Here is a 68100-nt window from a genome sequence, read left to right as displayed (position 1 = left end):
CCCTCAGCCCCTGTGTCTTGGAAATGACAGAGTTGGGACTTGGAAAAGCCTTTTGCTGCTGTAGGTGGGGGAAATGACAGAGTTGGGACTTGGAAAAGCCTTTTGCTGCTGTAGGTGGGGGAAATGACAGAGTTGGGACTTGGAAAAGCCTTTTGCTGCTGTAGGTGGGGACTGTGGTCGCCCTCAGAGCCAGTCATGCTCTTGGGTGGGCAGCACCACCTGAAAGCCCACTGCACACCACCCTCAGTGTCCTGTTCCACACTGAGGCCTTTCAGCCAGGCGCAGAGGCCACGCCTGACATCCAGCCCCTGGGAGCCTGAGGCAGGTGGCCCGCAGTTGGAGGCCAGCTGGCAACTTAGCAGGACCCTGTCTCCAAAGACAAACTACTCAACAACAAAACCGAGAACCATGGGGATCAGAACCACCCTCTGCTGGTGCAGCTTCATCTTCAGGCCCAGGGAGCAAAGGCCCCAGGGTGACGCGTGGCCGCTAGGCGGGTGTGAAGGACACAGCCTGGCAACACCCAGCTGCAGTCCACACGGCCAATACACGGCCACCGGCAGGGCCCGCTCTCCCTGTCCTTAGGCAGGGCCTGGCTCCGGCACGCTCAGCCCATCCTTGGCTTCCCGTGGACGTGCTGGCAGATCCCGCTCCTCGGCCACCTTCCATGGGACAGAAGTGGTGAAGGCGTTCCTGCACCCGCTGTCTGACAGGGTCCCAGGTGGGGGATGCCACGGCAGGGCCGCGCCTTTGGGAAACGGGAACCGTGGGGAGTATCGAGTGTCTGTTTATGATATCATGACGTGGAGAGCAGGGCGCATGTCGATCCATAATGACGGTACGTATTGCCCGAGACTGCAGGAGAATCCCAGATGAGACCAAGGGCACCGTTGGGACAGGCCATGAGGTGCGTTTCAGTGTCTCAGGACACAAACAAGGTGTCACTCCCCAGGCCTGAGCAACGAGAGGTGTTTACCCCATATTAACAATTTACATCACCTCCCTCATCCCCTCCTAAAGCCACAACCTGTACAACACCCAGCTGCAGAAGGACAGTCTCTGTGCCCACAGCACAAGGACCACCGTATGTAGCTATGTTAACCCCCTCGAGGACAGGAGGCTGGTAGAAGTACATTCCCCAACCAACACAGTCTCCTTCGCCTTCCACAGAAACTTATGATGAAAAGGGAAAACACACAGTTAATATGAGTGACAAATGGGTCAAGGTGCCAGCCCTTTATTAAAGATGACAGAGACATAAGAACTGGCACGCTTTGACCAAGGATCAAGGAAACTGTAAGAAAGCAATTGAATAGGTCACATGAAAAAAAGGAGATTACCTTGGAAATTAAAAATAAATGGTGTAAGATTAATATAGGTATATTTTAGAAGCACTTCAGAGTAGTAGGCTTTTAAGTACCAGACTCTCACTATTTTAAGTGTGCTTTACTGGGACTTTAGTTTAAAAGTAAGAAAGCTTTCCAATAATCATAAGTATGCTTTAAAGCTAAAGGTTGATAAAATAATTATAGGTACGCTTTAAAGTTAGAAGTGAATAAAAGTCCGGAGACACGTGGTCTGTTGGGTTGCCTGGTACCTAGGGATCGAGGTGAAAATGTGACACTGAGACCATGACGGTCTAAGGCTACAGAACAGTGCTTTGAACAAGGTACTCAATATCTTAGGTAACGATGTATGTCAGAAAAGATCGCAACTCCTGAAAAGTATGCCAGTCACAGCGGCTTCAGGCTTTGAGGCTATCCATTAACTTCCTGGAAAAACACCTGTAAAAAGGCATGAAACAAAGGCCCCCTGGGGCAGCAGATCTTTCTGGACGCTGCTCATAACTTGCAACCTGTCGTCGCGGCTCTTCTTCTTTCGCTGATGCCACTCTTCCTTCAGGACCCCTGGATCCCCCCAGGGCTGGACCCTGGCACAGAAGCTGCTGGGAAAGTGACCCTTGGGGTGAGGGCACTGGGTTCCACCCAGGGTGGACATCACACTTGGCACGAGGGCAGGTGGGATCCAGCTCTAACCAGGGTTTCCAAAGAGTCTGCACACTGCGGTCACCTGGGGGGGCTGAAGTGCCCTGGTGCCACAGCAGTCAAACCCGAGTCCCGAGGGAGCCCCAGTCCTTCCAGAGCTCTGCGGGGATGCCCACCACAGTGGGCTTGAGGCCCTGGGCAGCCTCACCTCAGCTCTGCCCCAGGTCTCTCCTAACAGGCAGGAGACGGTCCTCTGTGGCCACCTGGTGGGGCGGGAGCCGGGCTAGCACACTCCTTTCCTGCTCTGCCAGTCACCCCTCGGAATTCTATAGTCGATGTCCCCACGTCCCAAGGACCTCGGCCACAGGAGGCAGGGGGTTTGCCTCTGCAGTTCTTCTGGTGCCCAGCACTTGGGCCAGAGACTGCCCTTTACAGCCCGGTAACACCTGGTGCTTGAGGAACAGAGCTAACCAGGAGGCTGCCCAGCCGACCAGGAGGCTGCCCAGCCAGGAAGCCCCCCTTTCAGGAGGCTCCCCTAACCAGCCAGGGTGTGTAGGGGAATATGAAGATGTGTGTAAGGGTGGGGGATGTGCAAGTGTGTGCACGTGTGCAAGTGTGTGTGCACGCATGTATGCAGGGGTGTATACATGAGGGATGTATAGGACGTATGCTGGAGTGTGCTGGGGTGCATAGTAGTGTGTGCACAGGTGTGTACAGGTGTGTGCAGGTGTGCAGGTGTAGGCAGAAGTAGGCATGTGTATGGGTCTGTGTAGAGGTGGTGCACAGGTGTGTGTGCAGGTGTGTGTTCAGATGTGTGCAGGTGTGCATGTGGGTGCAGGAGTGTGTAGGGGTGAGTGTGTAGCTGTGTTTAAGGTGTGTGTATGGAAGCACATGCATGCATATGTACATTCAATTTTAAAAGAAAGAATGCGAGTTGGAATTCAAACCACGATCCAAGGAACCTGCCTCTTTGTTAATGTTTTTAATAGTTCTTTACCTGAACCCTCGTTCTCTCTGAAGCCCTTCTGCTGCACCTCCCCAGGGCGTCCCCTGCTCCCCTCTGGAGGGCAGAAAGTTTCTGGAATCAGCTGCAGGTCTCAGGGGGTCGGAAGTGGAACACCGCCCACCAGGCCCCGGCGACAGCCATGCAGGAGGGGACACGGCACGATGTGGGTCCCAGGAGGGTCTCGGGTGGGGTCAGAACTGGGGGCTCTCTGCAGAGAACCCAGGCCTGGCATGAGCAGGTCCAGGCTTCCTGGGAGACTTGCCAGTCTCCTGCAGCAGGGCCCTGGTCTCTGCTGCCCTCCTCCCAGCAGATCATGAAGCACAGCAGATGAGTTGCAGCTGCTGGCCAGCGTCCAGGCAGGACCTAGGACCTAGGACCTAGAAGGCTATGAGTTGCTAGGGTCAGCAGGAAGGATGACTGCTCCTAGAGACCGACCCCAGTAGAGGTCCCAAAGACCCTGAAGACGCTGGGGTAGGAAGTCAGCGGGAACCTACCAGAGAGGAGGGGCCACTGGCAGCTGGACAGGTGGGAGAGCTGCCCGCCTCAGCCTCCCACAGCCCACGGCCTCTCAGCCAGGCGCCCTCCCCCTCGGGGAAGGAGGTGGAAGTCAGGGGCATGGGGCTGTGGTTGCCCAGTGAGGTGGGCCTATGGGGTCACTGAAGGGCCCAGGAGATGCAGGTTTGCCTGGGAGAGACGGGCTTAGATCCAGGTGCTGTGGGCCAAGAGACAGTGTCCACCACAGGTGCTGTGGGCCAAGAGACAGTGTCCACCACAGGTGCTGTGGGCCAAGGAGACGGGCGTCCACCACAGATGGTGATAGAGGAGACGGTGTCCACCACAGGTGCTATGAACTGAGGAGACAGTGTCCACCACAGGTGCTGTGGGCCAAGGAAATGGGCGTCCACCACAGGTGGTGATAGAGGAGACGGGTGTCCACCACAGATGGTGATAGAGGAGACGGTGTCCACCACAGGTGCTATGAACTGAGGAGACAGTGTCCACCACAGGTGCTGTGGGCCAAGGAAATGGGCGTCCACCACAGGTGGTGATAGAGGAGACGGGCGTCCACCACAGATGGTGATAGAGGAGACGGTGTCCACCACAGGTGCTATGAACTGAGGAGACAGTGTCCACCACAGGTGCTGTGGGCCAAGGAAATGGGCGTCCACCACAGGTGGTGATAGAGGAGACGGGTGTCCACCACAGATGGTGATAGAGGAGACAGTGTCCGAGACAGTGTCCACCACAGGTGCTATGGACCAAGGAGACAGTGTCCACCACAGGTGCTATGGACCAAGGAGACGGGCGTCCACCACAGATGGTGATAGAGGAGACGGTGTCCACCACAGGTGCTATGGACTGAGGAGACAGTGTTCACCACAGGTTCTGTGGGCCAAGGAAATGGGCGTCCACCACAGGTGGTGATAGAGGAGACAGGTGTCCACCACAGATGATGATAGAGGAGACGGTGTCCACCACAGGTGCTATGGACTGAGGAGTCAGTGTCCACCACAGGTTCTGTGGGCCAAGGAGACGGGCGTCCACCACAGGTGGTGATAGAGGAGATGGGCGTCCACCACAGGGGCTGTGGACCGAGGAGATGGCGTCCACCACAGGGGCTGTGCACTGAGGAGGTATCTATACAACTACACCACAGGTGGTGTTAATGAGAACACAGATGTCCACCCCAGGGGTGACAGAGGAGATGAAATAGGACGCAGTGTCCACCACCAGTTTTTGCTGGCCCCTGAGGCAGCTCCCCTGCCACTTTGTGGAGGCAGTGATTCCCAGCTAAGCCCAGGGAGGTCCCACCATTTCCACTCCCACAAGACTTAATGTCCCCAGTGGGAGTCCCTGAAGTGCGGTGGCTGGGAGCAGGGCCAGTACGGAGTCCGGGACCATCCCAGCGTCCAGCCTCTCTTGCAGCTGTGGTTTGCCGGCCCTCGTCTCACTGAGAGCTGGCCTCCTTCCGAGGGACCTGGGCTGGGGTATTGGCAACAGAGGCCCAGGAGACCCAAGCTGCCCCAGGCTTCTGACTGCCCCTTGGCCAGCACTGCCCGGAAGGGCGGTCCTCTCGTGCATCTCTGCAAGGCCTTGGGCCCATCTGTCGCTGCCTTATTGCACCTGGAATATTTTCCTGCCTCTTTTGAGTGAAATAAGGCGAGAAGGTGGACGACCACATTGGTGGGCCCGGGACTCCTGGGCGGGCAGCTGAGCTGCTCTGGGCTGGGCAGCCTTCTGGTCCTTGAGTGGTGGGGTCTGGAGGGGGAAGGGAGCTGGTGCCCGCCGTTGGGGGCACGGGCTGACCCAGAGGTCTGCATGTCCACCCAGAGCTGCCCCTTTCGGGAGCGTGGCTAGGAGACCAGACACATTCCTGACTTGGACACGGGGGCCGCCTCCTCCACAGGGACGCCCTTCATGTCATCCGGCATCTGCCCGTCAGGGCGCCATACATTCAGCTCCCCGAAGAGGCCCGTCTCGATCATCTCCTCCTGCCAGGGAATGGGACAGGTGCCCGAGGCAAACTCCTGGAAGAATTCCGAGTCGGCTTTGTCAAAGGCCACACCCTTGACCGTGGAAAAGGCACCCACGTCCTGGATGCTCTTCGCATAGACAGTTCTGGAGTCAGGGATGAAGGGGGGAATCAGCATTCCTGTGGGGTACAGAGAGAGGCCAGGTGAGGAGGCCAGGTGAGGAGGCCAGGTGAGAGGAGGCCAGGTGAGGAGGCCAGGTGAGGAGGCCAGGTGAGAGGAGGCCAGGTGAGAGGAGGCCCAGGTGAGGAGGCCAGGTGAGAGGAGGCCAGGTGAGAGGAGGCCCAGGTGAGGAGGCCAGGTGAGAGGAGGCCAGGTGAGAGGAGGCCCAGGTGAGGAGGACAGGTGAGAGGAGGCCAGGTGAGAGGAGGCCCAGGTGAGGAGGACAGGTGAGAGGAGGCCAGGTGAGAGGAGGCCCAGGTGAGGAGGACAGGTGAGAGGAGGCCAGGTGAGAGGAGGCCCAGGTGAGGAGGACAGGTGAGAGGAGGCCAGGTGAGAGGAGGCCCAGGTGAGGAGGCCAGGTGAGAGGAGGCCAGGTGAGAGGAGGCCCAGGTGAGGAGGACAGGTGAGAGGAGGCCAGGTGAGAGGAGGCCCAGGTGAGGAGGACAGGTGAGAGGAGGCCAGGTGAGAGGAGGCCCAGGTGAGGAGGACAGGTGAGAGGAGGCCAGGTGAGAGGAGGCCCAGGTGAGGAGGACAGGTGAGAGGAGGCCAGGTGAGAGGAGGCCCAGGTGAGGAGGCCAGGTGAGAGGAGGCCAGGTGAGGAGGCCAGGTGAGGAGGCCAGGTGAGGAGGCCAGGTGAGAGGAGGCCCAGGTGAGAGGAGGCCCAGGTGAGGAGGCCAGGTGAGAGGAGGCCAGGTGAGAGGAGGCCCAGGTGAGGAGGCCAGGTGAGAGGAGGCCCAGGTGAGGAGGCCAGGTGAGGAGGACAGAGCATGGGCCTCCAGCAGCCAAGGAGAAAAGCAGCGTCTCTCAGATCCCGGCCTGGGGTCCAGTGCTCTGTGCTGCGTGGACAGCTGGATGCCTGAAGCTGGGCTGGGCGGTGTACCATGAGCCACCCAGCCCTCGCCCCGCGCTCCCCAGACCCCCCAAAGCCTGGGGAGAGCAGCCCCCCTGCTCTGGCCCCGGGGGACCTCAGCAGCTCCCTCCACCTCTCTGTGGCCCAGAGCCCCGGCTCGTGCCCAGGTGCGCTTGCTGCTGCAGCTGCGGCTGGGGGGGACTGACCCCACTGACCCTCCCTCCCAAGGTGGCCTCTGCTCACATGCCCAGGAGCCAGCAGATGCAGAATGCCAGTCCCTGAGGAGCCCCATGTGTGCAGACCCCAGACGCTCCCTCAGTGCACAGGGTCCAGACACGCGGGTGCAGGCTGGCGGCCTCCGTGTGCTCCTTCCCCCCAGCTGCGCTGGACACCCCGACTCAGCCTGGTCTGGTGGAGCACAGTCCTGGGGCCTGTGTCCTGACGGCTCTCCACGCAGAGCCCACTTCCCTGCCTGACCCTTCCCGGGACAGCTTCTCCCCAGGATGCTGAGCTTGCCCCCGGGCCCCCGGCTCTGTCCTAGGCACAGTTGTATCGTGATGAGGTCCAGGTCTTCCACAAGGCTCCTGGAGGGACAGCTGGGCCTTCCGCGTCCCTCTCAGACACACACACGCATAGGCACACCCAGAAGCACACATACACACAGACTCACAAATGTGCACATCATGCTTGAAGACACAGGTGGACACAGGTGGACACAGGTGGACACAGGTGGACACAGGTGGACACACACAGCTTGAGGACAGCCATGGTCATGACCTCAGCTCTCCACACAGTGTGAGTACCCTGCCTCCCATGGCTATGGCCTTCAGAGCCACAGGGTGGACACCAAGCTGAACCCAGGGCCACACGCCCACTGCAGTGCTCAGGCCGGGCATGCTGGGGATGGACAGAGGGCTGGGTGGCATTGCTGGGCAAGAGGTAGCTGGGGACCCAGCACTGGACAGAACAGGGATGCAAGGGCCACGCAGTCCCTCAGGCCCAAGGTGCCCCACAGTACCGGCCTCTAGCTGCCTCCAGCTGATGTCTTTGAAAAGGGCGTGGGCACGCAGCCCGTCGCAGGAGCCGTCTCTGAAGCCCAGGCGCTTCTCCGGGTCCTTCTCCAGCAGGGCCTCACAGAAGTCCCGGGCGGCCTGGCCGAACTTGTCCGAGTAAGTCACGGGCTCCGAGAGGACGCGCTGCTTGACCTCCTTGTTCTCCACCTGCCGGCCAGGTGGACACCCCTGGTCAAGCCCACCCGCAGGCCAGGCTGGACGCTCCTCCCCGACGCCCCAGCCCACCCGCAGGCGAGTCCTCTGCCACACTGGTACAGGTGGATGCAGAGTGACTGGGCACGGGGGGCGTGGACACTGACCACCAGGAGCTCAGAATTCAGCCTTTCCAACGCCCATCCTGGGGAGACCAGCAGAGGGGACTGAACCCCACCAGTCAGGGGCTGGACAGGGCTGCATGTGAGGGCACGGTGAGGCGCTGCCCCCATTGGCAGGACACCACAGAGATCCCGGCCCCCGAGCTCCGTCCACACCTGCGGAGGGGATACACCTAGAGCCACCCTGCTGGCCATGAGCCAGGCAGAGCCACCTTCAGGGCTCTTTCTTGTTTGAGTTGCAGGAAAGCCAAAGTTCTGAGATGCTTTGGGGGACGGGGCTGAACAGGAACCACAGATGTCCACCTCTCTCCAGGCCACTCAGGCCAGCTCTGTGCCCATGCTAGGCTGCAGGCTTTTGAAGTGTGGGGAGGAGGGGAGCTGGCTGTACTAAAGTGAAAAGTAGCAGCTGTCCCAGGAGCATGAGCCACTGTGACCTGTGTGCCCAACAGCGGCCTGGCAGCCAGGGAGCTACAGAGCTGTGGGTGGCCAGGCCTTGGGATGGTGCAGCAGCAGCCCTTTTGTGAACAGGGCCCATGAATGAGTCTCAGGTCTCAGTCTGCCACTCAGAAGGGGAGGGCAGCAGGTTCTGTGGGGACACTTCCTCTGCCACCTCTCATTCTGGGGCAAAAGGACCTGCAGCCTTGGGAGCTGGAGCCTGGATGGCCTCTAGGGTCCTAGGGTGTCACCCTCGAGAGCGACACCAGGAGCCAGACCCCTGACCTGAGCCTGCACCCCCAGGGGTCCTCTGAACCACCCCACGATGTCCCAGCCAACGAGGGCCATGGCAAGACCCCTGCTGGGCAGCGCCCACCTTCTCTCCTCGGGCTCGGAAAGGACCTCGAGCCGCGATCATCTCGTACAGGGTGGCCCCCAAGGCGAAGTAGTCCACGGAGAAGTCGTAGTCCTGGCCGCGCAGGAGCTCGGGGGCCATGAAGCCTGCAGGGACACAGCTGCAGGTCGAGACGGGCAGCCCTCGGGGACACTGGCACCTGCTGGTCTCCACCCCTGGAGGCCTGCAGCACCCCGTCCTGACGAGGACAGTGCCCCGGCCCAGCAAGTGTCCCAGGGCCGGGAACCCGAGCCCTGCACCATGGGGTGGGGTCTCCTCTCCCTCCCTGGACCCTGCAGGACACGCCGGGCACCCCAGGAACGGGCCAGGCACCTTGGCCCGGCCGAGGCCCACGGGACGCTCCCAGAGCAGGCCTGGCGTCCTGCAGGGAGACCTCGGCCGGGCACTGTCTGGCAGCACCTGTCCAGCACCTGCTGAGCTGACCTCACTCCTGCACCCCCAGGGCCAGCGTCGACCTCACTGTGCAGAGGAGAGTGGGGCTGGCTCTGGCTGACCAGGAGGCAAGTGGCCAGCTGGGCCCACAGGCCTGCACTGAACTGCCACCACGGCCAACCCCGCCTGGGGGTCAGGGGGTTCCAGCACAGAGGTCCTGCCCACCTCCCCCAGGGACCCCTGGGCACTGACCAGGGCAGCACACCGGCAGCAGAGACACAGCTGGAGCTGAGTGTCCGTGTGGCGCAGCCCCAGGGACACTCCCCTGCCCGGGGCAGCCCATCCTGCCCGTCCAGGCCCTGGGCCCACAGACGGGACGTGTGGCCCGCCCAGCAACGTGCTGTGGTGGGTCCTGCGCGCCCGGCACCTCACCCTGTGCCCGCCCAGCCCACGAAGACCCCATCCTCAGCAAACAGAGACCTTGGCAGGGAGCCAGGCCGGCCTCTGCCGCCAGCCTCAGCTGACCAGGGAGCTGCTGGGAGTCAAGGCCAGAGACTGCCTCCTGACCCGCAGGTTGACGGCAGAGCGCGGGCAGCGGGGCCCTCTAGTGGCCATGCAGCTATCGCCTCCCTGCAGGCAGGGTCCACCTCTGTTCTGGCTGCGGCACAGTCACCAGGCAAGCAGCTCCACCCACACCACACCTCCCGTGGTGTCCGTGGTGTATGTCAGAACCAACGGCCAGAGACGTTAAGCAAATCACCCAAGGTCACACAGCACTAATGAGGTCACACACACAGTCTCCACTAGACTCTGCCCTTCTCAGCTCTGCCGCTCCTTCCCTGCCCACAGGGACACACACACAGGACACACAGGACACACAGGACAGACGCACACACGCACATGCCAGACACACAGATCGCACCAGTGCACAGACCTGCATGCAGAGACACGTGTCAGATACCTGCACACCCAGACACACACAGGCAGGGTCATGGATATGTTCACAAGTGTGTGTGTGTGTGTGTGTGTGTGCATGTGACACGCCTGTGTGCAGACACCCCGCAGTGGCCCCAGGCCCGACTCCCCGAGGCCAGCACTCGGGACATACCCGTTCTCTGCAGCCCAGGCCCCGAGGTCCTGTCCTGGGCCCCTGCTCATCACGCCCCAGCGGCGGCTTCAGCAGGCAGGAAGCCGTCACCGGGCGGCCCCAAGAGCAGCCAGGGGACCCCGGCTGTTGACCACGCGAGGCCCACCGCACCTCCCCTGCACACGGCCTGGCCGGCCCTCAGCCTCACCTGGCGTCCCTGCGTAGCCCCTGGTCTTGCTCTGCCCCTCCGGCAGCTCCACGGCCAGCCCCAGGTCCGAGATGCGGATGTTGCCTGCAACAGCGCGCTGCGGTCACCGCCCCCAGAGCGGGCACCCTGGCCACACAGGCAGCACAGCCAGCACAGCCAGCACACACCCACAGCACACCAGGCCACACCCAGCACACCCTGCACACACCCAGCACACCAGGCCACACCCAGCACACCCAGCACACCCAGGACACACCCACAGCACACCCAGGACACACCCAGGACACACCCAGCACACCCAGGACACCCACAGCACACCCAGGACACACCCACAGCACACCCAGGACACACACAGCACACCCAGGACACACCCAGCACACACCCACAGCACACCCAGGACACACACAGCACACCCAGGACACACCCAGCACACACCCACAGCACAGCCAGCACACACCCACAGCACACCAGGCCACACCCAGCACACCCTGCACACACCCAGCACACCAGGCCACACCCAGCACACCCAGGACACACCCACAGCACACCCAGGACACACCTAGGCCACACCCAGCACACCCAGGACACACCCACAGCACACCCAGGACACACACAGCACACCCAGGACACACCCAGGACACCCAGGACACACACCCAGCACACCCAGGACACACCCAGGACACACCCAGGCCACACCCAGGACACACCCAGGACACACCCAGCACACCCAGGACACACCCAGGCCACACCCAGCACACCAGGCCACACCCAGCACACCAGGCCACACCAAGCACACCCAGGACACACCCAGCACACCCAGCACACCCAGGACACACCCAGGCCACACCCAGGCCACACCCAGGACACACCCAGGACACACCCAGCACACCCAGGACACACCCAGGCCACACCCAGGACACACCCAGGACACACCCAGCACACCCAGGACACACCCACAGCACACCCAGGACACACCCACAGCACACCCAGGACACACCCAGGACACACCCAACACACCCAGGACACACACAGCACACCCAGGACACACCCACAGCACACCCAGGACACACCCAGGACACACCCAGCACACCAGGCCACACCCAGCACACCCTGCACACCCAGGACACACCCACAGCACACCAGGCCACACCCAGCACACCCAGCACACCCAGGACACACCCACAGCACACCAGGCCACACCCAGCACACCCTGCACACACCCAGCACACCAGGCCACACCCAGCACACCCAGGACACACCCACAGCACACCAGGCCACACCCAGCACACCCTGCACACACCCAGCACACCCTGCACACACCCAGCACACCAGGCCACACCCACAGCACACCCAGGACACACCCACAGCACACCCAGGACACACCCAGGACACACCCAGCACACCCAGGACACACCCACAGCACACCCAGCACACCAGGCCACACCCAGCACACCCAGGACACACCCAGCACACCCAGGACACACCCACAGCACACCCAGCACACCAGGCCACACCCAGCACACCCTGCACACACCCAGCACACCAGGCCACACCCACAGCACACCCAGGACACACCCACAGCACACCCAGGACACACCCAGGCCACACCCAGCACACCCAGGACACACCCACAGCACACCCAGGACACACCCACAGCACACCCTGCACACACCCACAGCACACCCAGGACACACACAGCACACCCAGGACACACACCCAGCACACCCAGGACACACATAGCACACCCTGCACACACACAGCACACCCAGGACACACACCCAGCACACCCAGGACACACACAGCACACCCAGGACACACCCAGCACATCCAGCACACACAGCACACCCAGGACACACCCAGCACACCCAGGACACACACATCACACCCAGGACACACACACAGCACACCCAGCACACACACACCACACACAACACACACACCACACAACACACACCACACACCACACAACACACACACAACACACCACACACCACACACCACTCACCACTCACCACACACACACCACTCACCACACACACACCACACACCACACACCACACACCACACAACACACAACACACACCACACAACACACACACCACACACCACACACACCACACAACACACACCACTCACCACACACCACTCACCACACACCACACACACCACACACCCTGACTGCAGGCCCTGGGGCACACAACATGCGGGTAGCAGGGCTGACAGTGACCCTCAGTGGTGCCCAGTCCCCGGCCCTGGGCTGAGCCTCTGCACTTCTGCCTCCGCACAGGCAGCTCCCGGCTCCAGGCTGGTGTCCTGCCCGGGGTCGCCCGGCCTTGGCCCAGGAGTGGCCGTGCCTAGGGCCCAGGGACCAGGTGCTGGACCGTCCGGCACCCACGCGCTGTCCTTCAGAGCCTGCGGCGACCACTGGGAGTGGTGCCAGCGCGGCCCGCCCAGCCGCCCACCGCTCACCCCCGTCGTCCAGCAGCACGTTCTCGGGTTTGAGGTCGCGGTAGACGATCCGTCTCTGGTGCAGGTGCTCCAGGCCGCTCAGCATCTGGGCCGTGTAGAAGATGGCGCGCGGCTCCGCGAGGCCGGGACTCCCCTGGTCCACGCTGTAGATGTGGTACCTGGGCGGGACGCGCAGAGCACCGCACCCTGCCACAGCTGCCGGACAGGCCCAGGCGGCCGAGGCCCCGGCTTCCTCCACCCCAACCTCGACTTTCAAAGGCAGGAGCTGCGGTCAGGGGCCTGTCCTCCCGGAGCCCAAGGCCACTAGCCAGTCCACACGGGGGCCAGTGGGCGCCTGGCCCCTGCTGACGTGCGTGGCCCACGGCAGGCACGAGCGGTCCTCAACTGACCTCGAGCCCCGGTGGACTCGCAGAGTCCTCTGCCCAGTCCTGCCTGAAGTCCACCCTCCTTGTCTCAAGAGAGGCCCAGTCCTGCCTGAAGTCCACCCTCCTTGTCTCAAGAGAGGCCCAGTCCTGCCTGAAGTCCACCCTCCTTGTCTCAAGAGAGGCCCAGTCCTGCCTGAAGTCCACCCTCCTTGTCTCAAGAGAGGCCCAGTCCTGCCTGAAGTCCACCCTCCTTGTCTCAAGAGAGGCCCAGTCCTGCCTGAAGTCCACCCTCCTTGTCTCAAGAGAGGCCCAGTCCTGCCTGAAGTCCACCCTCCTTGTCTCAAGAGAGGCCCAGTCCACAGCTCTGAGGAAGCAGTGCCCTGGGTAGCAGCGGGGTGGCCAGGCCCCAGCTGAGGGCAACAGGAGGGGCAGGCAGCAGCTGCTAGCCGCCCACCTCTCCTCCCTGGGCCCTCGAAGGCTGCTGTGCGGCCCTCACGTCCCTCACTGGAACCCAAGCAGCCAGAGGGAAGGGCCCAGGGAGGGGGCGGGTGCAGGACGCAGTGTGGGCCTGCAGCTCCAGGGCGGCCCAGGCCGGGGCCAGGACAGCGAGGACCTGGGCGCGGTCCCCGTTTCACAGACGGGCACCAAGGCCAAGATGAAGCTCAAGGCCCTGGCCCTCCGACCTTCCTGGGAGCCCACATTGGCCGCTCGTGTTGCAGGCCAGCTCCCCCCGGGCGGGCACCAAGGGTGCCGATCACCACGCACCAGCCCTGGGTGTGAGGTGTGAGGCGCCAGGCCCTCGGCCGGCCTCAGCTCCCAGCACCAGGTCAGGGAGCAGAACCAGGAGGCACCCATGACCAGCCTGGCCAGGGCCAGGGCTGGCTGTCCTGGTGTGGGCTGAGACAGGCACCAGCTCTGGAGGACAGAGGGGCTCCTGATGGGGCCCAAGCAGATGTGCTCAGCTCGCGGGCCACCAGACTGGACGGCCCTTTACCTTACATCACCTCCATTCATGATGGTCATCACCAGGCAGAGGTCAGCCTTGGTCTCGAAAGCATAGGCCAGAGAGACGATGAACCTGCTGTGCACTTTGGTCAGGATGGCCTTCTCGACCATGGCACCCTGGAGGGCAGAGGAGGGAGACCAGCGGCATGTGGAGGGGCCCAGGCCTCCTGCACCAGTGGCCACAGGCCAGACTCGTGCAGGACTGTGTGCCCCGTTTCAGAAGCAATTGAATACCTTGAGACCCTTTCCACACACCCCGCACACAGGGGCAGGCATGAGAAGCCATCTCGGACTGGGCCTGGGGCCTCTGGGGCATCTCCCGCCAAGGGGGTCCCACCACCCAGCCAACTGCCATCTCCCTGCCGCGGTGCTGGTCTCCCTCTCCGTGCTTCCTGGGTCCAGCCAGCCCCCTGCTGCCGCCCAGCCCTGTCCTGCCAGCCTCTGCCCCAAAGAGCTCTGCTCCTCTGTCTGGCTTTGTCCTGAGACCATGGGGGGCATTGGGGTGCAGGGCAAGACGGGCCGGGCTCGCCTCAGCCTGCAGCAAGACCCCGGGAGGCTAAAGCCAGGGTTAGACACGAGTGGCCTGGCATGAACTGCCCTCTCAAGATCGCCACGGACCACCCTGGGAGTGCTCACGTCCAGCTCACAGCTGCGTCCTTCTAGGCTGAGCAGCTCCCACTGACCCTGCCTGGCTGGACACTCGGGTGCCAGCAGAGGAGTTGGCCAGACGCTGACTCCTGTCCTCCCAGGAAGCCAACCCCACACCCCAGCCCCGGGCCAGGCCAGTCCGAGAGACATGTGGCTCACAGAGCCCGGCCTCCCTCAGAGCCCGGCCTCCTTCCCCAGAACCTCCCCTGTTGCAGCGCAAGTGGGCTTTGAACTTCCAGATGGGGCAGACACCAGAGAGCAATCCCTGACAGGCAGGGTCCACCGGCCAGGAACCCAGGAAGGACCACAGGCCCCGGGACCAGTGGCGAGGGCAGCGTGCAGCTTGGCAGGTCCTCCAGGGCCTGCAGCCTCCGTCTGGACCACGAGAGCAGGCCCTGCTGGCTGGTCGCCGTGCCCACCTGGTACCCCTTCCTCTTCTTCAGACGCTTCTTGTTCAGCTTCTTGCAGGCGTACATCTTGCCGGTGGCCCTCATCTGGCAGGCAGACACCTCCCCAAAGCCACCCTTCCCCAGGACCCTGAAGTCCAGGAACCAGTCCTCCCCGACAGGCTGGGCCTCCAGCCACTTCCACTGCAGGAACCTCAGGAAGTGCAGGCTGTCCAGGTACTCCTGGAAGGGCGCCCGGCTCAGGTGCTCCAGCGTGGCCTGCAGCAGCGGCTGGAAGAGCCCATCCTGGCCCCCCTCGGCCGCCCCCTTCACCTTCGACATGGTCCCCTCATCCAGAAAGCTGCAGAAGAGCTGGGCCTGGGGGTCCAGGTACGTGGCCACAATGCTCTGTGCCTTCTGCGGCCGCAGGTCACCATCCACAGTGTCATAGTCCTCAATGTCCAGCCAGAGACCCACGGCCGGCTCGTGCCTCTGGTCAGCCCTCAGAAACTGCTGGAAGAGCCGCCTGCCGATGGGCTGCTCCCGGCACACGCTGTGGAACTCCAAGTCGAGGCTGTCCCGGAGGCCCTCGCACTTGGACAGCGGGGGCAGCCGGAGCTTGGCCCGGTACTTCTTGTCCCTGGAAGACGGGGCGCTGCTCCCGTCAAAGCTGCCCCGGGCAGCGATGAAGGCAGAGTTGGCCACCACGGTCTCCAGAGACCCAAAGTCCATCCTGGCGCTTCCTCCTGCCCGCTCAGGCCTGTGGCCGACTCCTGCCCTTGGCGCCGGCTCGCTGCCCTTGGCCTGTGGCCGGCTCCTGCCCTTGGGGGACCAGGGGTGAGGACGCCCAGGAGGACCGGGGCTGACACAGCACTGACTAAGCCCCAGCCCCGGGGCAGGGAGGGCACTTGGGGGTGGCCATCAGGTGCAGGGAAAGAAATCCCCTAAGCTGCCCCAAAGCGGATCAGCCAGGGGCCGCTCAGCCCCCTGCAGCCAGACACCTGTGTTTCCCACGGGAAGGACAAACCCGGCCCCAGGGGGCTGCGCCTGTCCTCGTGGGACCCTGGCCAGCAAGGACAGGGCGTCAGTGGAGGCGTCCTCTGTGAGGATGGCCGGTCAGCAATTTCTATTCTAAGGGAATCACAGCAAGAAGCAGACCTCCAGCCATTAGGAGCTGAGAGAGGAGAGCCCCACAAGAGCTGTCCAGGGGTGTCCCTGGGTGAGGGCACGGCACACGGAGCGGTCAGCTCCAGGTCACTTTCTCCTCAGCAGGGTTGCGCAGGTGACGCCAGCCAGGGAGTCGGAGACTCAGAGCCACCAGGCACAGCCCCGAGTCAGGCAGGAGAGGACGGGCGAGGCAGGGGCCTGGGCAGCGGCACACCAGGGGCACACCCAGGACCCAGGTGGGCACGGCTGGCTCAGGGAGGGCGCCCTGGGACACCTTGAGACGTAGCTGGGACACACAAGGGCGGGCCAGGTCCTCCTGGGAGGACAGGCAGCCCCAGCTCCAGGGGCAGGCTCCTCGGGCAGCCTACATCAGGGCTCAGCTTGGCTTGCAGAAGGAGACGGAGAGCGGTTGTCCCACTTACAGAGGGCAGGGGACAAGGCCAGGAAGAGAGAGTGCCCACGCCCAGGGAGGCCGGAGGACTGTGTGGTCAGCCTGTCTCGTGCAGGTGGGCGGGGGTGCTGCCCGCCAGTCCTCGGGAACCTCCCGGCTGGGCGGCCACGTCCCCCTGGCCTCCGGCAGGACTGTGGCAGGTGCTAGTGAGTAAATATTTGAGGTGAACAGCATCGTGTTGTCCCCCAGAGACTGCACTAGGTCAGCCCTGCCCCCTAGGAGAAGGTGACCTTGGGCCAACCACTTCAATGCCTTCCCGTCACCAGGGGCAGAGGGGACAGGGTTCTCATGGAACTGTTAGTACGGGTGGCCTCTGCTGCCTTTCCCCCGGTGCCGAGCCAGGACAGTCACCCAGAGACCCTGCAGGAGCATCCCGTGTCATGGCCACATGAGGCCCAGGGCTGAGGGAGAGGACTGCACTAGAGGTGGGCACAGAGGTGTCCTATGGAAAGGACCCGCTGCCCCTTGCTCGGCCACAGAGCACCAGGATGAAGGCAGGTTCCTGCTGCCCCAGGGTGACTTGGACCTAGCAGACGTGGCCAAAAGGGGCAGCTGTGCCTCGAGGCCAAACTCCTGGTCTCTGGAAGTCCTTTCTCCATTGACCCTCTGGTCGGTGGTAACTGCTGATTGGCAGCCGTGGCAGGAACCATAGAGAAGCCCGGAGCACAGCAGGGCAGCAAGGCCCTGTGCTGCCTCGGTGGCCACATGCCTGCCCTGCCCACCCCTGTGGACCACCAGTCTGAGGCACTTGGGCATTTCGAGGATGCTCTCTGCGTGGATTCACACAGTGGCCCCCAGACCAGCTCTGCACTCACATGGCTCTGGGGGGCCATCTAGGTCGGCATGTACGACAGATCCCTGGACCCAGAGCAGGCCCGCTCGACCCTCTGTCCACCTGGACCCAGAGCAGGCCCGCTCGACCCTCTGTCCACCTGGACCCAGAGCAGGCCCGCTCGACCCTCTGTCCACCTGGACCCAGAGCAGGCCCGCTCGACCCTCTGTCCACCTGGACCCAGAGCAGGCCCGCTTGACCCTCTGTCCACCTGGACCCAGAGCAGGCCTGCTCGACCCTCTGTCCTCCTGGACCCAGAGCAGGTCTGCTCGACCCTCTGTCCACCTGGACCCAGAGCAGGCCTGCTCGACCCTCTGTCCACCTGGACCCAGAGCAGGCCCGCTCGACCCTCTGTCCTCCTGGACCCAGAGCAGGCCCGCTCGACCCTCTGTCCTCCTGGACCCAGAGCAGGCCCGCTCGACCCTCTGTCCTCCTGGACCCAGAGCAGGCCCGCTCGACCCTCTGTCCTCCTGGACCCAGAGCAGGGCTGCTCAACCCTCTGTTCCCTGGACCCAGAGCAGGCCCGCTCGACCCTCTGTCCTCCTGGACCCAGAGCAGGCCCGCTCGATCCTCTGTCCACCTGGACCCAGAGCAGGCCTGCTTGACCCTCTGTCCACCTGGACCCAGAGCAGGCCTGCTTGACCCTCTGTCCACCTGGACCCAGAGCAGGCCCGCTCGACCCTCTGTCCACCTGGACCCAGAGCAGGCCCGCTCGACCCTCTGTCCTCCTGGACCCAGAGCAGGCCCGCTCGATCCTCTGTCCACCTGGACCCAGAGCAGGCCCGCTCGACCCTCTGTCCTCCTGGACCCAGAGCAGGCCCGCTCGACCCTCTGTCCTCCTGGACCCAGAGCAGGGCTGCTCAACCCTCTGTTCCCTGGACCCAGAGCAGGCCCGCTCGACCCTCTGTCCTCCTGGACCCAGAGCAGGCCCGCTCGATCCTCTGTCCACCTGGACCCAGAGCAGGCCTGCTTGACCCTCTGTCCTCCTGGACCCAGAGCAGGCCTGCTTGACCCTCTGTCCACCTGGACCCAGAGCAGGCCTGCTTGACCCTCTGTCCACCTGGACCCAGAGCAGGCCTGCTTGACCCTCTGTCCACCTGGACCCAGAGCAGGCCTGCTTGACCCTCTGTCCACCTGGACCCAGAGCAGGCCTGCTTGACCCTCTGTCCACCTGGACCCAGAGCAGGCCTGCTTGACCCTCTGTCCACCTGGACCCAGAGCAGGCCTGCTTGACCCTCTGTCCACCTGGACCCAGAGCAGGCCCACTCGACCCTCTGTCCTCCTGGACCCAGAGCAGGCCCACTCGACCCTCTGTCCACCTGGACCCAGAGCAGGCCTGCTTGACCCGCTGCTTCCAGTGTTCAGCTGCCTGAGAGGAGCCGCTGTGGACATGGTGAGTGTCCCTGAGGGTCACTCGGGTCGTGTGGCAGGGGTGTCTGCTCTCTGGGCAGCGGTCCACTGGGGCCGCCCACCAGGCCTCCCTCGTGGCCACAGGAGCTCTGCCCCCTCAGAGTCCTGCAGGTGCTGGTGGCCCTGGTGGCTTCGACCGCACTTCTGAGGGCTCGTGCTGGTGTCCTCTGTGTATGCCCTCGCTTCCACCTGGAGGGTCCACTTTCTGTGTCCCGGGCAGGTCCCCTGTCAGCGTGTGGTTTCCAGGTCTCCTCCCGGCCGTGCCTCTATGGTCTCCTTATGTAGGCTCACCGAGCAGACGTGGCTCATCTTGCTGAAGTCCAGCTGCCCACGTTCCTTCTCACAGGCTGGGCCTGGTGTCCAGCCCGACTCCCCCAGCCATGGCTCCTGAAGACCCTCCCGGGTCTTTCCTGACGTTTCACCTGGAGTTCGTGCCCAGGGGCTACGTGTGGGGCAAGGAGTGAGGCTGGGGTCCAGTGTCTGGAGCAGGGCTATTCCATGCCTCGGATGTCCCCTGCACCTCTGCAGGAGTCGGTGGGGCGCATTTGCATGGGTCTGTCCACCCTGAGCTGCACCTCCCCTGGCCTCAGGACACAGTCCCGGTCACTGGGGCTGTGGCCAGCTCTGGAGCTGGGCAGACCTACCTCCCACTGTATTCTTTGTTCTCAAAAACATTTTCAAAGAACTCTTCAGAATAGAAGTAAATACCTACCTTTCTAGATCCTTTGGCTTTCTGTATCAATTCTAGAATGATTCCTGTCTCTATCTCCAAAGTGATCTTGCTTGGATTTTGTGTGTGAGTGTGAGCGGGGATAACAAGGACTGAACTCAGGGGCCCTCGACCACTGAGCCACATCCCAGCCCTAGTTTCTGTATTTTTTTAGAGACAGAGTCTCGCTGAGTTGATTAGCACCTCATTTTGCTGAGGCTGCTTTGAACTTGAGGTCCTCCTGCCTCAGCCTCCCGAGCTGCTGGGATCACAGGTGTGCACCCCCACGCCTGGCTTCTTGCTTGCACGTTGATAAGTTATTTTAGGCCTGTATATTAACTTGGGAGAATCTGCGTCTCTACTGAGCTGGGACCTGTGCCTCCAGGAGTCCGACCTCCACTTCCTCGCCCACCAGAGGGTGTCACCTCCGTCATGCTCGCGTCTTGTCGGATGGCCCTTGGTGTCCTTTGGGCTGGAGCCTTGTAAGGGCGCTGCACTTTCATTCTAGTGTGCACATGCCTGTTTCTTACCCTGCAAACACAGCTGGTTCTTTACAGTGGTCTGGAGTAAATGTGCTGTTTCCTGGATCGATTTCTCTACCTCAAACCCGCTTTGCATCCCACTTGAACAAGAGGGTGCTTTTATACATTGTTGGATTCAGTTGCCCACATTTTATTTTATTCTATTCTTATTTTTTAATTGATTTTATTTTTTAAATACGACAGTGGAATGTATTACAATTCTTATTACACATATAGAGCACAATCCATCACATCTTTATATAAAGTGTGTTCACGCCAACTCATGTCTAGCTGCCCACATTTTAAAGGACACTTGTGTCCTTGTTCCCGAGGGCCACTGGTCCACAGCCCACTCTCCGCATTCCTGAAGACTGCCGGTCCACCGGTCACTTGTCTGTTATCTGGTTTTAGGATCCGGCTAACACTGGTCTTAAGTTGGGCTGGGAAGTATCTCTTGCCCTCTATTTTCTGGAAGATAGAGTGAAGAATGGGTGTTGCCAGGTGTGGGGGCGCACGCCTGTCACCCCAGCAGCTGGGAGGCTGGTGCAGGAGGACGCGAGTTCAAAGCCAGACTCAGCAAAAGCGAGGCACTAAGCAACTCAGTGAGACCCTGTCTCTAAATAAAATAGAGAATAGGGCCACCTGAGGGTTGAGGGCCCCTGAGTCCAATCCCCATGCAGAAGCTGGGTGACACCCCTCTCACTGCCCACCCTGGTGACAGGGTCTCCTCTCTTACGAGGCGTTTGTCAACCTATTGATCTTGTCAAAGGAGCAGCCTTTGTCTCATGGACGCCCTCCACCGCTCTCTGTTTCACGTTCACTGCATCTCTTCTCTGTTTCTCCTGCTTTGTTTGGCCCTGGAGTGTCCCCAGGTCCTGTGCTGAAGGCCTGGGCCCCGTGCAGCAGGCTCAGAGGGCTGCAGGGCATGGCGGATCCTGCAGGCTCTGACTCAGTGGTGGCCACGGGGGTCACAGGTCCACTTTGTTCTCTGTAGTGTCCCTGTTCCCTTGCCTTTCCTCAGGTGTCTCAGTCTTCCTGGCCATGGGCCTGTCTGTCGTTGCTGTGGACTGGTCATCCACGTCCATCCATCTCACGCCCGTTGCCTGACGCTGGCAGGTACAGATGGCACTTTCCTTTTTAATCCTCCTGGTTCTCAGAGTGACGAGCGATCACCTATTACACCTGACCTTCCACGTCACTGGCTCCTCTGTTCGGTCTGGTCATCTCTGACTCGGGCATCACAAGGGGCTTGGCCAGGACTGTGCACAGGTACAAGTCCAGGTCCTCCTTGTGAACTAGGCAGGTGGGAATTCGGGCTCCTTGTGTGGTCTCCACTGACACCACTGGGTGGTGGCCAGAGCCCTGACTCTGCACTAGGCCAGCCAGAGACGGGGCAGCAGGGTGGGCACGAGGTCCCCGTCATCCGAGCCCAGAGCCAGACTCTCAGAAACGTTGTGGGGAAACTGCTGAGGTCTAAGGGACGTGTGCAGAGGCTGTTCTGACCACAGAGGTGCTGTTCACACAGCTCAGGCCTCCAGAAAGGACATCGTCTGGAGACAATGGCCACAAAGGTCCCAGCACCCTGGGGTCCAGGCCCACAGGCTGTGAGAGCCGGACTGCCTCCCAGAGCCTCAGTCCACACAGCACTACCCTGAGGCTCCGAGTCAGCAGTGGGCACAGTGCCTGAGGTCAGGCACAGGATGGTTCATTAGGTCACCACAGGAGTCCAGGCTAGACCCACGGGTCGCCCCGGAGCTCTTCCGTCTCATGGGCAGTCTCAGCTGGGCAGCATCGGGCTTTGTGCCCTCCACATGTGGCCCATTCACACCCACACCTGCACCCCCAACTGTCCTCATGGGCTCTGAGAGCGTGAGAATTGCCCCACACGACCACACCGCCTGCTGGGAGGCAGCTGCAGATGCCACGGCTGGGGGTGCTTCCATGACCCGGAGCCTCGGGGCCTCGGGGCCTCGGGGCCCGGTCCAGCTCCACAGGCAGGAGGCCGCCCTCCCTGCCAGGCCGCTGGAGGCAGCAAGCCCGTGAGAGGAGGGCTGTGCCCAGGCCTGGCCTGGCCTCCGCTGCCCTGAGAGTTGCCTCCTGAGGGAGACAGGTGCCCTTGATCGCTATCAGAGCAGTGCCTGCCAAGGGCACCCCCAGGGTGTCCTGGGGGCCACCCAGGTGCCTGGGACAGGGAGGAGGCGTGATAGCAGGGGAGCGCCTGGGGAGCAGCCCCGTGTTTGGAGAGCTGATAAGGCCTCCTGGTGCCTTTGGCGCCCAGGAGACTATAAGACCGCAGGGCCACTGCCCGTCTCAGCAGGAGCTGGCATCACCAGGGACATGGCCGCGCTGCAGGAGAAAAAGTCCTGCAGCCAGCGCATGGCTGAGTTCCAGAACTACTGCTGGAACCCCGACACGGGGCAGATGCTGGGCCGCACCCCGATCCGGTGGGGTACGTGAGGGCCCGGCGGGGCGCTGCTCAGGGCGCCCATCCAGGGTGGTGTGGGAAGGGGGCAGAAGACCACTGGCCAGGAGGACCAGACTGCAGGGGAGGCTGTAGCTGCCGGGTTCTGGTGGGAAGCAGCAGTGGCCCTGGACAGCCAGGTGGGCGCTCACACAGGACCCTGCTGGAGGGAGGGGCATGCGGCCAGCCCAGCTGGCCCCAGCAGGGACAGAGTCCCTGCGGCACCCACGGGGAGGGGGCTCTCCCAGTGGGCACTCGGGGTGTCTGCCTGTTCTTCATCACACCTCGTCACACGTCACCCTCTCAGGCCTGACCTGTGCGTGTCACTGGCCCAAGCCTGTGGGTGACCGTGACATCCCCGGCGTTCGCCCCTGCCCTGGAGCTGCCCCTCCCCCGGAGCCTCCGTCAGGCCTGCCGCATTTCTCTGTGCTCGCTGGCTCCGGGAGAGCTGGCTTCCCCGTCCCTAGTGAGTGGCCTGGCTCTCGGGACCCTGGAGGCCGGGGCCCCTTTCCCTCTGGTCGCTGGTACGGCCTTTAACCAGGGGCCCGAGCACAGGCGTGGTGTCTGTTTGCCATGGGGTTCCTATCTGTGTAGACCCTGCCCCTCAGCAGGAAGCCAGGGCCCCCAGATGGCCCGGAGGCCTCCTGCTCCCCAGAGGCTGCCCTCCGCTCTGTGAGCCAGACGCTGCAGTCCCGCCCTCCCTCATGGCCACAGTGGGTGCCCACACCCTTCCTTAGAGATGGGGAGAAAAAGGTTCAGGTGGCCTCCCACCCACTGCAGGGGACAGAATACCCTCGCTGCCAACAGGCCTGCCCAAAGCCACCCAGGGGTGCCCTGCTGGGTGGGTCTTCAGCCAACAGCAGTATCCAGAGTGAGCAGAGTGAGCCCTGAGCGTCCTCCAGGACCTGGCCTCCCCAGCGAGACTCTGCTGGCCAGGAGTGTCCCCATGGGACCCCGGCAGCTCTGCAGTGCCAGCCCTGCTGGGACAGGGTGGCCACCCCCCCCCCCCGGAGGCAGAGCCACTCTCCTGACCCCGCTCCTGCCCCACTCTGCTGCAGTGTGGATCAGCCTGTACTACGTGGCCTTCTACGTGGTCATGACGGGGCTCTTTGCCCTGTGCCTCTACGTCCTGATGCAGACCATTGACCCGTACACACCTGACTACCAGGACCAGCTGAAGTCACCAGGTAAGCGCAGAAGGACACAGCCCTGAGCCGTGCTCCACCGCTGGCGGGCGGTGGCAGGGATGGCTCAGCTTTCTCCGTGAGCGACAGATCTGATCTCAAAGTCGACGTGGCTGCAGCTTCAACGTCACAACAACACTCGTCAGAGACAAGGACAGCGCTCTCGCTGGCTGGCCAGTGCCCGCGAGCACGTCGGACATCGCCGGGAGGACACAGGAGGAACCTGGCAGGGCCTGGAGACCAGGGAGGAAGGACTTGGAGAGGGCAGAGTTGGACACCCCACGTGCCCAGAGGATGAGGGTGGGCCTGGCTGCGGGGGCCGAGGGGGAGGTGCCAGTGGTTCCCTCAGATGCTCTGAAGGCCTTCACTTCAAACCAGGTAGAGCTGCTGCCTTCCATCGCCCAGTAACAGCCCAGCCTCTTCTCACGTAGACAGGAGCAGGCTGCCAAGTGGACATTGTGCACCAGCAAGTTCTGTGGTGCCGTGGCCGGAACCAGAGGGCTGATTCAGAGGGCCAGGAAAGGGGTTTTCAGCAGCCTTGGAAATGGGGGAGCATGGGGGTGGCCCAGAGTGCGAGGTGAGCCCCCGCAGGCCCGGAAGGAGGGTGCTGGAGGACGTGCGGTACCCGTGGCCGCCAGGACGGCTTTGGCTTTGACTCCTACTCTCCCACACACAACCTGGGAACTGAGCCAGAACCAGAGAAGGTGTCTGTGTGTCGAGACGCAGTTTCCCTGAGCCATGACAGCGATGGCCTGTGACTGAGCTCAGTCCTGCCAGCCACCTGCTCCTGGTGGCCGGGCTCTGGACCTTCCTGGGACAGGCCCCACCTCACACCAGCTCCTCCTGGCTCTCAGGCAGGAGTCCCAGGGCCACGTGTCCTCAGAGCCCCCAGTCTGCACCGGGAGCCTGGCTGTGCTTCCTTCCCGGGAGGGGCCCTGCCTGAGCCCAGCCTGCCCCAGTCCCCCGCTGGACTTGCCTCCGACCCTTCTGGGCAGGGCTCGGGAGACACCGTGGCGCTCTCTCCCCAGGGGTGACCCTGAGGCCGGACGTGTACGGGGAGAGAGGGCTGCAGATCTGCTACAACGTCTCCGACAGCAGCTCCTGGGCGGGCCTCACTCACAGCCTCCACAGCTTCCTGGCAGGTAGGCCTGAGGGACGTCCTCAGGGCTGGCTCTGGCTCCAGAGGGCGCAGGCAGGAGCAGCGCTGGCAGGCCCCTGTTCCCCCAGGCTACTCCCCCGCGGCGCAGCAGGACAACGTGGACTGCACGTCGCAGCAGTACTTCTTCCAGGAGAGCTTCAGGGCTCCCAACCACACCAAGTTCTCCTGCAAGTTCACCACAGACATGCTGCAGAACTGCTCCGGCCTGCCGGACCCCGACTTCGGCTTTGGGGAAGGAAAGCCGTGTTTCATCATTAAGATGAACAGGGTGAGCCTCGAGGGCTGGCTCCTCTGCCTGGCAAGAGGCCGAGCCTGGGTCTGCCCCTGCCCTTTGCGCCAGGCTTGTCCCCTCACCCTAGACTCTTGACCATGAGTTAAGCCACCTGCTCAGCCCTCCGCGAGGTGCTGAGAAGGAGCAGGACACAGGGCAGTTAAGGGGACGCCAGGGCCAGGCAGGGGCTGGGAGGGGCCAGGAGCCTCCACCAGGATCAGGGACCCCCAGGGTCGGGCACAGAGGGGCCCTCCGCTCAGCACAGTGGGAGGTGCTGGGGCTGGGAATGGTGTCCAAGGCTGGGGCCTTCCCTCCTGCCTGTGAGAACAGACATGGGCAGACAGCAGAGTGCAGAATGCAGCTGGCCTGGCCGGACAGTGGGGGTGACGTGGGGGCTGAGGCCTGGGGGCAGCAACTGGCCAGGCAAAGGGGCAAGATCACTGACCCAGAGACTGGCCGGCTGCTGGGACTCTCGGCAGAGCCCTGAGGGAGGTGTACACTTGGGCACGGTTCCCATCACGGGAACCTGTGGCTGGCCAGAGTGTCCCCAGAGCTGCCTAGCAGGAGGACGGTGACCAGGCTCCCTTGGGACCACAGCAGCTGCATGTCCATCAATGGCAGATCCTGCCCAGAGCTCAGGAGGGGCGGCTGGGGCTGGAGAAGCTGGGGCAGGTGCCGGGGGCAGGTGGGCATGTCCTGAGGGGCCTCGAGCCTGGGCCGGAAGAAGCCAGCGTAGGCCTGGGGCCTGCTGCTCAGCCACCCTCCCACGACACACTGAGGCCACACTTGGCCTGACCAGGACCCAGTCCCACTCCGACCCCTGTACCTGGGGCCTGGCTCTGAGTGTGCAGGTGACCTACACGGGCTCCTGGGGGGGCGGCAGCCACGGCACTGCCCACACAAGGGCACACACACCTCTCCTTCCAGATTGTCAGGTTCCTGCCCAGCAACGACACGGCCCCCCGAGTGGACTGCACTTTCTTGGTAAGTATAGCCACTGGAGGCTCATGGGGACACGCCCAGGCAGCTGCCCATGGCCAGGCATGTGGTGTGAGCGCTTGGTGAGGTGCGGCCTCTCACTGTGGCCTGTGGGGCATCTGCGACATCTCACCAGCTCTTCAAGGCGCCCCCAGTCTGGAGAGACCACATTGTACCATATCGCCTTGTCCTCTTACTGGATTATTTACAAAAGTTTTTCAGGTCCCTAACAGCCATGGCCATTCAATCAGGCCAGTATGGGGCTGCTGGGGGGTTGGCAGGACGCTCGGGCAAATCCCAGTTTTTTTCCCAAAACTACTGCCACTGACATATTCTAGGGTTTGTTTTTAGCACTGAGCTGCCCAATAGGTCCACATGCAGCCTTCGGCCCACCGACAGGACATGTCCCACCAGGTGGCCCCAGGTGGCGTCCAGCGAGGCCCTCTGTCCTTGCGGGGGGTGGGGGCAGCAGTCTGTTTGGGCTTTCTCCTGAGTGGTGCAGGCATGGCGTGGGCTGGCTGGGAGTAACACGGGCCACGGGCCCCTGTCACTGCCAGGACACCCGGGCAGGCACGTGAAAGCCGTGGGGCCCGTGACAGCAGGTGGTCCTGTGCACAGGCACCAGCCGGCACCCGACTCAGCCCTGGCTCTCCCCACAGGACGGGCCCCCCCGGGGTGCGGGGCCCCTGCAGGTGGCCTACTACCCACCCAACGGCACCTTCAGCCTGCACTACTTCCCCTACTACGGGAAGAAAGCCCAGGTAGGTATGGCCTGGCTCCGCAGCCTGCAGTGGCCCCAAAGAAAAGCGTGACCGTTCTCCTCTAAAACCCAAGCAAAGACCGTGACGTGCCAATCCTGTCCACGGCCTGCCAACTCCCAAACAGCATTCTCGTGATGACGCAGAGACACGCGGGTCCGACTCCCTGACAGCACAGCGCTCAGAGCCCCTCCCACCGCACATACCGCTCAGAGCGTCCCCTCTGTGCCGCCGGCAGCTCTGGCCACAGTCAGCCCACACTGTGTCCCTCCAGACCAGCATGGAGACCCTGGGGGAGGAGTCCCGGGTCACCCCGCCCCCACCCGCACTTGCCTGGCTGGGCTTTTTGCACCACGGGGTTCCCGACATCTCACCCTGGCCTCCACTCCAGCCCCACTACAGCAACCCTCTGGTGGCAGCAAAGCTGCTCAACGTCCCCACCAACACAGAGGTCGTCATCGTGTGCAAGATTCTCGCGGAGCACGTGACCTTCGACAACCCCCATGACCCCTACGAAGGGAAGGTGGAATTCAAACTCAGAATCCAGGAGTGAGGCAGCCACTGGGCTCCAGGCCAGCTCCCTGGCCCTGCAGGTCACCTGCTGCCCTGGGCTGCTGGAGAGGCGCTCCTGTCACCCACAGGGGTTGCTGCTGTTCCTGCTGAGGCTCACCCTGTGCCAGAGGGAACTGGAGGCTGTGGTGGAGGCTCAAGTGGCGGGGGGTGAGGCCTGGGACGTCATGCCTCACCCTCACGGACAGCACCTCTCCCGGGCCTGGTGGTGTTTGGCAGGAACCAGCCCCTGGCTACAAGGCACTGCCGTGGGGATGCTCACGTCCGTGCCTCGGAACTCTCGCTGCTAAGAATACGTCTCGAGCTGTAAAATAAAGCATGCTCCAGTGACTCTCAGTCTCCTAAGACAGCCCCTCTGTCCTGACAGGGAGAAAAACGGACCAAAATCAGACGCTTCCTTCTTGGAACCCTTTCAAAGCTTGACTTCAGCCCAGGGAAAAGACGAAGGCCTGCTGAGGGGGCCGCAGGGAGGCAGGAGGGGAGGCAGGAGCCCATGCATGGGGTCAAGAAGCCAGGTCACCTGGGTGATTCCTCCTCCAAAACTGACCCCTTCACAGAAACCTGAGATCCTGCAGCCCACAGGCAACCTGCCCTCAGAGGCTGCTGGACTCCTCCAGTGGCCATGCGAGGCCCAGGGCCGAGCCCCATGGTGCCCGCTGCGAGTGTGCGGGATCACGGAGGCTGACTCACTGTGTCCGGGTCTCAGAACAGCCTGCCCCCCAGGTGCCCCTCACAGGAAGGGCAGGGTGGGGCAGCCAGGGCAGAGAACAGGGCAGGCCCCACAGGACCAGGAACAAGGTGACCGGCAAAGGGGTCCCGTGGCTGGTCGGGGAGGTCTCAGGGCAGAGTCTCCCTGGCACGGCTCAGAGGCTCCTGGGGACTCCGGCTCGGCCCTCGGGTACAGGGCCACGTCCTGCCATCTGAGCCCCAGCGACGCTGTGCCGGGCAGCTGGACTCTGGGCATGGGAAGTCCTCTCGGGGCCAACTTGTCATTGGAGTGTTTCCTTCCAATAAGGAGGTGAGGCTCGCACCTCCTGCACACTCACGGGGCAGGGTGACAGGGGCCAGCCAGGTGGCCAAGGCCTCACTGCAGCAGAGGCAGAAGGGAGGCGGCCCCTGACAGGAAGCCCGGGTCAGACGGAAGAAGACTGGACTCAGAGGGCAGCGGTTCCAGACAGGAGTCTGCAGGCCCTGGGCCCACGCGGCCAGCCCCGCCACCACACACAGGGTCACAGGGGCGCCCGAGGAGGGCTGCGGAGGCCTTGTGCAGGCTATCACCACAGCGTGAAGGTTGGTGTGTGGCTCCGGCCGGGAGCTGCGCTGAGCACCCAGAGAGCACTCGGTCGTAGCTAAGAGCAGCCTCTGTCTTCCACAGTGACATTCCCACCAGTGCTCAGGACCCAGCTTCTCCACACACACGTGCCAGTCAGCTGTCTGCCACTGTAACGAGTGCCCGAGACACAGCAGCTTACCAAGAGGAAAGGTGACCAGTGGGTCCACCGCCTCACGCAGGCGTGCCTGGCCAGGAAGCAGAGCAAAGGGCTTGAGGGCACACCCCACGGCCTGTCCTCTGCCCCCGAGGCTCACCTACCAGAAGCTCCACTCCTCCTGCAGGGCCAAGCCTTCCACAGAGCCATGGCCAGGCCCCCTCCTCTTCTCTTGACGGTGGCCACGCTGGGCTGAGCAGTGCCGGCACCCATCCTGGTGGGCAGGCGGCAGTGTCTCTATGTCACTTTACACTTCCAGGGTGATTATGGTGCTGACTCTTGGCCCCTGCCCTTCCTTGGAGGGGAGCCTGTCTGTCTGTCTGTCTGCTTATCTCTCCACCTTCTGCATGGAGCCCTACCAGGTGTGGCTTTCCGACTTCCCCGCCGCCTGTGGCTCCCTGGTAACCTGGGCTAAAGGCATCCTGTCCAGACCAGCATCCATCCACAAGCTCACAGTGCTGTGGTCACTGTCCTCCCGTCTCACGTCCATGCGTGGCCACACAGAGTGGGCTCCAGCACCTGCCTGTGGACCACCTGCCCCAGCACCCCTGCGACCGCCTTGGGACCTCCGTCAGAAACTGGCTGAGATGCGAGGCGTCCTGGCTGTCCTGCTGGCGTCGGGCGTTGGCGACGGTGGCTGTGGCACCTGCCCCTGCGGGATGGTCTTGGGGATTCATGGGATTCCCAAAGCCCTGAGAGATTCCAACAGGGCAGCGTGTGGCCCAAGACCACGCCGGGAAGCGGACACCCAGTGCCTCTTCTCCCTGGTCTCGACTCCTCTCAGCAAGTCCTGCGGACCTCCTGCCCGTGCCTTCACCCCTGTGGCACGTGGGACAGTACTGTGCGGCGGCTTCCTGCCAGCCGCTTCGTCAGGCAGAAGCGCCACGCCTTGCTCGCGCGTCTGGCCCTCTGTGGCTCTCCTAACAGCGCGGTAGGGGCCTCGGGTGCTCAGCACAGAAGGCTGGCTGTCACTGCGACGGCAAGCTCTGCTCCTCCCTCCCAGCAGGCCTCGGGTTTCTCCTTTCTGGCCGCCCTGGTTGGACCTTGCAGCGCCATGCTGAGGAGAGCGGCCGAGGTGGGCACCACCTCCTGCCCTTAGGCAGAGGCCTTCAGTCTTGGCCACCTCGCAGGACGTCATTTAGATACAGCTCCCGGCACAGCGGGGCCACTGGTGGGTGGGAGGGGGTGTTGAGCACCCCCCTGGCAACACGGAGCCCCCCATGCAGGCACAGCGACTCAGCGCCCTGAGGGGGCCAAGACCACCCAACTGCCACTGCAGGGCGGCCAGGCCTGGCACAGTACAGAGCCTGCTGCAGGAGCAGGCTCAACACAACGCTGCAGCCTGTGACCCCAACCTCCCACTTCCTGACCCGCCAGGAGAACATGGAAGTGGGCAGACCTGAATGGAAGCAGGACTCCAGAACTGACCAATAGCATTAGTATGTTTCCAAACCCCAACTGGCTTAAGTTTGGGCCAATAGCACTGGTACATCTTCAGCATAATCTGCACAAGTCTGGACCCCTAGCAGTGCCGTGTGTGCTATATAAACCCCGGGACCGGCGCGCCTTCCAAGAAAACACGCTCAGAGTCGTCTCTTTTACTGCAAAGTTTTGATCGTCAGTAAATCCTACTGGTACACTCATGTGCTCTGTGGATCTCAGTCTTTGGATTCTACAAGAACCCTGGAAGAAGAAGAAATTGGCAGTGGGCTGGGCCCGCCCTGGGAGCCGCATGGCTGCCCAGGCTGCGCTCATGCCAACCCCACCCACCAGCAGCAGTGAGCTAAGGGAGAACTCGGGTGTCACTTTCACTTTCTAAGGTTTCCTTCACAGTCAGCATGCGCACGCTGACCACACAGTGTGGGAGGCAGGAACTGCCCGTGCTGCCCTGAGCAGCCCTTACTGCGCCCCACCTCGATGGGGTCTGCGTGCTGAGCCCCTGGCGTTGAAGTCCTGCTTGGTCGGGGTCGGGGTCGGGGTCGGGGTCAGGGTTGGGGTCCTGCTGTCCTGCTGGCTGCCCGGCGTTTGACTGAGGTCTCCCATACCAGTGCTCTTACGCACACTGGCCAGTGCCTTCCTTCCCTCGCAGGGCCCTTGTGGCTTTGGGAGCCAGGGGACGCTGGCTTCACAGGAGAGTCAGTGAGTGTCCTCCTGCCTGCATGGAATACCTTTTTCATGCTTTTACTTTCAATATTTTTTCAGGAAGTTTGAGGACTCGTGTTATTTTCTGAGTATTCGGTAAAGGCCACTGGTGACACTGTTTTCTCTGCTGGGAGACTTGGAGACCTGGATTCATCTCCTTATAGAGACTTCTCTCTTCTGATGTCGTCTTGGCGGGTTTGTTTCTAGGAAGCTGCCCGTCACCTGGCTTCCAGGTTTGTTGCACACTTGTTCATGGCATTCTCTCACATCCTTATTTCCACAGAATCCATAAAAATGCCACTTGCATTTCTGATCTAAGTCTTTTTTTTTTTCTTTCCTACTAGTAATCCAGCTAAAGTTTTGCCAGTTTTGTTGGACTTTTCACAGATGACCTCCTGGTTGTGTGGATCTTTCTGTACTTTACTATTCTCCATTTCATTCACCTCTGTTCTGATTTGAATTGTGCCTTTCCTTGGCTGACTTTGGGCTTAGCCTGACCCTCTCCTAGTTCCTGAACTTGCAGACGTAAGTTGCTAACGTGAGCTTTCCCTTCTTTCTAATGTGCTTCCAGCTATGGACCCCTGGCACGGCGCTGCTTGAGCCCCTCAGTCTTGGCATGCCGCGTCGTCTTCGTGTGTCTCTGAGGATGTGCTGTTCCCTGTGCCCCTACTTCCATTAGTTAAGAATGTGTTAATTTCCCCAATCTGTGGACTTTCCAGCTTGTCACTGATTTCTAACTTCATCTGTCGAGGCCAGTGAAACACTGTATGGGTCTGCCTCTTCCCATGTGTGGAGACCCCTGGCGCCTGGGGACTTTCTTGGGCACTCACCTTCGCTGTTGGGGAGTCCTGTGGGTGGAGTCTGCCTGGCTGTGGAGTCGGGGAGTCCTGTGGGTGGGGTCTGCCTGGCTGTGGAGTCGGGGAGTCCTGTGGGTGGGGTCTGCCTGGCTGTGGAATTGGGGAGTCCTGTGGGTGGGGTCTGCCAGGCTGTGGAGTCGGGGAGTCCTGTGGGTGGGGTCTGCCTGGCTGTGGAGTCGGGGAGTCCTGTGGGTGGGGTCTGCCTGGCTGTGGGAGTTGGGGAGTCCTGTGGGTGGGGTCTGCCTGATTGTGGGAGTCGGGGAGTCCTGTGGGTGGGGTCTGCCTGGCTGTGGAGTCGGGGAGTCCTGTGGGTGGGGTCTGCCTGGCTGTGGAGTCGGGGAGTCCTGTGGGTGGGGTCTGCCTGGCTGTGGAGTCGGGGAGTCCTGTGGGTGGGGTCTGCCTGGCTGTGGAGTCGGGGAGTCCTGTGGGTGGGGTCTGCCTGGCTGTGGAGTCGGGGAGTCCTGTGGGTGGGGTCTGCCTGGTGGACTGTGCCCTCTTTTTCCTGTTGTACCCATTATCAAGTGAGGTATCCAACATCACCTGCCCTTCACTTCCATGCTTTGGCTTCGTACGTCCTTAGGACTGACCCTTGGACACGTGGATCTTTGTAGCTGCTCTATGTCCGTCCTCACTGAACCTTGTTTCAGTACCAATGTCCTGTCTTAGGGTCTCCTTGATTTGAGTCCTACTTTGTCTTCTATCTGCATGGCCACCTCTTTCTCAGAGACTGCCTGCATGGAATATCTCTTTCACGCTTTTACTGTAATCTATTTGTCCTCAGAACTCAAGAGAGAAATCTGAGGAACAGCACAGACTGATCTTGCATCTTATCCATCTGCCAGTCTGTCCTGGGAGAAGTGACTACTCATCGTCCTCTTCTAATGTTCACCCTTTAGGCTTTTCTCGTCCCGCATTTCTTGAACCGCTGTCTTCGCGTTTAGTTGATTTTTTTGGTTGAGAATATTCGCGCTCCTTCCTTATTTCCTGGGTGTACACACTGTAGAACTGTTCTGTGCAGCTGCCGTGGTGGTACCATTTGGCATCTTACGTTGTGCCCATTCGTGGATACAGGCTCGCCTCCCACAGCCTACGAAATGGCTCCTTACAGCTCTCCACACCTTTGGGTCTGATACTGGGAGAGCATCTCAATACGTCGTGTGCACAAAAACAGATTTTTCTTTTACACACGTTAGTCTCCTAGATCATGTAGAACACAGGCCGACATCGCAGCACCAGCTTCTGTGGCTGCCACATCCTTACGCCCACTGAGCTCCTGGCTCCATCTGGCATCAGGTCGCCCTCTGGCTTCCCTTCACCCCACCCTACAGGACTCTCGCGCACTGACCGCAGGGCAGGCCTGTGGCAGTAAAGCCCTGGGCTTCTATCTGGGAATGCTTTAATCTCTCTGTTGAAGGGCCATTTTGCCGACACAGGATTCTTCCAGCATTTTCAGGGTATTTGCCTACTGCCTCATGGCCCCAAGATGACAGATCTCTGCGTCATGTTATTAAGGAAGCCTGTGTGTGACGACTGCTGTTTCCAAGACTGTTCAACAGTCTGACTACAGTACATGGGTCTTGGGTTCATCTTACTTAGAATTCCTTAAACTTCTTGGAGGTTCATAATCCTGTCTTTCCACCAAACTGCGTGACTGTCCACCACTATACCCTTGGGTATCCTTTCTGCCCTTCTCTTCTCTTCTGAGTCTCTCAAACTGTGTATGTTTGCCATCTAGGAGTCCCATATCCCTTAGACTTGGCTTTTTTTCGACTTTCCTCTGGTGCCTGTGATCTCCACTGTCCTGTCTTCTAGTTTGCTGGTGCCACCTCTGACTCCCTCTAGGGAATTCCCCACTTGAGTTGTTAGACCTCTCAGCCCCAGGATCTCTTCTTGGCTTCTTGTTGGTTTTCTGCCCCTCTCTTGGTGTCTTCCTTTGGTGCATATGTGGTGTTGACTTTCTCCACATCCTTCCTTGTTCTTTGAGCATCTTCAAGAGGTTTCCAAGTATCTAAGGACCTGTCAAGGTATCTGCCACCACTTCTTTTTCAGAGACCAAGTCTGTTGCTTTCACTTCTTTAAATAGGGCACACTTTCCTATTTCCTTGTAGCTTTTGTCTTTTAGCTGAAACTAGAAGTTTGAATCTGTTATCATGCAACTGAGAAGCAGAACCCCCCACTCCCCGGGCTGCTGGGCTCTGAGCTGGCTGTGGACAGTGGCCAGCTGTCTGCAGTGGGATCGGCCTGACGTGCAGACTGACAGTCTTCCCGGGTCCCCTCTGGGCCTGTTTGGGGGCGTGCAGTTCTTTCTGCATTTCCTGCGAACACAGAGTGTGAAATGCCCCAGGCCTCAGTGTCTGACTCCCAAAGGGAAAGAGAAAAAGGAAGGGGAAGGATGGGAGAAGGAGGGCACCAACCCTCATGTCCCCCGGAAGTCACTTCAGCTGGCCACCTCATCTGTGCCTGTGGTCAGCAGGCAGAGCAGACCCCAGAGAGCTGTCACCCAGAGCAGACCCCTGTTAGTTTCTGTCACCCAGCTCCCACCAGCTATGGATGGGCTCCTCCAGCACACGAGCCCAGCACTAACTGCAATCTGCCTCCCAACCTGGAAGCTGCAGGCCTTCCAGTGCTCCTGAAGAGTCACATCTGGCCAAGTCTTCTGCAGGAGACCACTGTCCAGGTGGGGAGACGCTGTGCTGCCCCTTGGTGCCCCCCCCAGCTCCGCCAGCTTTCTGAAGTGCTCTCATTATCTTATTCTTTTAATGAAAGTCAAATCTCAAATCGGCCTCAGCTTCTAAAAAGCAGTCAAGGAACAAATGTCCTCTGCACCATGGACACTCGGGAAGCAGCCCCGGCGCCCACAGCCGCACCCACCTAAGCCTCCTTCCTAGCCCCCACATTGCTAGGGCAGCAGGGGCAGCAGGAGCCCCGGCTGCTGCAGCAGCGTCAGGTCAACCCCAGCTGACCACGCTCCTGCTGCTCAGCACCAGGTCCTCAGTGGAGCCCGAACAATCCAGACAACCCCAAACCAGAGACACAGCTTGTTTAAAATGCCCATGCGCGTTTTATTAATAAAAACTAACAGTGCCAAGTTAAACAGGTCAAACAATTAAAGTCTCTTCATATTCCATAAAATATTACAGAAAATTTTATTTGTGTTTCAATAAAAAGACTATTGTTTCAGAACAGGCAGCTAACAGCAACTGTGCAGTTAACGGTTTTCTGTGAATAAATTTTAAAAGAGACTACTGCCTGTCCTTAAATTCCTTTTTCTTTTTATAAAAAAAGAACTATTAAAAATGATTGACAAATTTTGAGTTAAAAAACTGTTAAAACATTCTCTATGTTTAATTTCAACTTTATAATAGATTACAGGAAGATGCTCAGAAACAAATACAACATTTGTTTCAGTACATGTCTTTAAATGATAGACTTATAAGTATGTAAACAACTATAGAATAAAAAGTTTCCAAACGCTGCCTGTAAGAAATCAGGCAAATTTTACCATAAGCAATGAACCTTCCAGACAGTTTCCGAGCTGCACCAGCGTAGCTGTAAACTTACCCAAGAACACACAGGGAAGGAAGGACGTCGGATCTGTGGCTGCAGTAGAGAGGAAGTGTGCGCCGCAGGCCGCGGGGGCCGGCGGAGCTCACGGAGAAGCGAGGTCGCAAGGCCTCCGCCCTCAGGCCTGTCCTGTGCGTGCTGCGTGTCTGGGAAGGAGACTTTCCGGGTCTCCTGATAGCGCCCTTGACACTGCAAACAAGCTGCTGGGCACGTCCTCGGGGACAGCAGTGAGCATGCTGGGCGGGCACAGCACAGCTCAGCAGGCCCAGCGAGCACTGTCGGGCAGGACTGGACTCCCGTGGACGTAAGTGCAGGCGCCGCATCAGCAGGGGTGGTGGCGTCCGCGGCAGGGTGGGGACCTGGGCAGTCCTTGCTCCTCGATTGCGTGGTGACCAGCATCATCTTCTTGGGAGTAGCCGAAAAGAAACCCAACCCCACACTGAAGCAGCTCCCTCCTCTGCGCAGCGTCCCGTGGAGCTGGTGGGGCCTGGTCAGTCCTCCTCCTCGTTCTCGTTGAACTCGTCCTCCTCGTCCTCGTCCTCCCCGACGTAGGACACAGGGGTCTCCACCCGGGAGCCGCTGTACTGAGACCCGTTGGAGCTTGTGGCCAGCATCCCGTCCGCACCATTGCTCAGGTCACTGCAGGGACGGGGCCAAACCGGGCAGTCAGCGGCGTGGCCCATCTGCCCAACCCAAGGACAGGCCACACGTGTCCCCAACAGGCTTAGGTTTTTAAATGATGCAGGAGAAACAAAAGCTCAGGTGTCATGGCAAAGCCTCAACCCCGTCGCAGTGGCACCAGACACCTGTCCCAAAGCGAGGGCGGGTCACAGCCCGCACAGCCGATGCCCCAGCACACAGGAGCCAGAGGAGCCTTCCAGGGCTCGGGAAGGCAGGGGGTACCGTGTGCCGTGGCCACAGGAGCCATGCTGGAAGCGGCAACCCAGGCTGGGTGGGCTCCGCTGCAGAGCCCGCGCCGGGCAAGCACTCGAAGTGCGTACGTGTGTAAAAATGTGGTTTTGTGGATCAGAACCCCAAAGCGGGCAGCCCCAGAAAACCCAACCCTGGGCCGTGGCTGCCCTACCCCGTGGTCAGCCCCACCAGGCCCGACGTGGCCTTGGGACCAGCACTTCAGTAAGAATCACACCAGCTGTGCTTCGCAGAGCCCACCAGAGCCGAGCAGGACGGGCTGCGAGCACTGGCACCCCGAGCCCCACCCTTGGGACTGGTTTCCATTTCCTGCAGTTCTCGGGGTGAAGTCCAGGTTGCTCCACCACTGACCCACAACCCAGCCCTCTTTATTCTGAGGTAGGGTCTCACCACTCTGCCCAGCTCCTGCCTCCGCCTCCCGAGCTGGGAGCCCAAACTGGTGCTCTCGTGAAGCGGCTTTAGCTATGCCTCCCTCACTGCAGACACTGAGGAGCCGGGGAAGGCCGACCCACGAAGAGGCCACCTGAGATAGAACCTGACGCCAGGGTCCAGCTCAGAAGCAACTTGGCCAGCCATTCTGCAGACTGACATCCACGAGGCAGAAATTCAGGATGAAGAGACAGGCCTGCAAGATGCCACCCAAGTCTCTGCTGCACTGCCCCCTGACTGACTCCACAGCACGTCCCACACCGTGTCACCTGTGCCACAATGGCTTGCCCCACCTGCATGGCCTGCCCCTCACACCGGTGGCTGTGGAGCACCTATCCGTCACACCATGGACAGGCCAGCACTTATCAGCTCTACCCTGCTGGCTAACTCACCAAGACTCTAAGAAATAGTGTCAGCATCCAGTGGCGTGTCAGCCTGCCCTAAAGCCACCACGGGAGGTCTGGGGGAGTCATTTCACAGTGGTGAGACCATCCCCAGGCCCACCCTCTGAAGGCTGCCACCCACTCCCCGTCAGAGCACTGGACACACACCCAGGGCTGGCCTTCTGCTCTGGGGATGCTGGCCCCAAAGCTGACCACACATTTACTTAAACAATAGAAGTCCTTTAGTTACACATACTATAAAACGCAAGTTAAAAAAAAAGTCAGCTGCACACCGGGCTCTCAGACACGTGCCAAGAAGATCAGACGAGATCCTGGAAGCCCTGGGGGGTCTCCCACTCCCCAGGGCCGCTTGGTCAACGCAGAAGCCTCCCATTGCTCCTGACTTTGAGGGTGAGAAACCACGGAGAAAGAAAGCTCTTCTCACGGGGACAAGGTCAGTGCGCTCCCTGGGCTGTGCCCCGGTGCAGGGTCCCGCCCTCACTGCCCCACCCGCCCCCACCTGGCTCACCTGGCAGAGAGCCTTGTGCCGTTGGAGGTGGAGCCTGCTGTGGTGAGGAACACACCTCCGATGGATCCCTGAGCCATTTCTGCAAAGAGGAGGAAAAGGAGGCCCAGGCAGCAAAGCCCAGAGAGCGCAAAGGAGCAAGGACAGAGTGGCGGGTGACGAGGGAAGCCGGCACCCACACGAGCCCACCCACCACCCCAAGGACCCAGGGCCCCGTCCATGGCCCGCCAGGGCCAGCCATGGGTCAGGTCAGATGGTCACATGCCCTGGGAGAACGGTCCCTGACCCTCAGGAGGGGGTCCTATGGGCTGAGGACCACAGGAGGGTGGGCATCTCTGTGCCCACCAAAGCCGTCCTGAGCGCCTGCAGCCAAAACCCCAGTACTGCAGCAAAGAGGTCACCAGACGGGGACAGAGCAGAGCTGCTCCTCCCCCTGCGCCCCCACAGGAACCGCAACCCAACTCAGCAGCCCTCCTGGCTGCCCACTGCCCTGGCACCCCACAACAGTCCTCCCACCTGGGCTCTGTTTCCTTCGCTCCAGACCCTCGCACAGACCCGAGCCCCGGGGCTCGAACGCTGCGTGGCTGGCGGCAGCCACACCTGAGGGACTAGGCCCAGGGCAGGACTGACCTGTCACGTACGGTTCCAGAGCCTTTGGCACCAGACTCCTGGCCACCTCGAGGTCCTCGGCGGAGCACCTTCCAGACTCCAGCCCGCAGGCCAGGCCCATGCGCTTGAGCACTTCTATGTCGTCATGGATCTCGAACGTGTTGTCGAAGTTGAACAGATACTCGAACCTGTGGGGGGAGGCGCGTGAGCGGGCTTCCCGAGAGGCCACGCTCGCTGGCTAGGCCCGGCCACCCCAGCCATACCCACCCCCGGTTCTCGTGGCCGCGTCTCTGTACAAAACTTAAGAACTGAGAAACAAAGGACGAGAGCTGGGGCCAGTCTCTGAACGGCTGTCCATGGCCAGGCACTGCCCAGCACACAGACGTCCCGCAAGCAGTCACGCTGCCCGTGGCCGCCAGGGGACAGCACACGTTCCCAACAGTGCTAGCAACGAGCACTAAGGATGCTCCAGTGGGCTTCTTCCCGCGAGGGTGCCCGCCACGCACTTGTCATTGGAGATGCTGCAGTCGATGACCGTCTTCCTACTGGTGTTGACGATGATGAAGGGCAGGTGGATGACCGAGTTGGGCGGGGGCGGCCGTCGGGCCTGCTGCTCCGCCTGGCGGTTTCTCTGCACCAAGTTCTTGAAGGCAATTTGCTGAAAAAGAGGGGCAGGTGACCCGCATGGCCGTGGTCACAGCAGGGAAGCCCTTCTCTCTGAGGTGTCCACACCACCCTGTGGATGCAGGGGCTGCTGGCACGCGAGACCAGGTCCCGGCTGGCCCTCTGCCCTGATGCAGGGAGAGACACAGAGAACACAGAGGCCTCGGAGGACATCCCCAGAAGGAGAAGGCAAGGAGTGGAGGGCACAGGACGTGCCGCGTGTGCTGGCCACTGCCATACCCAGAGGCAGGGCTGACCTCTGCAAAGGACCTTGGCCCTGGAACAAGGCCTTCCCAAGGGCCCGGGCCCCAGGCCCCCGAAGCTGGGCTCCAGCTCCCCTTGCCAGCAGGTGCAGCCACTGGGCCAGGGCAGGAGGCCAGGCCTCGGAGGGTCCCGCCTGCCCCCGACTTTCTTCAATGTGGGATCCAGGCCAGGCCCAGCGTTCCCGGGCTGCCTCTGGGCTGCGGGTCCTGCACACAGCCCTCAGGGAGCCACAGCGGGGTCTTAGGCAGCAGACGTGGCGCTGCAGAGGGCTGAGGCCTGTCCCATCCTGGCCTCTGGGTGCCACTGGACATCCACAGCCCCCCCCGGCCGGTGGCCTTTCACCCTATGAGCCCCAACCTCATCACTCCTCCTGGAAGGTTCCTTGTTCAGGGTATTAGCCTGCCCTACAAGCATGTCACCTTCACTGTCACCCCCATGGTAGACGCTGACCCTGTCTCTCCATGGGCAAGTCCAGCTCCAGGGCCATTTGGTACAGTCGCCAACCTGGCCATCTGTGCTGCCCAAATGGCAGGCACATCAGCCACGCTCCCGGCTAAGCACCCCGTCCTCAGAACAGGCCTGACCCCCGAAGGGGTTCTGAGTGCTGCTCTGTGGGAACTGTGCCCTGGCAATCACGTCCCTGCGCCAAAGGAAGCTCACATGGCACACGCGGAGCCGCCACTCCCGGGGACGCGCTCGGTGTCATGTGTGAAGGTCCACGGGAGGACCTTCCGCAGAGCCTCCCAGCAGAGCCACCCGCACACGGGGTCGCGGTGCAGGAGCCGCTACCTGCAGGATGAGCTCCTGGAGCTGAGACTGCTTCTGCTTGATCCTCTCCAGCCGCCGCTGCCTCTCCACCTGCAGACGGAGGAGCGTCACCAGGGCACGGGCCTCACCCCTCCGGCACGGCACCTGGGGCCAGCTCTCGCCAAACGACCACCCCGAACCTCATCAGAGTGATGGGCCCAGACATGAGCCAGGCCTGGACCTGGAAGGACACCCAACCCTCCTCTTCCTTGCAGGTGCTGCCAATGTGGACTGAGAGGCACATGGCTAGGGTCTAGACTGGGTGGCGGCTGCTTGGTGCCCATGGCCAAGCAGCAGCGGTCGTATCAGCACATCCGCCACCAGATGCAAAACGATCCCACAACAGTCCAAGACACCCGGGGTCATTCACAGGTGCAGGCGACAGGCTGGGCCTCCTGAGTGACCGGGACAGCAGTGGGGACCCAGCGGCAGCCCACCTCCAGATTCTGGCACTCCTGGGCAGAATTGGTGGGCAGTCCGATCCACTTGATCTCCTTCTTCTCCTTGGAGATGATGTTCATGGCCATCAGCACGTTCAAGGCATCGTAGACGCGCCGCCGTATGTTCTTCTGGTCGTAGGCCTGGGGACACAGCAACAGCCCTGCAAGCACTCTGAGTGCCGTGCTCGGGCCCTGTGGCCGCGGGAGGCACAGGCCCTGCCCTCTGGGAACTCGGACCCGGGTGCCTCTGAGGCCGTGCGGGACCTCCTGCTGAGCGTGCAGCCTTACCGACTCATTGGGCAGGATGTGGTTGTCGGCGGCGCTGAACTCGGCCACCAGCTCGTCGGCCACCTCGTTGTAGGAGGTGGTGCCCTTGCGCTGCACCTTCTCGCACACCTTCATGGAGAAGTGCCGCAAGCCCTTGCCATGCTTCTCCCCTTTCCTGTTGCGTTTCCTTCAAACACACAGGAGCGGCCGTCAGTGTCTGCAGGAAGCCTGCAGTCAGACGGTCCCTCCATGCCAAAGACCAGCGGCTGCGGGGTTCCCGCTGAGAACACGGGCAGGCGTCAGGATCCAGGGGACAAAGACTATCGGGGCAGACTGCAAACTGTGCCTGCAAATGTCAGGACGGGGCGGCACAGAGGGTAGGAAGGCACCCTCTGCTCTGTACCGACACTGGTGTCAGAGCCCAGCCGCTGTGGTCTGGATTCAGGACTGCTAGGGCCAATCTCGGCAGGCAACCAGGACTAAGGCAGATGCCTGGCCACCGGGCCTGGCCACAGCAGGTGCAGGCCACTGAGACAGGCTCCAGTTGGGAGGGGACAGCGAGTGAGTGGGGTCCTCACATCACCACACCCAGGCCCAAGGCGTTCCCACTAGCTGGTCCGGGGAGCTGAGGATTCTGCCCTAGGCCAACGCGGGTCAGGCTGCAGAGTGGCTAGGCGTGGTGGCGGGGAGAGCTCACCCGGCAGACCAGGGCGAGGACTCGGAGGGCTGGTTCTGGGACACGAAGTGTGTGCTGGGCGTGTGTGGGCTTCCCACCACGATGGCGCTGGAGGCAGCGGGTCTCTGAGGTGTGCCAATCACCTGCAGTCGAGAGGGTTCAGGGCTGTCAGAAGACACCCACTGTCATCCCTCCAGGGCCACCATGGAGCCAGGCACCACATGCGGCCCCTCCAGACAGCCATACTGCCACCCCCAGCCACCTGCTCCAGCTCCAGCACCAACAACTCCACCCGCTGGGCAAGGAGGGCAGGGGCGCGGGCTTCGGGCAGGCAGCCCCCACACAGTGCCCGGGTGTGAGGGGGTCCCCCGCCCCCCGCTCACTTTCACACAGGTGCACCCTTCCACGCGACCAAGAGGAGGCCAGAAAGAAAGAAGAGCTCCCTGACAAGGGCCTCGGGCCCACCGAGGGACTGATCCACCCAGACTCCACGGGCAGCCTGAGGCCTCCAGCAAGGGCAGTGTCCGAGAACGCCCAGGTCTCAGCAGCCGGAAACCCCAGCATCTTGCCACCCAGCTCAGCGGTCAGCGCTGAGGACCAAGATGGATGGTGCTGCCGAGGCCTATGGGGCCAACGACCTGGGCCCCCCAAGCCTGGACTTGAGATCAGCTGATGACCCGTCCACCCACATGTCCAGCCCCCAGAAGTCTTGGACATACTGGGGACCCAGATGCCCAACAGCCACCACATCAACTGAAAGAGCGTCATCTCCCAAGGAGCTTCCACGCTGTCCAGGACACCAGTCAGAGTGGACACATCTCTCATGAGGCTCCAAGACTCCTGGGCAAGGCAGGGGAGCATGCCCAGGTACACGGGCTGCTCAGCTTGCCCCAGGCAGGCCACCGCCACCAGAGGGTCCTGGAACCGTCACTGCTGCAGGAGCCGACTCCCCTGGGGCCTCCTTAGCAGGCCAGGGGCAGCAAGGCAGAAAGTCCAGCAGGGGCACAGCCAGTGCTCAGGAAGGACCACCCGTGCCGGACAGGTCCCCAGCATGGCCAGGACGGCCGGCAGTGTGAGGAAGAGCTGCGGACTCCCATTCCTCTCCAACTGCTTGACGTAGCCGCCTCTGCGCGCTGTGCTGGAGGCCCCAGAGCCACCCATCCCCGGGATCCGCACCGTCCCTGGAGGAAGAGGCGCGGCTGGCCTGCCTCCCTGCACGCCCCGGGCGCGGGCGCAGTGAGCCCTCCGGGATGACAGGCACAGTGGGGCTGAGCCGCACAGGCCACGGGCACTTTCCACCCTGGCGATCAGCCTGCTGCAGAGGGCGGGAAAGGGGCTGGCAGACGCGGCAGTGCCCTGGCGCTGTGGGGGGCGGAGGGTGGAAGAAAGCCTGAGGGTGCCCGCCTGAGACAGGAGGAGGAGGCAGGAAGGCAAGGCCCGGGTGGGAGGACGGTGGGAGGCTGCCTGGCCAGGCAGAGACCCGGGACAAGACACAGGCGCATCACTGGGAAGAGCTGCCAGGATGGGTCAGTGGGGCCACCTCCACGGGGCTTCCACCTGTACCCCGACACGGAGGCCACCGGAGCAGGGAGCCCCTGGACAGCTGCCCTCGGACTCCAGCTCCTTCGCCAACCAGAGGAGCTCTGGGCCCCGACCGTCCCAGCCTTGAGGAAAAGGGGCAAGTGACAGGTCACAAGAGGCACCCCTTCTCTGCTGTCCTCACTGTGAGGCTGGAACCAGCCAGAGAAGGTGACCCCACGTCCCACAGCCGCCGTGGGGCAGCAGTGAAGGTGGGAAACTGCACAGGGGAGACGGGAGCCAGGCCCAGCCTCCGTCCACAGGACCGCCACAGGACCCCCTGGGACCACGGCTCCAGGGCTGGCCTCACTCTGGCTGTGCGCTGCTCTGGGTGCTGGGAAGGAGCCCAGGTCTCAACACTATGTGGGCACGAGCGCTGAGCCGCTCCCAGCCACAGCGGCCCCTGAGCCTCGTCTACTCGAGCCAGTCTGCGCGGAGGGGTGCTCCAGACAGCAAACCCACGGACAGACGCCGCGAGAGCAGCACAGAGCAGTCGGGACACCCGGGCGCTGCTCCTCCAGACCGCTCCTTGGCACTTGGCACTGCCCACAGTGCCCAGAGGGAGATCCTGCACGAGCTGAGAGGGCCCACGGGCACCCTGTGCCTGAAACCTGCCCCACACCGTCAGGCCCCTCCAAGGTGCCACCGGCTCCCAGAGCCCGACCTCAGAGAACCCAGCGCTGACCTGGGCACCAGGACCCAGTGCCCGTTGGCTTTGCTGCCATCTCCCTGAAGCCGTCAGTGCGTGGAGAGGGGCAGGGACCACTCGCAGCACGTGAGCATTGACCCACGACATCTGGCAGTGCCCCGCAGCTCCACGAAAACACTGACGGCTGGGCCAAGGGTGCAAGCTGCATACACAACAATCGACCCGCCAGCTGGCTCGTGAGCCTGAGCCGTCTGCAGGCTGAGTCCTGCTGAGCTCTCGCGCACCGTTGGCGCTGAATCACAGGCACTACAAAGGGAAACGGAGATGAAATTTCCAGATTTCACAAAAATGGCTTCACTGAGCAGGAGCTCCGACACGCCACAGCCTGAGGCAGGACCTCTGCATCACCCTTGGTGACCACTGGGCGGCAGCGAGGGCAGAAGTCCTGCAGGACCCCTGTGAATGCCCAGCTCAGCACGTCCCCAGTGGCTCTTCTGCACTCAAACTCCAGGCCACGTGTGGTCATCAGGGACCAGAGGACAGCACCAAGCTAAGATCAGAGTCTCCGGTGTGCGGTCTGCTCTGAGGAGGTACGATCACACTGCAGGGTGGGGCGCTGGGGGGCTGGGGCAGGGACACCAGACACAAGCACCCTTCCCACCAACAGGACCAGGACAGCAGTGGGGACGGGGCTCACAGGTCAGGTGGGCACCACAGGACGAGGCAGGATCCGGCCAGGGACAAGAAACAAGCGTGTCACAGAGGCCCAGTCTCAACAGGAGGCCCAGGGTGGAGACGGAGCCCAGCTGCCAGGGTGCGGCATCTCAGGACCAGGCAGGAGCCTGTAGCTCAGGTCGGAAGCCCGCCTGCCTTTGGGCAGCTGTACTAACCCCGAGGCTGCCCCCAGCCCTCTTCTGACAGCAGAGGCCGCCGGGCTGTGAGGCTCTGCAGGGCTCCTCATCCTGACCACAGCCCAGCCAGGGAAAGACAGGCTGGCACCCTGCTCTGCCCGAGCAGAGGGGAAAGGCCGGTCCTGCTGTCCCGGTCTGCGGAGCACAGGGTGGCCAAGGAGGAAGGCCAGGCCTGTCATGCCAAAGCTCCTCTAGCACCCAGGGAACGCCCTTGGCTGAGCTCAGATGGACGGCAATCACAGCAGGAAGCTGGCAGAGGCCACCCTGGGCCAGGGTCGTGGCGCAGCACCGCAGCTGGGGAGGAAAGCAGGCCCCTACCCACCCCATGCCTTACCACTTGCTGGGCGATGTTGACGTTGGACTGACCGAAAGTCTTCGGCAGGAGCTGCTTCCCGAGCGTGCTCACTGTGGACGGGTGCACGGCCACCAGGGACACCACGCCTGTAGCACAGGGGTCAGGGTTAGGCTCAGGTCAGGGCTCCCTGCGCTGAGCCAAGCCATGGGTTTCTGAGGACCCTGTGTTGAGGAACTCTCCGCACTCTTACATACAAGACCTGGACTGAGCCAAGATGCAGACCGTGGCCAGCTCCCAGTCACGAGCGCCTGTCCCCTTCACAGTGTCCACTAATACTGCTCAGCGGTCTGGCTGGGGTCCCAACCCCCAGCACCCGCAGCGGCTGCTCCAGACCGACACCAGCAGCCCGTGGTCTCAGGAGAAATGGAATTCACAGGGTTTTTAATGTCTTGGTTTGGTGCTAGGGATTGAACTCAGGGGCTTAACCACTGAGCCACATCTCCAACCTCTTTTTTTGAGACAGAGTCTCCCTAAGTTGCTTCGGGCCTCATAAATGGCTACGGGGCTCTGAACTTGAGACCCTCCTGGCTCAGCCTCCCGAGCCGATGCTGGTTTTCATCTGGAGGTACCAATCAGACCGCTCACAGGTTTCTTTGGTAACAGGCTGCCAGAGTCCCATGGGGGCCGCGGGGCAGCCACGTGGCCCAGGAGCCCCCACACCACAGACCCTGCCGCTCAGAGCAGAGGCGCACCACAAGGTCCTTCCAGGGTCACGCCAGGCAGAGCTCATGCAGGGTCCGAGGCGAGGACTCGCTAACAAGGACTCCAAGAACACGGGGGTGGGTCCGATGACTGCTGCCCACGCTCCTTAAAAGTCTCCAGGTGTTGAGACATCCACTCGGGTGAGCACACCTGGCAGAGCCGTTTTAACTGGATGCCGTTGAAATTTCAAGTCTAACAGTTTGTTTTTTAAAACTGATTTTATAGAGGACACTTAGGGTGCAGGATGTGCAGTCACGGGACCCATGTGGACACACGTGGACAGCAGAGGCTACAGTGCTACAGCTTCACCCCCGCAGCACCCACTTCTGGGGCTCCGTGGCCAGACACACGTAGGAACCTCAGCACTGTGGCTGGACACATGGGGGACCTCAGCACTGTGGCTGGACACGCGTAAGGACCTCAGCACTGTGGCTGGACACGCGTAAGGACCTCAGCATCGTGGCCAGACACGCGTCAGGACCTCAGCACTGTGGCTGGACATAAGTGGGGGACCTCAGCACCGTGGCTGGACACGCGTAAGGACCTCAGCATCATGGCTGGACACATGGGGGACCTCAGCACTGTGGTCAGACACGCGTCGGGACCTCAGCACTGTGGCTGGACACAAGTGGGGGACCTCAGCACCGTGGCTGGACACACGTAGGGGACCTCAGCACTGTGGCCAGACACGCGCAGGGACCTCAGAGCCATGGCTGGACCCACATGGGGGACCTCAGCACCTGTGCACACCCATGGGCAGCAGTCGCCTGCAGAGCGGCTTAGAGTCACTTCTTGCCCACTGCGCCAGGAACGCTCTGTGTGCTAACGAGGCTTAAAGGACCAGAGACACCTCCGGTCAGATGGCTTCTGCCTGTGGCCCTGCCTACTGGCCCACCTGAGCACACAGCAGCCACACAGGGTCCAGAGGCACATCGAGCTGCACGCTGGCCACCCCACACTCCATGGGCAGGCTGGCTAGACCAGGCCACAGCAGGACAGGCCACACAGTGCCCTCTGCAGAAACACACCATGCACATGTGTCCACACATAGCGGGCCCCACAGGCAGGCCCAGCCCAACTCTGCAGGGGACACACCCCAAAGTGACACAGAGCTCTGACTCTGGGGAGCAGCCTTTGCCTGGGGACCCATCACGAGGCAGAAACAAGTTCTGGGGCTGCAGAAACATCACCACAAGCTAAAAAGTGACTGGTAGCAAGAGCGAAATAGAGAAAAGGAGGACCGGAAGGCCGCTGGGGACAGGCTTAAGGCCACACTCCTGAGGAAATGACAGGAGACACCGCCACCGCCCACGAGAGCCAGGCCAAGCAGCACAGCGAGGCCAGATCCACCAACCCGCGTGGACGGTGGGCAGCCCTGGGAAGCAAAGGACCAGGGACAGTCACAAGAGGCTCTCACACACCACCCTGGCCACCGACCCTGGCAACGTCAGAGGAGAAAGAGCACACAGAAAAAACAGGTCAAAATGGAGGACGCCAAACGACACTGAAGACCCAGACCAAAAAGAATAAAAGAAAGAAACACAACAACAACAAAATGCAGCAGATTGGATTTAAAAGGAAGAAAACACCTCTGAAGAAAGTGGGCAGAGTGAGCAGGGACGTGAGTGAGCGGGGCCCAGAGTGTGCGGGGCATAGAGTGAGCAGGGCCCAGAGTGAGCGGGGCGTAGAGTGAGCAGGGCGTAGAGTGAGCAGGGCCCAGAGTGAGCAGGGCATAGAGTGCGTAGGGTGAGCGGGGCGTAGAGTGAGCGGGGCGTAGAGTGAGCGGGGCGTAGAGTGAGCGGGGCGTAGAGTGAGCGGGGACGTGAGTGAGCGGGGCGTAGAGTGAGCGGGGCGTAGAGTGAGCGGGGCGTAGAGTGAGCGGGGCCCAGAGTGAGCGGGGCCCAGAGTGAGCAGGGCGTAGAGTGAGCAGGGCCCAGAGTGAGCGGGGCGTAGAGTGAGCGGGGCGTAGAGTGAGCGGGGCCCAGAGTGAGCAGGGCGTAGAGTGAGCAGGGCCCAGAGTGAGCGGGGCGTAGAGTGAGCGGGGCGTAGAGTGAGCGGGGCCCAGAGTGAGCGGGGCCCAGAGTGAGCAGGGCGTAGAGTGAGCGGGGCCCAGAGTGAGCGGGGCGTAGAGTGAGCGGGGCCCAGAGTGAGCAGGGCCCAGAGTGAGCAGGGCGTAGAGTGAGCAGGGCGTAGAGTGAGCGGGGCCCAGAGTGAGCGGGGCGTAGAGTGAGCGGGGCGTAGAGTGAGCGGGGCGTAGAGTGAGCGGGGCCCAGAGTGAGCGGGGCGTAGAGTGAGCAGGGCCCAGAGTGAGCAGGGCGTAGAGTGAGCAGGGCGTAGAGTGAGCGGGGCGTAGAGTGAGCAGGGCGTAGAGTGAGCAGGGCGTAGAGTGAGCGGGGCCCAGAGTGAGCGGGGCGTAGAGTGAGCGGGGCCCAGAGTGAGCAGGGCGTAGAGTGAGCAGGGCGTAGAGTGAGCAGGGCGTAGAGTGAGCGGGGCGTAGAGTGAGCGGGGCGTAGAGTGAGCAGGGCCCAGAGTGAGCAGGGCGTAGAGTGAGCAGGGCGTAGAGTGAGCAGGGCGTAGAGTGAGCAGGGCCCAGAGTGAGCAGGGCGTAGAGTGAGCGGGGCCCAGAGTGAGCGGGGCGTAGAGTGAGCGGGGCGTAGAGTGAGCAGGGTGTAGAGTTAGCAGGGCGTAGAGTGAGCAGGGCGTAGAGTGAGCGGGGCGTAGAGTGAGCGGGGCGTAGAGTGAGCAGGGCCCAGAGTGAGCAGGGCGTAGAGTGAGCAGGGCGTAGAGTGAGCAGGGCGTAGAGTGAGCAGGGCCCAGAGTGAGCAGGGCGTAGAGTGAGCGGGGCCCAGAGTGAGCGGGGCGTAGAGTGAGCGGGGCGTAGAGTGAGCAGGGTGTAGAGTGAGCAGGGCGTAGAGTGAGCAGGGCGTAGAGTGAGCGGGGCGTAGAGTGAGCGGGGCGTAGAGTGAGCAGGGCCCAGAGTGAGCAGGGCGTAGAGTGAGCAGGGCGTAGAGTGAGCAGGGCGTAGAGTGAGCAGGGCCCAGAGTGAGCAGGGCGTAGAGTGAGCGGGGCCCAGAGTGAGCGGGGCGTAGAGTGAGCGGGGCGTAGAGTGAGCGGGGCCCAGAGTGAGCGGGGCGTAGAGTGAGCGGGGCGTAGAGTGAGCGGGGCCCAGAGTGAGCGGGGCGTAGAGTGAGCGGGGCGTAGAGTGAGCGGGGCGTAGAGTGAGCGGGGCGTAGAGTGAGCGGGGCCCAGAGTGAGCGGGGCGTAGAGTGAGCGGGGCCCAGAGTGAGCGGGGCGTAGAGTGAGCGGGACGTAGAGTGAGCAGGGCCCAGAGTGAGCAGGGTGTAGAGTGAGCAGGGCGTAGAGTGAGCAGGGCCCAGAGTGAGCAGGGCGTAGAGTGAGCAGGGCGTAGAGTGAGCAGGGCGTAGAGTGAGCAGGATGTAGAGTGAGCGGGGCGTAGAGTGAGCGGGGCCCAGAGTGAGCAGGACGTAGAGTGAGCAGGACGTAGAGTGAGCAGGGCGTAGAGTGAGCAGGGCGTAGAGTGAGCAGGATGTAGAGTGAGCGGGGCGTAGAGTGAGCGGGGCGTAGGGTGAGCGGGGCGTAGAGTGAGCGGGGCCCAGAGTGAGCGGGGCCCAGAGTGAGCGGGACGTAGAGTGAGCAGGACGTAGAGTGAGCAGGGTGTAGAGTGAGCAGGGTGTAGAGTGAGCAGGACGTAGAGTGAGCGGGGCGTAGAGTGAGCGGGCGTAGAGTGAGCGGGGCGTAGAGTGAGCAGGGCCCAGAGTGAGCAGGACGTAGAGTGAGCAGGACGTAGAGTGAGCAGGGCGTAGAGTGAGCAGGACGTAGAGTGAGCAGGGCGTAGAGTGAGCAGGGCGTAGAGTGAGCAGGGCGTAGAGTGAGCAGGGCCCAGAGTGAGCGGGGCGTAGAGTGAGCGGGGCGTAGAGTGAGCGGGGCGTAGAGTGAGCGGGGCGTAGAGTGAGCAGGGCCAGAGTGAGCAGGGCGTAGAGTGAGCAGGGCCAGAGTGAGCAGGGCGTAGGGTGAGCAGGGCGTAGAGTGAGCAGGATGTAGAGTGAGCGGGGCATAGAGTGAGCAGGGCCAGAGTGAGCAGGGCGTAGAGTGAGCGGGGCGTAGAGTGAGCAGGATGTAGAGTGAGCAGGGCCCAGAGTGAGCAGGACGTAGAGTGAGCAGGGTGTAGAGTGAGCAGGGACGTGAGTGAGCGGGGCGTAGAGTGAGCAGGGCGTAGAGTGAGCAGGGCCCAGAGTGAGCAGGGTGTAGAGTGAGCAGGGCGTAGAGTGAGCAGGGCCCAGAGTGAGCAGGGTGTAGAGTGAGCAGGGCCAGAGTGAGCAGGGCCAGAGTGAGCAGAATCCTCGGGTGTGCAGAGACCTAGGGATGCAGTGCCTAGAGCACACAGTGCCTAGAGACCCAGGGTCCAGTTGCCTCCTCAGCATGGAACCCCAGGAGCGTGCTGGCCCAGGAGGGTCCTGCTCGAGCCCATGGCATTGCAAGTCACAGCCCAGACCAGGAAACTCTAAATTTTCCCAACATACATTTTACACTAACACTGCCAGGAAAGGTTGGCACCGGACAGAACCAGGTCTGTAGGCGCAGGGGACACAGCCCAGCCTTCCACCCAGGTGGGAAGGCCCCTGCAATGCATAAGCCACACTGGCGGGGGCTGCGCCCCAGCTGCACACCTGCTCCCCATTGCAGCAGAGGGTGTGCCCATTTCATGGAGTGAGCCCTGGGCTGTGTGTCACGCTTGGCCATGAGCTCGCACTGTTCACTAGGACAATGGGGTCAACGGAGCCCAGGACATATGGAGCGACCGGCACACTGCCATCTGGTGTCCTGGGGACAGAGGCCCAGGGATGAGTAGCAGAGCACACACAGGAAGGCAGGAGTGGCGGCTGGCAGGCACAGCAGGGCACAAAGCCCACGGCCTGGCCCCTCTAGAGCCAGGCGAGGACCAGGAATGACTACCCTCACCCCACAGTGAGGCCCCGCACAAGGCAGTGGCTGGGACGCGCACACAGGTGATGCCAGCATCCACCCAGCTCCGGGCTCTGGGGAAGCTCCAGAGCACAGCTGTGACCAGCAGGCCAGCCGCCTGGAGCCGCCTGTGTCCCTCCAGGACGCGCTCTTCTCTCTGGGCTCTACGGGCCAAGGAGCCGTGAGCTGGGTCTGTCTGGGCAAAGGGGTGGAGTCCCAGAGTGTGACGTGCAGCCAAGGCCTCCCCGAGGCCCCCCAGGCTGACTGCTGGGAGCTCTCTGCAAGGGCTGCTCCGACACTGGCTGACTCGGGCCCAGAAGACTGCTCGCCCGCAGAGCCTCGTCCACTCCTTAGGCCCTCTGCACCCACACCTGCTACTTCAGCTGGCCACTCCCCAGCCACAACCTTCCTCATGCACATGCGTCTCCCACAGCTGTGTTTCTGGAGGACCCAGTGGCCCAGGTGTTAGCAGGGCCCCCAGGGTCCCCTCAAGTGGCCAGCTTCAGACACCTGGGCCCGGCCAAAGGACAGCAGGTGGGCAGGCCCCACCAAGGATGGTGTTGGCCACCACGGAGGGGACATGTGGTCTGCAGCCCTAGGCCTTCCCACAGCTCCTAAGCTTCAGAACCCGTGACCCAGGAAGAGAGTCAGCACAGCGCCTGGCGGACACGCAGTCCAGGCCCCCACGCTCACCCCAGACTTCCGTTTCCATACCAGGAGGCTTACCTTTCCCAGGACTCAGGCTCTGGTCTATGAAGACCTTCAGTTCTCCATTGGCTTCAATCAGACCGGCCTGCAGAGAGCAACAGCAGCAGTGAGCACAGTGGCCACCTGCGCAGGGCCGTCGCTGGAACCCTCCTACCCAAGGGGCCACCGGGACACCAGGGCCTCCAGCCTCAGGACCTGCCCTGGGCACCCGCAGGGTCTCTGGAACTCCGTGACTGTGAGGGCACGGAAGGCCCAGTCCAGCAGAGGGCGTGGACGCAGCAGGAGGGGTCTCGCCAGCACCTCACCCTCCTCCTCCAGGAGACCATCAGGGCGGGGCCTGAGGCCTTGGGACAGGAGGCAGCCCGGGTCCCCGAGCTCCAGGAGTGCAAGGCACACACACCAGCAGGCTCAGTCTCCTTCCCACAGAAGAAACAGCCACAGATGGGGTCAGGGCCACACACGGAGAGGGACACTGGCCACAGCCTATACTCAAAGCCTGGAGGCCCTGGGACACTTCCTGGACCCCTGCCTCCACTTTCCCACAGACAGCAGGAGGGCAGGGCTTCCCCAGAGGACCAGGACCACCTGCAGGCTGGCGAGAAGGCCAGCAGAGAGGGAGGCCACAAGCAGGACAGGCTGACCACCCCTTAGAGCCAGGAGAGGCCCGACAGAGGCCTGGAGGCAAGGCCACAGACGGAGCTGGTGGCGGACACCAGGGTGTAAGGAGTGAAGGCTCAGTCCGGCTGCGGCCATGGGCGAGGCCAGGTGAGCAGGGCCAAGGGGCCGTAGAGGGGAGGCTAAGCAGGGAGGGCAGCGAGGCCCAGAGGTGAGCGTATGAGGCAGGAATGCGCGTGGGTAGTGCCCAGGGGAAGGCAGGAGCCTAAAGCCATCACGGTGTGGTCAGGAGGGCTGGCTACGCAGGCCTTATCAGGGTGCAAGGTCCACGGAGGGCAGGAGGGAGGTCTTAACTGGAAGGCCACAGAGAAGGCAGAGGCAGGCGCAGAAGGTAAGGCCCAGGGGCCAGGACGGCAGTAACAGCCCGGGCGTGAAACCCAGAGGTGAGGCAGGGGAGGTGGCTGTGAGCTTCGGGCAACACAGGCAGGGGAGGCAGCGGGCCAGGCGGCACGGCTGGCCAGAGCCTCAGTCGGCACTGAAGCCGGGGACAGATGCTGGGTGGGCAGGACAGCACCAGGCCAAGTGGGCCACAAGGCGGGCAGCAGCACCCAGTGGCAAGGCCACAGAGGTGAGGACATATCCACAGGCGAGTAGGGTGCCATGATGTGGCCAGGAGGGCCACGCCTGGAGTCCAGCCCTGATCTGGCTGAAGCTCGAGTCCCTCTCCGCAGCTCCCCAGGCCCTGGGAGGCTGACACCCTGGGCGTGGGTCTGGGGCATGCGGCTTGGCCCACCACTGCTCCCGCCTCATGGGGACTTGGTCTGATGAGGACAGACAGACTCCCCAATGCCACTGGGCCCCGTCGCCCAGCCCCGTGGTGCCCAGCCCTCTCAATTCCCAGAAGACTGGCTCTGGTGCTACTCTGCTCCTTCTTGGGCACCCTCTCCCACGACAAAGGGACTGGGGGAGGCGCCCAATCAGGCTGGAAGCAGGGCAGAGCCTCCCAGGGGCAGGGCTGCAGGGTGCACGCAGGACGCCCAGAGCCATGTTTCCTGGGTCCACGAGATCTGCTAGGCGAACACGCAAGTCAGGCCTCAAGGCGACAGACACAGGGACATGCAGAACCACCACTGTGCCCACCCACAGAAGCCAGCTCTGAGACACACCACACAGGTGCCACGGCAGGAGGGCAGGCCACCTCCCGCCCGAGGAGGCCTGCAGCAGGCAGGGCCAGGCTCCCGGATGCTCCCGGCTCTGCTTGGCCATCCCCAGCCAAGGCAGGAGCAGAATATCCAGTGCCACCCACCTGAGAGGCCACCCCAGCACTGTTGGGAAGACGTCACGTGACCCTGGGCGGCCTACAAGGCCCCACAGCAGCTCTGGTGAGCCCACTGGCCAGGATGGACAGCCCAGCCCTGGCAGGGCCAGAGATGGAACGTGGGGGTCAGGCTCTCCACATGAGCCTAAGTTCAGGGGTGACTGGGGCAGCAACTGAACTTCAAAGCAAGAAAGACACAAAGCCAGACACCTGCACGTCCTGCCACCCAGGCCTCCAGCTGCTGGGCAAACGAGCACCATTTCACTCCCCAAAAGCCGTAAGATAAATCCCTCTTCTGAGTCCTCCAATGCACTCCAAGGACGCGCACCTGAAGGGCTGGCCAGCGCCTCAGCCTGCTGGCCCACCCCAGGCCTCTGGCCGTAGACCTGACCCTCCAGACCCCACGGTGCCCCTCACTCAGCCTTTGACAGGGCACCCCCCATCCACCTGAGTGGGTTTCCCAGGGCAGCAGAGACGGCCTGGGCGACTCGGGGGACTTCTGCTGTGGGGTGCTGCCCTGCTGCCCAACTGCCTTCCAGCTGCACCCCCAGCGTGACGAGCAAATCACGCCAAGCCTTGCGAAGCTGCCCTCGGTCCCAGGCTTGGCTTTTGGGCTGTGCTGCCCGGAATCAGAGCTGCCCAGAGCCAACAGGTAAAGCACACCTGGCCTCACGCCAGCCCGTTTCCAGGCAGGTCCCTGAGCCCTGGAAGCCTGGAAGCCTGGCCTGGTTTGAAGCTGCGGAGGCTCCGTGGCCCCCGGTGCACACACACCACGGCTGCCCCACCAGAGCTGAAAGCGCAGAAAGCTCCTTCAAAACTGTCACATCCACAAGGGTGGTGCAAGCTCTCCCCTCCAAGGAGGAAATCAGGGACCAAACCAGCTGGGCCTCATGCAGCACTGTCTGCAGGGCAGCACACCGAGTCCTCCAGGAGCCGACACTGCAGAGCCGGTGACCTCTGGGGACAGGACTCAGCAGACCAACTCTCTGCAGCTGGGCCGCAGCCGAGTGGCCACCTTCAGGAGGCTCCGCCGAGGCTGCACATCTGTCCTGAGCACTAACTCTCAGCGTCACAGGTGCAGCCTCGAGAAGGTATGGAGCCGGCCCCTCCCCCATTAGGACACAGCAGGAAGGTGCTGCCTACGAGCCAGGTGGTCCCTGCCACACCCCAACCAGCCATCTGTAGCCTCCAGAACGTGAGAAAGAGGTTTCTGTCCCTTATAAGCTACCAGGTGTGTTTGTCACAGTAGCCTCGGGAAACTGAGACAGACTGCCACCAGTGTGCACCCGGGCCATCCTCACCACACTGAGCCCTGTGGCAGGACACTGGGAATGTGGTGACTTCTACAGCCAGCGCCCTGCCCTGCGGTTTTCTCTGGGAAGCCAGTGGCCAGTCTGCAAGGACACCTGAGCAGGCCCTGCCCACGGCCAGGAAGGGTCCTCAGCAGCATCTCTAGGCCACAGCACCCCAATCTGGGGACAGGAGTATCCCGTCACATCCTCCTACATCCTGACCAACAGCAACCAAGGTCAATAAAGGTGTCACCTGCACCCGTGAATCCCCACCTGTGTGGGTCACCGCAGCAGGTGCCCGACGCGGCAGCCAAGGGTCACTCAGAGCCGTACATGGAACCTTGGCTCTACAAGGAGGCCACGCCCGCCGGCCCAGCAGAGCCCACCCCTCCACTCACCACCGGCCAGAGTCCTCAAGGGAGGTCGCTGCGGGGCAGTGGTGAGGTCAGCGGCACCCCGTTAGGGCAGGACATCACCTGGCCTTCCCTGAAGAGAGCCCCGCCGCAGTCCCAGCCGGCTCCAGCGTCTGACTCGGCACCACAGCAGCTCCTGTGCCAGCCGAGACCTCGCGCGGCTTCTCAGCATGACTCCGCCGTTAGAAAGGACCTCACAGCCAGGCAGTGGCCACCCCTGTCATCCCCGTGACTCGGGAGGCTGACACAGGAGCATCCCAAGTTCAAGGCCCTATCTTAAAACAGAAAGGCTGGGCTGGGGCTCAGTGGCAGAGGCACAGGGTCTGCCCTCAGCACCACCTGAGACCACCTAAAAGGAAAGGCATCGTGTCCATCTCAACAACAAAGGTAAAAACGAGGGACCCCTCCAGCAGTGGCCAGCCGAGTGGCCACCTCAGGAGGCTCCGCCGAGGGGTGGGCCGGCCAGGGTGAGGAGGGCCAAGACTCCGGCTCCTGCAGGAGACGCAGCGCGGCCCGACTGCGTCACCATGAACACCCCAATGGCGCATGGGCAATTCTCTCCTCTCCGGGGACCGGGAGCCACGCCCGGGAAGCAGGGCCTCCAGGGTCCGACCAGGCCACTGCTGCAGTCACCAGGGACAGCCCAAGATGGGCCGTCACCATCTCCACTCAGACCCGCCAGGGCTCCCAGGCGGGCTCCAGCATGCGGCCCACAGCCCCCTTCCCCGAGCCTGGGACCAGCACCGCGCTGCAGGCCCGTCCTGAGGCCCGAGCACGAGAAACTAGGGGCAGGACAGCGAGGGAGCAGGACCAGGTGCCTCCACCCTCACCACCGGCCTGGTGCCGCCCTGCCCACCAGCCAGTCCTGGGACTCCCCCCTGGCCAGGGTGCAGGGCCGTGGAGACGAGGCACCAGCTCTGCTGGGAGTGGCCCAGCTCCAGCAAGGTCCAGCGCTGCCATGGGCACGCCCACTGCGGCGACCCAGGCTCCCTCCTGGGGAGCTTATGATGAAGCTAGAAAAGCTTCGTCCACAAGGGAGCACTGGAGCCAGGGCCTGCCGCTTAGCGGTCCAGCCTCCCAGGCCCACACCCAGGCCAGGAACAGGTGACCCTGCACATGACCACCCTGCACCCCAGGGCAGCCCGGCTCACTGCAGCCCATCAGCTGAAGCCTGGCACCGGAGCACAGGAGCTGGGGACCACGAGGGGACAAGCACAACGGGAGCAGGGAGGCTTCAGAGCATCAGACACCAACGTCTGAGGACCACGTGACAGTGACAGAGGCCAGCCTCCAGCAGTTGCTGACCAACCATGACAACTCACAGCCAGTCACGCACATAGCTCGGCACTCCAAGTGGACACACACCACCTGACGTCCAGTGTACCACCAGGACCGGCCCATCGGAGACAGTACCACAACTCAAGGCTGCCACCCAGCCTCAGGCCCAGAAACCACCACCTCAGCAGCCACCCTGCAGGGACCCAGCAGAGTCCATGCCCCACAGCAGCCCTGGAAACGCAGCATCTCCACGGGAGAAGCCCACAGAGCCAGGGAGACTGCGTGGATGGGAGACAGACAGGAGGTTCAGAGGGGAAGTGACTGGGTGAGGAGGGCCTGGCCCAATCAGAGGGTTAACCCCACAGGGGTGAGCTGGGAGGGGACACAGGGAGGTGGGGGGGCAGGAGGAGGTGCGTCCCTGGGGGTGCGCCGCGGGGGCATGTGCTCTCTCTGTGCCCTGGCCTGATGTCCCCAGCTGCTCTCCTGCATCACACACTTCAGAGCCACCCACCCGTGGACGAGGACCTGGGAGTACCAGGTGAACTTCCCTTCCTCTAAGGGGTCTTGTCAGGCGTTTTGATCACGGCAGCAAAAAAGTGACTAAAACTGAAATTGGTACTGAGAGGAGGGGTCACTGTTGGGACTAACCTGACCATGAGGTTCAGAAGCTTTGGGGGCTTCTTGGAGTTTCTGGGAGTTATTTTGAAAAACTCAGTGATGCAAGCTGGAAAAGCTTTCAATTGCTGTAGGTGGAACCTAACAGCGGTTCTGATGGGAGCTCAGAGACCAGAAGGCCGACAGGACTGTGGACAGTAAAGACTGGGCTCATGAGATTTCATAGGACTCTACTGGGATTGGACTAGAGGCCCTTTGTGCCACGTTCCGGCTAAGATGTTAACTGCATTTTTCTTCATGTCCTGAGACTTTCTATGAGGCTGAATTTAAACTCATCCATCTGGTGAAGGAAATTTCAAGGTAGCATACATTCAAGTGGGAGCATGAAGTTGCTGGTTGCTTTTAGTCAAATTCATTGTGATAATCAGGAGCAGAAAGCTAAGTATTTGAAAAACTCACAGTTTGGCCAGAAAACTGAGTAAAGCTAGGGCTAAGGAAAGTGTGTTGTTAAAGACATTACAGCCACTAAAAAATGCTAAATACTCTACCCAGAGACAGGAGGAATGAGGCCTGGAAGCATCTCAGGAATGGCAAGAGCACACCCATCACAGATCCAAGGGTATAAAAGTAAAGATTCCTGAGAAGAGACCAATGAGCCCCCTGCTTGCACAGGGCGGCCCGAGGTTGAAGGGTCCTGCAGCCACGCCCTTCCCGCAGCACATGGGCTCAGCTGCACACTGTGCAGTACCAGGCGCTGTCACAGGTCACTTAGCTAGAGACACTAGGCCCGCCCAGCTCTTCTTGGTCACACACAGACATGTCCGCCACCAGCGTGGAGTTTGGCAGGGCTGTGGGGAGGAGAAGACCAAGGTGCGCCACAGGCGGGCTCAGTGGAAATGGAGTCACAGTGCTGCAATGCGCGACAAGGACTTTCAGACTAAGCCAGAAACAGGCACAAGACACCTCAATAACGGTGACTTAGATCTGCGCTGAGGACCCCCGTGAGAAGGAAAGGGCTCCCTTCAGGAGGAATCGGAGCAGGCCCCTTCCACACCCAGGCCTCGAGGACCTGGGAAGACCCCCTAGAGATGAGACACCCAGGGAGAAGGCCCCAGGCCACATCTGGGGAGACACCTAGAACCTCCAAGAGGGGGGCCCTCTCCCAGGACAAGGCCCAGAGTCCACAGCCTCAGCACCTGCCTGGCTGAAGGAGGTGCACCAGAGCCTTGAGCCCTCCTGACCTGAAATGTCCAGCGGGCAGCCACAGCTACAGCCCAGGTCAGAGCCGGACCCCAGGGATTGGGACAGAAGCAGAACACACTGACGTGCTCAAGTGCTCAGACTCAGGCCTCAGAACACAGCAAAGAACCAAAGGAAGGCTCCACGGAGGGACAGCACACTAGCTGCACACTGGACAGAGCTAGCAGGGCCATCCAGCAAGGCCAAGGCAAGGTGCAAGCTGAGGGGGCGAGGGTGGACCAAGGCAGCCCCACACAGCACGGCATACACTGACCACAGGGAGGGCCGGGGTGGGAGAACGGCCTAGGCCAGCCGGGGCAACTCAGAAGACCACCTCAGAGCAAACTGGGCTGCAGCTGCCCCTCGGTGGCAGACCCTGGGTTCAGCCCTGTACCCAAGAAAGACCGAGACCTGACAGAAGACACCAGACCAGGGGGACCACACCAGGGCAGGCAACAGCCGCAGCCACAACTGGCCGACGCACCTCTGAGCCTGGAGGCTGCCTCTCCAGCCCTCGATCCCAGGTCCAAAGCCCCACTTCCAAGAACCCACCTCCAGCAGCCGGCCCCAGCCCACGGGGTCTGCAGTGAGATCTGCTCACACAAAGGTGAACACCCTGAGGGTGCGGCCGCCTGGGGACAGCGGCAGAGGCCTCCTCTCTGCTAGCCCACAAGCAGGAGGAGGCCTGTTCCTAAGGAGAAGCCTCCGGACCTCCCCTACCCTAACCAACACTCCGGCGGGGGGGGGGGGCACCAGGAGGTGGACCCTGCAGGGGCTCCAGACCTGCACACTGGCCTGAGAGGCCCGGGGTCCCAGGGCTGCCTCAGGGACACGTGGGAGCAAGCTGCCTGCATGGAGGGACCGTCCCAACGCAGGCACAGGGACGCAGGCCTCCGGCACAAGCTCCCTGCTTGTTCCTTAGGAGCATTTAAAATTGCTGCCATGAAAAAGCCCAGGGCAAACTGCGGAGGGAAACGCCAGACGCAGGCCTGGGTCCAGCACTCCCTCACCCGCGGGAGCCAGAGAAGGAGAAGAGGGCCCCCTGCAACAGGGAGACCAGAGAAGAGGGAGGTCAGGGCCTCTGCCAGACCGCGCCACATCCCAGAGTGTCCCCAAGATGTGCAGACGATGCAGAGGGGGAGGAAGGGGAGGGCGGGTGCGCATGTGTGATCTGGGTGCCCCTCCAAAGGACCAACATTAAAGAAACAGAAGAGAGCAAGGTAGGTAAGTTCATGTGGGCAAAGCTGCAGCTCAGATGCCTGTGTGGACACACCCAGGACACCCCAGAACAGCAGCAGGCTGGTCACAAGGGCCACCCAGCTTTGGCTTCAGGTCCCTTCCTTCCTGACACCTTTGGGCACTGTGAGGACTTCAAGAAAATCTCTGTTTTGTTAATAGACATGTAAGGAGGCTGTTTCCTTTCCCAGCGCGAGGCAAGACTGTGGGCCGGCCAGGCAGGAAGGAGGTGCAGCCACAGACCTGCTGCCCCAGCCCCCGGCGCTAGCCAGCAGGAGTCCAGGCAGCAGAGGTCCATCCCACAGACAGCGGCAGATGTGTCCAGAAGGTCGGAGAGGCCAGGCAGGGAAGAAAGGGCAGCTCCCACCGACAGCCCCAGCAGTAACATTGACCCCGGGCCCTCAGAGAAGCTGACGGGCGGGCGACTTACAAGGCGCCACTCTCAGAGGCCGACACAGAGAGTCAGGGGGCGCTGCAGGGAGGCCGAGGAGCAGGAGAAGTCGGCACTGAGGTGCGGACACTTGGGGAGCTGACCACATCACACATCAGCCAGGCCCAGGCAACCTTCCCAAGAGGGACACATCAAAGCCAAGCAGCTGGGCAGCCTCTCCGTCACGGGCAACGTGGCTGCCCCCTCCACCCGGCTCCCAGCCACAGGCAGCACGCCCACCCCTCCTCTTCAAGCCCACCCAGCTCTGGTCCAACCAGAGGGGCCTGCGGCCTCCTAGGAAGTGCCCCGGCCTCCGCTTTCACTCCTGCTCTCTGCCAGAGATGCCACGTGCCACTGGGTTCTGCCAGCTTCTGCCTGCACCCCACCCCGTGTCTCTGGGGCAGGTCACGGGGTGAGGGCAGTGCTGCTGAGCTGAGGGGTCCAGAGCATGAGCAGCCAGGGCAGAAGGGGCCACTGGTCCCACGACACTCCCAGACAGGCCAGGGCGTCGCATTCTGCACAGAGACCAGCCAAGCTGGAACCCCAGGGCTGGTGCTGCCTGCCCCTTTCCTAGACCAAAGCCACCCTGCATTCAACTGCAGGCCTCTGCTGCTCGGGGCCTCAAAGCCGCGAGGCACAAAGCCCAAGGCACTGACTGCGCAGCTGACTGCACCCAGGATGGAGTCAGGGCTGGAGAACCCCAGAGCCCCCCCAGCCAGCCATGCCCAGGCCACAACACGGAGGGCATGAAGGCCCCTCTCTGCTATGTTGTTTCATAGGTGAACACACCAAGAATGGCAGGTTTTCAAAAGATGCTCTAAAGCTACAATTGCCAAGAAGAAATAGCAATTAACCCAAAAGCAGAGCAGACCACCGACAGGAAGGCTCAGCCATGAAGACACCAGGCAGCTGAAATGCAACCACAGATATCTCCTTCTTCCTGCAAAATAAGGTGAGTGCCCACCAACAGAGGTGGCAGCGGCATCGCGGTGCACACCCCAGGGCTGGGGTGTGGCTCAGGTAGAGCACTGCTGAGCCTGGGTCCTGAGGCCCGGTTCCATCTCAAGCACGAAAAGAATAAACACACCTGCCTTTTCTGAAAGGCCAAGCAAACAGCGGAGCCCAAATAAGACCCATCCAAACTCCTCCAACTTCCAGACAGCAGAAGCAGATCACAAGAGGCCTGGTGGGCTGGACCTCACAGGGCACTGTCCCCTCTCACCCAGAGCCCACAGACACATCCACTGCTCCTGTGGACCTGGGCTCCAGGACTTGAGGGCCGCACCAAGTAAGGAAGGGCAAATAAACGGTGATGGCCACTCAGGAACACAAGGCCCTGGGTTCAAACCCCAGCACCACCACCACCACAAAAAAGAACACTCCTGGCACTATCTAAAACCCATCTGTATTTTACGCTGAAATTTAAGGTACACAGCTGGGTGCAGTGGTGCAGCCTATGATCCCAATGACTTGGGAGGATAAAGTAGGAGGATCGCAAGTTCAAAACCAGCCTCAGCAGTGGTGAGGCCCTAAGCAACTCAGTGAGACCCTGTCTCAAAAAATAGAAAGGACTGGGGATGTGGCTCAGGGGTTAAGCACCCCAGGTTCAATCCCTGATGCCAAAAAAAAAAAAAAAAAACAAACAAAACAAGATATCCACTCAGGCTTAAAAAAAACTGAGTCCATGCAAACCAACATGAAACAGATAAGACAAATGAGGACAGGACACACTCACCAAGTGTAAAAAAGGCCAACTGAAACAAGATGTAATTCATACTTTCACCCATCAAACTGAGGAACTCCGTGGGCCTTGACATTGTTATCAACTCCACGTGGAAACAGAGTGCTGGAGCAGAGTCGCGTCCTGCCGTCTGAAACACACAGGGCGAACCTGGCCCAAACTTCCACAAGACTCTCACATCTCAAAGGCACGGCATGTGTAAATGCACACGTTTACACACCTCCAAGGATCTGTGCTAAGGATCCCTGTAGATGTGTGCAAACCTGCTGGAAGCACTAGGCGTCCACAGACGGCCAGGGCTGTCCTGCCACCACACAGCAGCACCGTCCAGGACTCACCCCCTCTCCCCCACACCTGCTGATGCCAGCTGTTTTTGTTCCTAAAAGCTGGGGACACTTGCAGACAGTCCAGGAGGGTGCATGTGGGTCTTTAAATGTCTTTTTGCTCCCTATTCATCCTGGTGTCCTGGAAATGGGTTGTGCAGAGAACCTGGTTCCGAGGAGGGGCTTCCACAGGAGACACGTGACTGTGTCCACCACAGGACTGTGGTATCCGCTGGCCTGAAGTGAAGTAAGGTCCAGGTCCGCTGCGTTTCGTTTCCCACATTAACTCGCTGTTCCAACAACTGACCACCTACAATCCCGCAGCACGTCAAATAGACAACAGCTGAAAAAAGTGGCCAGCGTGGGGCCTCCCGACCACACAGAGGAGAAGTCAGACAGGTGGGCAGTCCAGCCCCTGTGGCCCACTAAATGGAGACCCAACCGGGTGCTCACAGGCCAGCAGCTTCCTCTTCCTGCTGCTTTCCTAGGACTCCCCAAAACTCTCCGAGATCACTCTCATAATGAGAAGAACTCGGCTGGATTAAAATTAAAACTCCCGTGGAACTCCACTAATGCCCAACAGTGATGGGCAGCACAGCCCACCGTGACCAGCCAACAGCGGCTCAGAAAGAACAGTACCCAGTCTCCACCAGGAGCTGCCCGCCACCCAGAACAGACCTAGGAACGCAGGACATCCCCTGCAGGTTCTCACCTGGTGGGAGGGACTCTGCAGACACGTGGAGGGCAGGCAGGGCAGAGCCGGAGCAGGGATGGCTGGGCATCTGGCTATCTTCCTGCCCACATCTCAGGGCAATCAGTCCTGCTTTCTTGGACCCAGGGGCTATGACCTAATGGGAGCCCAGGGCACCAGGGCAAGCTCCCGACTCAAGCAGGCTGTGCCAGGGCCACAGAGGTGCACATGGGTCACTCCCATACACCACCGACAGAGACCAGAGCTCAAGTAACAGGCTGCAGGGAGGCAGGCCTCAGAATCTCTAGCAGCACAGCGAGGACAGCCCAATCCCCGTGACCCGGAAACCCAGGTCAGCATCCTCATGCACACCCTTGGTGGGCAGGACGTGCAGAGGCTCAGCCAGTGAGCATTCACTGACCCAGCTCAAGGATGAAGAATCAGGCTCCATTAGGGCCGACACACAAACCAGACAGAAGGCCAATGGCCAGCCGGACCTCAGACCTGGGCACACCAGGCCCTTGCTGGGGCCTGTCTGAGCAAGACTGAAGACATCACGTCCCTCCAACAAACAGCAGAACTACACCCAAGGCAAGCCAAGTAGCAACTCCAAAGTGAATTTTCTAACTATTCTATGATGAAAAACAATGAATTAACTCCTTAAATACTGAGTGGGAGAACATCCGTGTAACCCGGCGATTTTGAGAACTCTCACCCAGAGCACATGCACATGCAGGTGGACGGGCATGAGGACTGCAGACCACACCCCCCCCCACCAACAGAATGGCTGGAAGAGCCAAGCCTGGGTCAGCTCAGAGGCACTGTGCTCCAAAAGCTCAGGCCAGCTCGAACCTCAGCACCTTGAAACAACAAAGATTAGAAAGGGTGGACTCAGTGAAGAGGGCCTGTCTCTCTCCTGGTCCTGCGCCCGGCCTGCCCACTGGTCTAAGCACCAGGTTCCAAGAGCTGCTGTTGGCTTCCATGCCACTTGGGGTCTCTCCACCTTCCTCCCCTGGAGAATAGCCTGGCCATCAGCCTCCCCAGCAGCCAGCCCCAGGACGACACCTGCAGCCTGCTCATCTCCACGAGGTCCCTCCATCCAGGCAGGACCCAGGCACTGATGCTGTACCTGCTCTCCCAAGGCTGCAGGGACAGCAGGGCCCCTTTCCGTCTAGGCCTGCGAGGTGCACAGCGCCTTGGTAAAGTCATCGTCTGCTCCAGACATTAACTAGGTCTCTTGGTTACACCACGGAGAGCTGAGACCGTGACATGGCTCCCTTTGCTCTCTGCTCTCAAGAACACTTGAAGATTTTTCCAGAAACCCCAGTACACAACCAGGCAGCACAGTCCAGGCATCCAAGGGACTGGACCCAGGCACCCACTCACACGGCCATGCTCTCTGCAGGGCACATGACCAGTGACCCACATGTGCTCCCAGAACACACAGTCATCCCCCAGTATCCACAGAGGTGGCTCCAAGATCTTGCAGGACACTGAGACCCACCAAAGCCCGGAGGCTCCCATAATGTGTTCGGGGCTTGCATGTGACCACACGTGTCTCCTGCGGACTTCAGATCATTTCCAGATGTTTCAGGTGCCCAGCACTTGCAGACAGTGTGCTGACAGCGGTCACTCTGTCTTGTCCAGAGAATAGCAACATGCAAAGAGACTACATGTCCAGTGCAGATGCAGGGTTTTAAAAACATTGTCCACTTGCAGTTGGTTGAAATGGCAAGTGCAGAACTGCAGATGAGGAGGACTGGCTGCACTGGGTGCACATCTTTCTCCCCACAAACGGCAGAGGGTCTCAGAGGGTGGCCATGGGCTCCATTCAGCAAAGGCTCCCTCCCTTCAGCACCGTGTGAAATGACATCCCTCCCTCACCACTTACATGTCATGACAAGTGCACAACAGGTCTCCCCAGTTGGGCTGTGCCAGTGGTCACAGCTCCCCAGGCAGTGAGCACTAGGGAGACCCCAAGAGAGGACACTGACCGTGCAGGCCACAGGCACTCCTGCGTGGCCCTGAAGCCCAGCCCTGAGAAGCCCAGCCCTGAGCAAGGTGGCTGCCTTCACTGAGCACACCACCGCCCACCCTCCTACTCCCTCCCCACGTCCTCCCAGACCACCTCTCTTCTCCCTCCTGGAGCACCTGCTCCGGTACGTCCAGCCTCGGGTGCCATTGCCCATCCTCACCACTGTTCACAGATGCTCCGCGCTGGGCTCTGCACAGCCCTGTTCTTCGCTGTACCGTATACACGGGGTCCCTCCCCAGACTTGCTGGTATCACAGGGCCAGCACTGTGGCCAGTGCTCCCTCTCCTCTTCACAGTCTTCCACCAACCCTCACGGTCTCCTTGTCTATCCCCTCCCCTGGGCCCCAGGGTCCTCCATGAAACCCCAGGCTCTGCACGGTGGGTCCCAGCCACTCCCTCCAACAGGCTGGGCTTCCAACACTCACCAGTGCGCTGCCTACAAGACCTCAGTGTGCCTCTATGTCCCCTCTGTGCCAGCTGCAGAGTCCCTTCCGAAACTCAGATGTCATGCCCCTACTTTAAAGAAATGGGTTGGCTAGAGAACAGGTCCAGCCCTTGACCTGTCCACAACCTCCAGGCCCAGCCTGAACAGGGAAGGCCATCTGCCTCTCTACCCAGCTATTCCTCAGCCTGCAGCGCCAGGTCACCACTTCACACGTCGGCCCCATCACCATAGTGAATGGTCCAAGACCAGCTTGGGCTGGGCCCACCCTGCACCAGCCCACCTCACTTGACATGTGGCCATGTCCAGGGACTTAGTCTTCCTCAACCAGACATAGCCAAGCCTGACCACAGCCAACACATCCATGGCAGCCTCATGGTGTACACACCATGCGCACAGTGCCCAGCAGGTGACATGGAATTGAGAGGGCCTCAGACCACGTTAGTGACGTGTGCTCAATAAGGTGATCACACAACCCAGAAGCACCCACACAGGTCACGGGGACCCCATCCCCACTTCAGACCATCTAAGGCATCGGCTGCTTTCTGATCATGTGCCCAGCCTCTTGCACCTTTAGGGCATGCACACAAGAGAGGAGGGCATGGCCCTTGACCAAAAGCCACCCACAGCACTTACACACTGTGACTTCAGCTAGGCCACACTGGCCTACCTGCAGTGACGTGCCTCCCTGAGGCAGGCCCAGGGCACCCTGAGCATAGCTCCCCTGGGACTTGCAGAGCCTCTGCCGACAGGCGGGTTTACACAGGCTCTCTGGGGCAGCGCTGTGGATGCCTTCCCACCACACCCCTGTGTTCTGTCTCAGGCAGCTCACCTGCCTGTTTCCAACTATGCACAGTGAAAAATAAATACATAAATGCTTCTGGAACACTACATTCCCAGGAACACAAGGGAACAGCTGGCATAAGGCAATTACACAGATATTACAAAGAACTATAAGACCAACAGCATCGACTACAATTTCCAGACCTAAGAGTCTATTTCTCCATCCCAGTTTTAAAAGTTACTCAGGATATCCAACAGTTCCAAGGCTACACAAAGCTAAACTAACAAACACAGTGTACCACATTTCATTATCACCAAACACCACCCTTCTGAGAAAACAGAGCCAAATGAGTGTCAGTGTTTGACCCAGCAATGCTGAATTTCTGTCCTCCACAATATGCAAGACAGACGCAGCCCGAGCCCCAGGCCCCTGGGTGCCAGCCAGTCCTCCTGTGCACAAGGCCACAGAGCCTGCAACACTCTCCATCTCCCTGGACAAATGGTGGGTTTGCACATATAGATTCAGTGCAGTCTGGAGGCACAGAAAACACTGCAAGGGGCATCATCTGAGCACCCTGCAAGGTGCACCAGGCGCTGGAGTGACAAAGAACAGGAAGCACTGGACCCCTTCATCTCTCACCTCTATTCTGCCACCTGGGCTCAGAAGTCTGAAAATGTATACTACCGCAGTCCACGTGCTGCCTCCTGAAATAAAGGGAAAGCCCCCAAGAATGAGCCCTGCTGACACCTGTCTGCCACAGATGCAGAAATACTTACATCTTTTGCCATGTTACCAGATCCAGGAAATCGAGGCTAAAGCTGTGCACCTCCACAGGAGAAAACTGACTCTTCTGGCAGAAAAAAAGGAAAGACAGATGATGAGTAAGAATGAAAAAAGAAGTTTCGCACACACCACGTCTCAAAGGCAATGCCTTCCCCCACCGGCACGCGGGCCTCCGGGCAGTAGGGCCTTCTCTGCCCAATCCTGACAGTGGAGCTGGCCAAGCAGGTCCCACAGTGGGTTTCAGGCCACCTCTCCAAATGGAATCGCACCCCAGGACACCCCGCAGCACCTGCAGTCAGAGGGCCAGTGCAGGACCCCAGCTCCTGGGCCCCGCAGGACAGCGGTCAGGGCTCACTTCCACCCTCCGGGGCACAAGGACACCCCCCTCAACGGGGCACAAGGCCCCACCTGGGCAGGAGGCCCGGAGGGGCTCCCCCCGGCTCCCAGCGCAGCGCGCAGGTTCTCCGTCCCACCGAGACCCCCGGAGCCGCGGCCGGCTACTCTGACAGGTGGGCTCCACGGGACCCGCCCGCCTCGACCTGTCACTAGGGCCCGCGGCCCAGCCCCCGCGCGCGCTGCGAAGGCGCGGGGGCGGCCGAAGACCCCCGCCCGCCGCCCGCCGGCCTGCAGAGCCCCGGCGCAGGCCGGGCCGACTGGGGACGCGGGCCGGGCCGGGCCGGGGCGGCGGGCGACGGGATGCAGCCGGCCGGGTGCCGCCGCACCCCCCGCCCGCCCCGCCGCACCTGGCTCGCCGGGCGGGCGCGCTGGGCGCGGGCGCGGCGCCGGCCGGGCGGTCCGGCCGTGGCGGGTCCCTGCCCTGGGCCAGCGGCGCCGGGACGCGGGCTCACCCTGGGCCGAGCGTCGGGCCGGCGTGACGTGCGCGCGGCGCGGTGACGTGGGCGCGGCGGCCCGCTTCGCGCAGCGCGCCTGCGCGCCTTTTCGCGCCTTCAGCGCCCTCCTCCTCCTCCTCCTCCTCCTCCTCCTCCTCCTCCTCCTCCCCCCGCCGCTCAGCTCCTTCTCCTCCCGCCGGTGCCGCCCGCCCTGGGGGTGCGGACGCGCGCGCGTTCTCGAGTGCGCGTGCGCCGGACGCGGGTGGAGACGGACTGGCGCCAGAGCGCGCGGTGCGCGCTCGCCTGTGTGCGCAGGGAGAGGGG

At 61.6% G+C, this 68100-nt stretch overlaps 3 protein-coding genes across 5 annotated transcripts; 1 reads left to right on the top strand and 2 right to left on the bottom strand.

Moving 5' to 3' along the window:
- Positions 1-5345: 5345 nt before the first annotated feature.
- Positions 5346-16043, bottom strand: Grk1 (G protein-coupled receptor kinase 1). Its single transcript, XM_077110691.1, has 7 exons — positions 15345-16043; positions 14267-14394; positions 12908-13065; positions 10439-10522; positions 8733-8857; positions 7553-7754; positions 5346-5644 (listed from the first exon to the last, which is right to left on the bottom strand). Exons 1-7 carry the CDS (start codon positions 16041-16043, stop codon positions 5346-5348), a joined length of 1695 nt encoding a protein of 564 aa, XP_076966806.1.
- A 6695-nt stretch (positions 16044-22738) lies between these two features.
- Positions 22739-27765, top strand: Atp4b (ATPase H+/K+ transporting subunit beta). Its single transcript, XM_076872570.2, has 7 exons — positions 22739-22850; positions 23921-24049; positions 25075-25188; positions 25274-25473; positions 26404-26460; positions 27114-27215; positions 27604-27765. The coding sequence occupies exons 1-7, from the start codon at positions 22739-22741 to the stop codon at positions 27763-27765; spliced, it is 876 nt and encodes a 291-aa protein (XP_076728685.2).
- An 8343-nt stretch (positions 27766-36108) lies between these two features.
- Positions 36109-67828, bottom strand: Tfdp1 (transcription factor Dp-1). Of its 3 annotated transcripts, none has more exons than XM_076872368.2 (12): positions 67795-67828; positions 66940-67013; positions 51731-51797; positions 45299-45405; positions 41848-41969; positions 41172-41337; positions 40881-41024; positions 40426-40494; positions 39216-39367; positions 38731-38897; positions 38104-38182; positions 36109-36471 (listed from the first exon to the last, which is right to left on the bottom strand). In XM_076872368.2, the coding sequence occupies exons 2-12, from the start codon at positions 66949-66951 to the stop codon at positions 36324-36326; spliced, it is 1233 nt and encodes a 410-aa protein (XP_076728483.1). In that variant the 5' UTR covers positions 66952-67013; positions 67795-67828; the 3' UTR covers positions 36109-36323. The 3 variants fall into 3 exon arrangements, with proteins under 3 accessions (XP_076728483.1, XP_076728482.1, XP_076728484.1); XM_076872367.2 differs by lacking the exon at positions 67795-67828 and adding an exon at positions 67690-67765; XM_076872369.2 differs by lacking the exon at positions 67795-67828 and adding an exon at positions 67355-67433.
- Between the last annotated feature and the right edge of the window lie 272 nt (positions 67829-68100).

The sequence above is a fragment of the Callospermophilus lateralis genome, chromosome 12, assembly GCF_048772815.1.
Source record: "Callospermophilus lateralis isolate mCalLat2 chromosome 12, mCalLat2.hap1, whole genome shotgun sequence".
NCBI lineage: Eukaryota > Metazoa > Chordata > Mammalia > Rodentia > Sciuridae > Callospermophilus > Callospermophilus lateralis.
Note: the sequence above shows the minus strand (reverse complement) of the source record. Positions and strands in the feature narration are given on the sequence as shown.

What these genes read in the sequence shown, in the direction of transcription:
- Grk1 (XM_077110691.1), bottom strand. Translation starts at nt 16,043, where the DNA reads ATGGACTTTGGGTCTCTGGAGACCGTGGTGGCCAACTCTGCCTTCATC. An exon ending in AGAAGAGGAAGGGGTACCAG is followed by an intron (nt 14,395 to 15,344) that starts GTGGGCACGGCG and finishes TCTGCCCTCCAG; the next exon opens with GGTGCCATGGTCGAGAAGGC. An exon ending in ATGAATGGAGGTGATGTAAG is followed by an intron (nt 13,066 to 14,266) that starts GTAAAGGGCCGT and finishes CGTCCCGCCCAG; the next exon opens with GTACCACATCTACAGCGTGG.
- Atp4b (XM_076872570.2), top strand. Translation starts at nt 22,739, where the DNA reads ATGGCCGCGCTGCAGGAGAAAAAGTCCTGCAGCCAGCGCATGGCTGAG. An exon ending in GGACCAGCTGAAGTCACCAG is followed by an intron (nt 24,050 to 25,074) that starts GTAAGCGCAGAA and finishes CTCTCTCCCCAG; the next exon opens with GGGTGACCCTGAGGCCGGAC. An exon ending in GAGTGGACTGCACTTTCTTG is followed by an intron (nt 26,461 to 27,113) that starts GTAAGTATAGCC and finishes CTCTCCCCACAG; the next exon opens with GACGGGCCCCCCCGGGGTGC.
- Tfdp1 (XM_076872368.2), bottom strand. An exon ending in AGGAGTGCCAGAATCTGGAG is followed by an intron (nt 40,495 to 40,880) that starts GTGGGCTGCCGC and finishes CTCCGTCTGCAG; the next exon opens with GTGGAGAGGCAGCGGCGGCT. An exon ending in GGCACAAGGCTCTCTGCCAG is followed by an intron (nt 36,472 to 38,103) that starts GTGAGCCAGGTG and finishes CCGTCCCTGCAG; the next exon opens with TGACCTGAGCAATGGTGCGG.